Source organism: Nicotiana attenuata, unplaced genomic scaffold (genome assembly GCF_001879085.1).
Source record: "Nicotiana attenuata strain UT unplaced genomic scaffold, NIATTr2, whole genome shotgun sequence".
Lineage (NCBI taxonomy): Eukaryota > Viridiplantae > Streptophyta > Magnoliopsida > Solanales > Solanaceae > Nicotiana > Nicotiana attenuata.
This window is the reverse complement of record NW_017671719.1, coordinates 1-57,934: the sequence shown is the minus strand read 5'-3', so window position 1 is coordinate 57,934 and position 57,934 is coordinate 1. Positions and strand designations below refer to the sequence as shown.

At 39.6% G+C, this 57,934-nt stretch overlaps 5 protein-coding genes across 5 annotated transcripts; 2 read left to right on the top strand and 3 right to left on the bottom strand.

The window, feature by feature from the left end:
* The first annotated feature begins 20,834 nt into the window (after positions 1-20,834).
* On the top strand, positions 20,835-21,852 carry LOC109209846 (nucleolar protein 58-like). The gene has a single exon (XM_019373192.1). The coding sequence runs from the start codon at positions 20,958-20,960 to the stop codon at positions 21,675-21,677; it is 720 nt and encodes a 239-aa protein (XP_019228737.1). The 5' UTR covers positions 20,835-20,957; the 3' UTR covers positions 21,678-21,852.
* Positions 21,853-21,978: 126 nt separating this feature from the next.
* Positions 21,979-23,913, bottom strand: LOC109209852 (chitinase 2-like). The gene has a single exon (XM_019373196.1). The coding sequence runs from the start codon at positions 23,911-23,913 to the stop codon at positions 22,993-22,995; it is 921 nt and encodes a 306-aa protein (XP_019228741.1). The 3' UTR covers positions 21,979-22,992.
* Positions 23,914-25,611: 1,698 nt separating this feature from the next.
* On the bottom strand, positions 25,612-26,965 carry LOC109209854 (chitinase 2-like). Its single transcript, XM_019373199.1, has one exon. It carries the CDS (start codon positions 26,859-26,861, stop codon positions 25,941-25,943), a length of 921 nt encoding a protein of 306 aa, XP_019228744.1. The 5' UTR covers positions 26,862-26,965; the 3' UTR covers positions 25,612-25,940.
* Positions 26,966-30,908: 3,943 nt separating this feature from the next.
* Positions 30,909-32,821, top strand: LOC109209853. Its single transcript, XM_019373197.1, has 2 exons — positions 30,909-31,088; positions 32,087-32,821. The coding sequence occupies exons 1-2, from the start codon at positions 30,927-30,929 to the stop codon at positions 32,549-32,551; spliced, it is 627 nt and encodes a 208-aa protein (XP_019228742.1). The 5' UTR covers positions 30,909-30,926; the 3' UTR covers positions 32,552-32,821.
* A 999-nt stretch (positions 32,822-33,820) lies between these two features.
* Positions 33,821-34,837, bottom strand: LOC109209851 (probable protein phosphatase 2C 51). The gene has a single exon (XM_019373195.1). It carries the CDS (start codon positions 34,835-34,837, stop codon positions 33,821-33,823), a length of 1,017 nt encoding a protein of 338 aa, XP_019228740.1.
* Between the last annotated feature and the right edge of the window lie 23,097 nt (positions 34,838-57,934).

Below are 57,934 nucleotides of genomic sequence, written 5' to 3'. Positions count from 1 at the left end.
CTTAATAGGCGACTTCGACTGTCGTCGAGTCGTTTATTCACCTAATATCGAATCTAGGTCGACTGTTGGCGGATGATGGTCTTAGCCATAATATAATTGATGGCCTTAGCATATAGGCGACTTCGACTGTCGTCGAGTCGTTTATTCACCTTAGTCGAATCTAGGTCGACTGTTGGCGACGATGGCCTTAGCCATAATATAATTGATGGCCTTACTTTTTCAACTCGGTGCGGGCGAGTCTTGGCCGTTATTTGGCGATAGCGGCGTTTAGCCTTAGTCCAGTTCGGACGCGGTCGAACTACCGGTCGTGATAGTAAAAAACGCGGCCTCGTAGTTTGACCGGGGCCGAAACTTTACGCGCCCGAGTCTTAATTCGAGTTGGGAGAACTTACTTGAATGGCGAGGGTGCCTACCCTGCGCCTCGATTTGTTGGAGGTCGGGCTTTGCTTTCACGGATGAAGGCGTTTGCCCGAGTTTCGGTTCAACTGTGGTTGAACTTGCTAAAGTTGAGGACGAAGGCGTCCATCCTTGTAGTTGAGCGAGGTCGAGCTCGTTGGATTTAAAATGCGAGGGCACCTAGCCTGAGTCTTTGGTTCAACCGTAGTTGAATTTGCTAATGAAAGGCGCATAGCCTGTCTTGGTTCAACCGTAGTTGAACTTTTTGGCGAAGGCACATAGCCTGAGTCCCGGTTCAACCGTAGTCGAACTTGCTAATAAAGGCGCATAGCCTGTCTTGGTTCAACCGTAGTAGAATTCGTTGGCGAAGGCGCATAGCCTGACTTGGTTCAACCGTAGTTGAACTTTTTGGCGAAGGCACATAGCCTGAGTCCCGGTTCAACCTAGTTGAATTTGCTAATGGAGGCGCATAGCCTGTCTTGGTTCAACCGTAGTTGAACTTTTTGGCGAAGGCACATAGCCTGAGTCCCGGTTCAACCGTAGTTGAATTTGCTAATGAAGGCGCATAGCCTGTCTTGGTTCAACTGTAGTTGAACTTTTTGGCGAAGGCACATAGCCTGAGTCCCGGTTCAACCGTAGTCGAACTTGCTAATGAAGGCGCATAGCCTGTCTTGGTTCAACCGTAGTTGAATTTGTTGGCGAAGGCGCATAGCCTGACTTGGTTCAACCGTAGTTGAACTTTTTGGCGAAGGCACATAGCCTGAGTCCCGGTTCAACCGTAGTCGAACTTGCTAATGAAGGCGCATAGCCTGTCTTGGTTCAACCGTAGTAGAATTCGTTGGCGAAGGCGCATAGCCTGACTTGGTTCAACCGTAGTTGAACTTTTTGGCGAAGGCACATAGCCTGAGTCCCGGTTCAACCGTAGTCGAACTTGCTAATGAAGGCGCATAGCCTGTCTTGGTTCAACCGTAGTTGAATTTGTTGGCGAAGGCGCATAGCCTGACTTGGTTCAACCGTAGTTGAACTTTTGGCGAAGGCACATAGCCTGAGTCCGGTTCAACGTATCGAACTTGCTAAAAAGGCGCATAGCTGTCTTGGTTCAACCATAGTAGAATTCGTTGGCGAGGCGCATAGCCTGACTTGGTTCAACCGTAGTTGAACTTTTTGGCGAAGGCACATAGCCTGAGTCCCGGTTCAACCAATAGTTGAATTTGCTAATGGAGGCGCATAGCCTGTCTTGTTCAATCGTAGTTGAAACTTTTTGGCGAAGGCACATAGCCTGAGTCCCGTTCAACGTAGTTGAATTTGCTAATGAAGGCGCATAGCCTGTCTTGGTTCAACCGTAGTTGAATTTGTTGGCGAAGGTGCATAGCCTGAGTCCCGGTTCAACCGTAGTTGAACTCATTGGTGAAGGCGCATAGCCTGAGTCCCAGTTCAACTGCTGTTGAACTTTGTCGGTCTTGATGACGAAGGCAGAGAGCCCGAATCTCATATGGTGGGTATCGAGTGCTGGAACTCGTTTTGGATTCGAGACTTTGAGCGGCTTATCCATTGTCTTCCCAACCAGGGTATATAGGCTGTCTTGAGGCGAATCTCGGCTCGAGATATCTCCGTGCCGGTTTCCGACCGGAGCTCGCATGCCTTACAGAGATCTCCCCTTAGGAGAGGAGGGGACTGCTTCTTCTTGCTTGCAACTATCTGAGGTTGGAGAGAGAGTGAGGACTTAGATCTTGATTTGAGATCTTCGAGCTCCCTTTCGAGTTTGCGCTTTTTTTCTTTTGGTCCAGGGAAGAACTACGCGATTTTGCTATGAAATCCCCACAGACGGCGCCAAATTGTTTGCTCAAAAAAATGTTACACATCTTACGAGTACAAAAACAATTATAAAATCCCGGTATAATCATAGCAAATCGTAATAATCCGTTGGACCAATTGAAAGACATGAAAATAAGAACTCAGAATTAGGGGGAGAAGCATTAGAAACCTTTATTGATAATATTTTGTTTGGTCTGAACCTCTCCATGGAGAGGTTCAGAGCCTTACAATGGTGTTTTCTCTCCCATAAGAGGGGTATATTTTCTCGTTTCTCTCTCCTCTCACTAGTGGTGAAGAAGCAGCCCCCTTTCTGGGGTTTCCTCTCTGGTATTTATAGCTGTGAGCTTCGTGAGCTGGCAAATAAGTGGCCGTAACCACATTGAGATCTCGCCTTTGTATTGGCGCGTAGGCCAGGGCCTTGTCGACCGAGCTAGAGCGGGTTTGAACGTTGTCAATCCTGAGTGTTCGTGCCGTTAATTAATCATGAATTAACTTAAAACGGGATTAGCCTCGTTTAATTATCGTGGGATCATGATTTTGACCCATACAAATATGATACATAAAATTTAAGTAACAACCAAATAAATATTATATTCATCAACAATTAGGATACAATACAATATGTAACAACCATCCAACAAGCTGTACGTGAATTGTGTCACATAAAGTGGAATGGATGAGTAGTATATATACGAGCTGGACTGCCTTCTATAAACAATGTTCAATAGTTATGTTGCTAAATAAGTTTAAATGAGATTATTGTGTGAATTAGATTTGAAAAGGATTACATGCGGGGATCTAAACAAGCCATTTAGGAATAGGCTTTTTAGTAGATTCATAGTAAACACCACGGTAACTTCAACTTCTCCCAACTTCAAAAAATTTCGCCTCTGAGAACAGAGAAAATTGAATGCTTTTTCTGTTCAACAATAATAAAAAAACAATTGACAAAACATTAACTAAAAACCAGAAAATAAAACAATAAAAAATTCAATTAACCGACATTTTTCTAGGACCAACATCTTCAATGTAGGGCTGTTTAGTAAATTATATTGGATTATCTCTTGTGTTCTTCTTCATCTCAAAAAGATTATTTTTTTCCTTCTGTGCTGAAAAAGTACAGAAGAATGAGAGTGTGACGTGTGGGGATTTAAGGAGAAAGAGGCTTATTGGGCGGGAGGGTTGGGGTTTATAGGGCGCTACTGACAACGACTGAGGCGCTTAAATAAGGAGACAGACAAAACCTAAAGTCTTGTAAATATAGTGAAGGCGGCGAGAGCTGTATCACGTGTAGATCTTTTGGTAGATGGCGTTTGGAGTTTTTGCCCTCGTTCATTAGGGTTCCGTGTTCGAATCCTGACAATCAAAAAGACCTTCATTTTTTATTAACTGTTAATTTTTACCTCTTATTTGTTTGTACAGTTGTACTTGTTATTTTAGTGTATTGTGTTTTTGGTCTCTATTATTGATGTTCAATGTGGCCATAGTATATACCACCAATCCTTTTGTCCATACAAATTATTTCATTATTTCAACTTCAATTGATAATACTATTACAAATAAATTTTAATTTTATAATTTGGTCTATTATTTCTACTTCAAGATTAAATAATTGAAATTGAAGTTTTCAATAAAATAATGATTTTTAATCATAGAAGTTCAACTTTTTTTTTGAAGAAAGTTCACGTCAAAACTCATTTTCTAACTTGATATCTTATTCAATTTCAATTACAAATATTATTTTATTCTTTCAACTTCAAGCCTCATATAGCTCCAAGGTATTGTAGTAGTTGGGAGGATGACTGGTTAATGAAAAAAAAGAACATGTGTACGCTCAAAAAATGAATTTTTAGACATAATAACTCAAGTTAACTCGTAAGATGATGTTGTCTAATACCATATAAAAAACCAACAATCAACGTGGAACACTTAGGCCCAAGATTAGTCCAAAAACTTTGATATTAGTAATTTGTGTTCACAATCAGAAACTAAAAAAGTTTAGATGAACAAAATAGAAATTGAATCGAAAAACATAAAGTTCCAAGACTAACAGAAAGTTGCTTTTTAAAGAATTTAATTCCCCTCACTGTTTCTCAAAAAGTTTCGAATTTATTTCTCCCAGGATAAAATGGAAACAACTATTTTGTAGTATCGGCAATATAAATTACAGAATTTCAGTGAAGTTAAAACGGTAGGAAATCGCACTAGACACTTACTTTTTCATTTGAAAACTAATGCATAAATGCATAGAAAAGAGGGAAGAAAATTATAGCAAGATTTTTCGATGTTTAGTGTATGAAAAATTAGGCTAGTCCTTCGCATTTATAGCCAACGGTTTGGGCTTCAAAAATGTGCCAAGATACCTGTTCGTTTGACAAGGTATTTTTTCGGCAAAAGTTAATCAAATTTATGTTAAGTGAATTTTGGTCGCAAATTTGACGTTTGGAAAAGTTAAAAATAAATTTATACTGCAAATTTACTTTTAAAATTTGCATGAGCAATAATCAGGAAAAAAGGAAATTAATAAATTTGATCCAAAAAAATATATCAATCAATTATATCATTTGACCAATCCAAATCTGAAACCGAGCGAGCGCAATGACGCGAGGCACCAATTCTTCTCAACTTTTTAAAAGGTAGAAGATGTGTTTCTCTATATAAGCACAACAAATGCCTTAACAAAAGGAACATTTCAAGCTTTTTCATTTCCCTCCAATTCTTTTTTCCTCCGTTTTTCATTCAACCTCTTTATCTTATTGAAGAAAACCCAACGCTTAAGTGTATCTGTCTCTAACATATGTTAATGAAATGAACCTTAAGCCTAACTTAACCTAAGATCATATAAGGAAAACAACAATGCATTCCCTACGGTATACCATCAACACACGTGGTTGTGATATTCTTATGCGAATTAAACAAGTTCTCAATGAGATAAGAGAAACGTTATCCACCTAGATCTTGTGTAGAAATATAGTGATGGTAATTGTAACTTGTAAGCTAATATAGTTGAAACAATTTCTCCAATAATTATAGTGAAGTGAAGTCAAACAAGTGAAGTTAATATGTGACAATCAAGCTGCCTTCCATTGCCTTAAATCTAACTTTCATGAAGGGCAAAACATGTATAGATGGATTGTTGTCCTTCAAAATAAAGATGGATTGAGAATGGGTTACTATAAACATGGCTATTTGCAAAAAATAAACAACCTAGGACAAGAAAGGAGAAAAACAAAAAGCCAAGGGAGAAGAATCAGACAAGCAATGGGTATGGCAGACCAAAAACCATAGACTCAGGTGGTAGGTGCAGAAATAGGGGATTGGAGTGGGTATTGGACCAACTCAACAGCATGATCCTAAGGATGATGAAGGATGACAAAAAAAGCAAGAAGGATGTCTGCAAACAAAGGCAATAAAAATGTTAGTTATAGCACAAGTTGGATGCCTACTAACAATGATTTTGGTCCACTATCAGAACCAAATGCACAAGTACACAAAGGGAATAGATACTAAAGGCAATGTAGTTGTGGTAGGAATGAATGAAGACCCCAACCATCTCAACATTCCACATGAAGATCGTCACATAAAATGTTAGGGAATAAACAAAAATATACAAGAAAAATGAGTTGAAGCGAGTTTTTAAAGGAGAAAAAAGTAAACTTAAATAGCTATCTCAGAGCATAGAGTTAATAGCAATAAGGTTGCCAAGATAGTAAATAAAATAGCTTATGGCTGGGAATGGTGTACCAACGGATCTAATACAACTAGAGATCGTATATGGATAATACGGGACACTACTGAAGTCAGATTTACAGTCATGGAGATCCATGATCAGTCATTCATGGGATAATGCAGCCTAGAATACTAATATAATCATTCACATTTTAGTAGTGTATGAGTTGCATAATGTCCGCGGCTAGGAGGGAACTATGGAGGAAACTGAATGAAATAGAGTAGCTAATGATCCAACCTTGGTTTGATAATGGGAACTTTAATTCAGTTATATATGTGGAGGACAGATCACAAGGAAATGAGGTACAAGAATATGAAACAGGGGATTTTAGAAGGTTCACAGAAAGTGTGGGGTTGCGAACCTCAAACTACTCGAAGAACATTTACATGGACCAATAGCCATGTTTATAAGTAAGAATGGACAGAGCATTAGTGAATGCATAGTGGATGAATACCATGCCTCCCTGCAAGTTCATATCAACGATCCATGCTCGTTGTTTTAGATTTCTGAATTGTCTAGAAACCATCCTAAGTTTGCAGACCATAGTTAAAAGCAGCTGGTCAAGTCAAAGGTCTATACAAGGCATGACGGGCATATGGTTAAAGCGAAGATTGTTAAATGAGCCTGAATAGATTATAGAGTAAGGAGTTTATAGGAGTGTAGAGCAAAATTCAGAATATTAGGGACAAGCTGAACAAATTGCAAGCACAAATGAAGGGATATTGTCCATCTCTACGGGAAAGTATGAGGAAGAGAAGGAACTAAAGAAGCAACTTGAAAAAGTGTAGTATAATGAAAGAAAGCATTTATAAGGCAAAAGTCAAAGGTCCAATGGCTCAAGATGGTTTGATTCCAATACAAGATATTTCTATGCTAACATAAAGGGGAGAAGAGCACAAAATTACATGAAGCAACTTAAATCCACAATAGGAAGGTTATTGCCAAAGCCAGAGGAGATCAATAAGAGATAATTGGCTTATACAAAGGCCTATTAGGCTCAAGCCAAAATTGCTTACTGCCATCAACCAAACATAACGAAGGAAGGACCAAAACTGAACAGAGCTCAAACTTCAATTAAAAAATTCCATCATAAAAGAAGAAGTATATCAAGCACCAGAAGGGATAGACACATGAAAGCCCTGGAATGTGATGGTTTTAACTTAACGTTCTTTCAGAAAACATGGCACATTACTAGGAGAGGAGGTAACAATTAGGTATTTGAAACAGCTGATATGTATAGACCTATAAGCTTGCACTTCAGTCACATTGATACCTAAGGTAAAGAATCCTGTCAACTTCAAAGAATATTGACCAATCTCTTGTTGCACAATATTGTACAAAATCATCTCCAAAATGATTACCAACAGACTACAACAGGTCATGGATTCCTAGTGGATTGCACCCAAAATGCTTTTGTTCCTGGAAGGGTGATACATGATAATATGGTTCTAAGCCATGAAATTATTAAAGGATACGAGAGAAAATGAGTGTCACCAAGGATTGTGATCAAGTGAATATGCAAAAAGCTTATGACTCATTGAAATGGGTTTTTTGAAGTAGACTTGTCAAGTATGAATTTTCATAAAGGTTACATCACATGGATTAACAAGCTGCATCAGAATAGTTTCCTATTCAATTGTTTATAAATGGAAATCCAAGACCAACCATTTGAGGCAAAAAAGGGGCTCAAGCGAGGTGATCCATTATTCCATACTTATTTGTACTTGCCATGGAATATCTTACTAGATTGCTTAGTACACTAAAGGGGAATCCAACTTCAATTATCCCTAGATGTGAAAAGCTGGTATAATACAACTAGGTTTTGCTGATGACCTCCCCCGTGTTATGAAGGGTGATGTGGTATCAGCCAAGCTACTATTTGATCAATTTCCAAGGCATCAGAACTAATAGCTAACATAAAACAAAAAGTATAATACTTTAGAGGAGTGCCATAACCATGTGCAGCATGAGATAGTACAACAACTTGGATTCTCTGTTGCTACCTTTCTTTCAGTACCTTGGAGTGCACTAAGCTCAATAAGGCTGGCTGTAGCAACAGTGCCCAACCATTGATTGATAAATAGCTCGGAAGGATAACCAATTGGACTGTAAAGAGTTTCCATCATATGCAGTGAGGTTGCAACTGATTAAAAGTGTGCTGATAGCAATTCAATCTTACTGGTCTCAAATTTTTCCTGCTGCCTAAGAAGGTCATCAGCAAAGTTAAGCAGTATGCGGATCCTTCCTCTGGACAGGAAATACAGAAGCTAAGAAAAAGGCCTTTTGGTGGCATGGAAATCAATTGTGTTTACTAAAGACAGCTGGGGGCCTAAATATCATTGATGTGCAAGTAATGGAATATAGCTGCAATCCTGAAACAATTACTGAACTTGTCTAAAAAAAAGGACAAGGTTTAGGATTAAGTGGGGCACAATTATTATGTAAAAATCAGGGATATAAGCGATGTGGATGCCAAGAATGCCTCGTGGAAATTTGAAAGATCATTAATGTGAAGAAATATCTGGAGAAGGCAACCTTGAAGACTGAAGATGTTTGTGGTAGATGGGGAGTACTTTATAAGGGAATGTATAACAAGCATAGGGGGGACTTCCTTAAGTGAGCTGGAAGAAGTTGATCCGTAACACTAAGCAAGCCCAAAATGGATATTCATATTGTTCTCAGCGATACAAAGAGGCGATACACCAAAGATATGGATAATAAAATGGGGTATGTGGAATGATACTATTTGTGCAATGTGTGAAGTTGAACAAGAGAGTCACCAACATTTGGTTTTCAACTGTTACATATCCGCGAAGGCGTGGATGCATATTCTGAAGTGGCTCGGCATCAGAAGAAGTCTATGAGGTGGAGGGAGGAGATTAGTTGGGCTGGAATGCAAGCTAAATGGAAAGAACTCGCTGGCAGAATCTATAGAAATGAGCTTGGCTTGTACTACATATCACATATGGCAAGAGAGAAACTACAGAATATTCCAAAAAAAAAGAGGACACCTCAAGACATAGCAAGATCAATTGTGCAAGTCCATTGTCGAGGTAGCATGAAGTAAAGTTGGGAAGTATATGAAAGAAATTAAATTTCTATCCGAGTCTGTAATACTTGAGAAGTAGATTGGAGATTGAAGTAGTTATAGCTAGTCGAAGTCTGTTTATACTAGAGTTGGGAATTATGTCAACTCTAAGTTTTTTTTGCTTTACTTGTAAATTTTTTTCCCTAGTAATAAAATATAATAATTACCAAAAAAAAAAAAGGAAGAAGAAGAAAGAGTCCCAAAAACGCATTTACAACTCTGTTAGCTACAAAGAAATTAACTAACACATGTTCTTACTAAATGTCCAAGAGGTAGTGAAGTATACTATGTAATAAATTGGAGAGTTACAATAATTAGTCACCACTTTTACTATATTTTAGGGATAATATAATTGAAAAATAGTTTGAGAATATATCATCAATTTTCATATAAAAGAGACTAAAGTATACATTTAAAAATTAGATGAAAATATCACTAGTCGTTACATACAAATCACTAATCATGTAAAAGAGTTTCCGCGACGTATTTGCTTGCTTAAGCTCTTGTTCAAAACTTCAAGGGAGACAGGTCAGACTTTTGGCATGGGAAAAATAAAATAAATTTTACACCAATGATAGCTGCCACATAAGAATTGGTCAATTATGATAATTTTACCTATAAAGAAAGGTATGGGTCGGGGCAAATCAAAAATCAATAAACCCTAAAAAACCTAGCTTCCTCAACCTCATAACCGCAGACACCGCTACGTGCAACCAAAATTGAACCAAAATCTCAAGCAATGAAGACAATATGGGGGTAAATAACATCCACAACCCCAATCTCTCATTTCTCAAGCAGCAAAATCGCTCTCCAATTTGCTGCATCAGACCGGAGCTTTCACATTCTGTCTCCATATATATCCAACGTGCCGCCGATTCGTTCAACAACTTGTTCAGCTCATGAGAAACTCAGACCAAAATAGTGCAAAAAATGAGCTTTCTATCAAAGTTGAGGAAATTTCCGAAAGAAGGAAGAAAATTGGGGAAGTTGGTATAAAAGGCTGAAGATGTAGTTAAGAATGATGATTTCCAAATGGGTCACAAAAAAGCAGAAAAAGCAACAGTCTTGATAAGAAAGCAAGAAGCTTGACAAGGATCCGAAATTGAAATCAAGACCGAGCACCGCTCGTATAAGTGAAGGAGAGACGGCAAAATCCAAGAATGAGCTGGAGTTTGTTAAAATGGATAGCTATGTTGAAGAGGGAATCGGAGTTGGAGGAAGTTAAGGAAGATGGTATGATAGTAGGGACAAAAAAGAAAGAAAAGAAAAATAAGGTTGTTGGTGACAATGAGGGTGAGGTGGTGGGGAAAGTGGAAGAAGATTTCGAGGGTTAAGGAGGAGGAGGAAAGGAAAGAGGAAGAGCGTGGATCACAGTGAGGGTGAAAATGCTGGCTCAGCAGAACAGAGTAATAAGAAAAAGAGTAAAAGAGGAGAATTGAAGGTGAAAAGTGAATGAGTTAGCTGAATTGTATTAGATTTTGTTGCTGCTGTTGTCTAGTATTTGGTGAGGATCAGAGTAATGCTTTTTATGTAGGAAAATTGTCCCTTGTGGATATCATTGCCAAAGCTGTATTGATATAAACATTTTGAGTTATATTTAATGAGATACGATTCAATTTCAAATGATTATGGATCTAACAAAGTTTATTTGACATATCAGAATTTATGTGCTAATTTTCATATCCTAAAAAAAAAAATTGTTCGCTTGGTATTATATAGTTGTAACATAAGCAAAGTTATTCTCAAAAAAAAAAAAAAAAAAAAAAAAAAAAAAAAAAAAGAAAAGAAAAGACAATGCCTGGTTTAGAAGAGCAGAGTAAAGAAAAGAGTAAAAAGAGGAGAATTAGGTGAAAAGTAATTGAATTAGTTCAACTGTATAAGATTTTTCTTGTATTGCTACTAATTGTGAGAACAGACTATTTTTTTTATATATGTAATACCTGCAGAAAATTGTCCTTGTGGATATTATTGCTAAAGCTGTATTGATATCCTGTTCGAGTAATTCTTTATGAGTTATGATTCAATTTGAAGTATTATTGGATCTAACAATGTTTGATTGACTAGTTAGCTTTCTGATTTTTTTTGGATAGTGAGAGTGTGTTTGTGCGAACAAACTGTGTTTGTGTTACTTGATAAAAAGCACCACAAGCACTTATCAAAATTTAGACACCACAGTCATAACATTTGAAAGTGAGAAGCATGATAACTGGATGTCAGGGCAACTATGAAATGCTGATCTGCTATTAATTTTTTGCACAAAAAGAGTATAAAAAAAAAATCCTCTTTTCACTTTTGCTGTCCTCCTCATACTACTCTCTGGAAGCTAATTAGTGCGAGTTGTAAAGGACACCGTAAATCCTCCATTCCTTCTTTCACTTTGAAATTTTGAACTAATTAATGGTTTTCGTTTACTTTGCTAGGAAGGGAATGTGGACTTTATTTGCCTTAATTTTGCATCCATTTGATTCTCATTTTCTGTATTATCTAATAACTTGCTCTTTCAATGGAATGCACTATACAAACTATATCATACTTTCATGTGAAGAGTAAGCTTAGCAATTTGGAATTGTAATCTGAAATAGTTTGCTTTCAGGATATTTGATGTTTAAGCCACAATAAGGACTACCTCAACACCGTTTTGTGTTGTTCTATAGAAGCCTTTCACATAAACAATAACATTCTTTGCATTTCCCAATTTTGCTATTTTTGTCATGGCTTACAAAGATTATATTGAATATTGCAAAGGATATTAAATTGCAACTTGCTAAGGAGTGGTCCTGGACATGCTTTTCGTATAGGAAACAGTCCTCGCATAAGAGTCATCTGCGACCAAATAAAGATCATGAATTTTTCCCGATCTCCTCGTTGTCTGCATGCATATGAATCTCATGTTTAGAGACAGCCACGCTACTGTTGTTGTCCAAAGCTCACTTAGATTCTGCTCCTTTATAGTTTATAGCTCGGTGTTTCAAAAGTATGCAGGAATATGAGTAAGTGGTTGTGCCTCTTTCATAGGCATAAATTGGACGTTGACATAGTCTTAGATACATAACTTTCTCCAGAGAGCTAAATAGTGCCTGCACTGAATCTGCATTATGGTCTATAGATTGTAAGAGACGAATATAATTGATGGCCTTAGCCATATAGGCGACTTCGACTATCGTTCGAGTCGTTTATTCACCTTAGTCGAATCTAGGTCGACTGTTGGCGACGATGGCCTTAGCCATAATATAATTGATGGCCTTAGCCATATAGGCGACTTCGACTGTCGTCGAGTCGTTTATTCTCCTTAGTCGAATCTAGGTCGACTGTTGGCGACGATGGCCTTAGCCATAATATAATTGATGGCCTTACTTTTTCAACTCGGTGCGGGCGAGTCTTGGCCGTTATTTGGCGATAGCGCTGTTTAGCCTTAGTCCCAGTTCGGACGCGGTCGAACTACCGGTCGTGATAGTAAAAAACGCGACCTCGTAGTTTGACCGGGGCCGAACTTTACGCGGCCCGAGTCTTAATTCGAGTTGGGAGAACTTACTTGAATGGCGAGGGTGCCTACCCTGCGCCTCGATTTGTTGGAGGTCGGGCTTTGCTTTCACGGATGAAGGCGTTTGGCCTGAGTTTCGGTTCAACTGTGGTTGAACTTGCTAAAGTTGAGGACGAAGGCGTCCATCCTTGTAGTTCTAGCGAGGTCGAGCTCGTTGGATTTAATGGCAAGGGCACCTAGCCTGAGTCTTGGTTCAACCGTAGTTGAATTTGCTAATGAAGGTGCATAGCCTGTCTTGGTTCAACCGTAGTTGAACTTTTTGGCGAAGGCACATAGCCTGAGTCCCGGTTCAACCGTAGTTGAATTTGCTAATGAAGGCGCATAGCCTGTCTTGGTTCAACCGTAGTTGAATTTGTTGGCGAAGGCGCATAGCCTGAGTCCCGGTTCAACCGTAGTTGAACTCATTGGTGAAGGCGCATATCCTGAGTCCCGGTTCAACTGCTGTTGAACTTTGTCGGTCTTGATGACGAAGGCAGAGAGCCCGAATCTCATATGGTGGGTATCGAGTGCTGGAACTCGTTTTGGATTCGAGACTTTGAGCGGCTTATCCATTGTCTTCCCAACCAGGGTATATAGGCTGTCTTGAGGCGAATCTCGGCTCGAGATATCTCCGTGCCGGTTTCCGACCGGAGCTCGCATGCCTTACAGAGATCTCCCCTTAGGAGAGGAGGGGACTGCTTCTTCTTGCTTGCACTATCTGAGGTTGGAGAGAGAGTGAGGACTTAGATCTTGATTTGAGATCTTCGAGCTCCCTTTCGAGTTTGGCGCTTTTTTTCTTTTGGTCCAGGGAAGAACTACGCGATTTTGCTATGAAATCCCCACAGACGGCGCCAAATTGTTTGCTCAAAAAATGTTACACATCTTACGAGTACAAAACAATATAAATAAATCCCGGTATAATCATAGCAAATCGTAATAATCCGTTGGACCAATTGAAAGACATGAAAATAAGAACTCAGAATTAGGGGGAGAAGCATTAGAAACCTTTATTGATAATATTTGTTTGGTCTGAACCTCTCCATGGAGAGGTTCAGAGCCTTACAATGGTGTTTTCTCTTCCCATAAGAGGGGTATATTTTCTCGTTTCTCTCTCCTCTCACTAGTGGTGAAGAAGCAGCCCCCTTTCTGGGGTTTCCTCTCTTGGTATTTATAGCTGTGAGCTTCGTGAGCTGGCAATAAGTGGCCGTAACCACATTGAGATCTCGCCTTTGTATTGGCGCGTAGGCCAGGGCCTTGTCGACCGAGCTAGAGGCGGGTTGAACGTTGTCAATCCTGAGTGTTCGTGCCGTTAATTAATCATGAATTAACTTAAAACGGGATTAGCCTCGTTAATTATCGTGGGATCAGATTTTGACCCATACAAATATGATACATAAAATTTAAGTAACAACCAAAATAAATATTATATTCATCAACAATAGGATACAATACAATATGTAACAACCATCCAACAAGCTGTACGTGAATTGTGTCACATAAAGTGGAATGGATGGAGTAGTATATATACGAGCTGGGACCTGCCTTCTATAAACAATGTTCAATAGTTATGTTGCTAAATAAGTTTAAATGAGATTATTGTGTGAATTAGATTTGAAAGAGGATTACCATGCGGGGATCTAACAAGCCATTAGGAATAGGCTTTTTAGTAGATTCATAGTAAACACCACGGTAGACTTCAACTTCTCCCAACTTCAAAATTTCCGCCTCTGAGAACAGAGAAAATTGAATGCTTTTTCTGTTCCAACAATAATAAAAAAACAATTGATCAAAACATTAACTAAAACCAGAAAATAAAAAACAATAAAAATTCAATTAACCGACATTTTTCTAGGACCAACATCTTCAATGTAGGGCTGTTTAGTAAATTATATTGGATTATCTCTTGTGTTCTCTTCATCTCAAAAAGATTATTTTTTTTCCTTCTGTGCTGAAAAAGTACAGAAGAATGAGAGTGTGACGTGTGGGGATTTAAGGAGAAGAGGCTTATTGGGCGGGAGGGTTGGGGTTTATAGGGCGCTACTGACAACGACTGAGGCGCTTAAATAAGGAGACAGACAAAACCTAAAGGTCTTGTAAATATAGTGAAGGCGGCGAGAGCTGTATCACGTGTAGATCTTTTGGTAGATGGCGTTTGGAGTTTTTGCCCTCGTTCATAGGGTCTCGTGTTCGAATCCTGAACAATCAAAAAGACCTTCATTTTTTATTAACTGTTAATTTACCTCTTATTTGTTTGTACAGTTGTACTTGTTATTTTAGTGTATTGTGTTTTTGGTCTCTATTATTGATGTTCAATGTGGCCATAGTATATACCACCAATCCTTTTGTCCATACAAATTATTTCATTATTTCAACTTCAATTTGATATACTATTACAAATAAATTTTTATTTTATAATTTGGTCTATTATTTCTACTTCAAGATTAAATAATGAAATTGAAGTTTTCAATAAAATAATGATTTTTAATCATAGAAGTTCAACTTTTTTTTTGAAGAAAAGTTCACGTCAAAACTCATTTTCTAACTTGATACTCTTATTCAATTTCAATTACAAATATTATTTTATTCTTTCAACTTCAAGCCTCATATAGCTCCAAGGTATTGTAGTAGTTGGGAGGATGGACTGGTATATGAAAAAAAAGAACATGTGTACGCTCAAAAAATGAATTTTAGACATAATTCAACTCAAGTTAACTCGTAAGATGATTGTTGTCTAATACCATATAAAAACCAACAATCAACGTGGAACACTTAGGCCCAAGATTAGTACCAAAAACTTGATATTAGTAATTTGTGTTCACAATCAGAAACTAAAAAAGTTAGATGAACAAAATAGAAATTGAATCGAAAAACATAAAGTTCCAAGACTAACAGAAAGTTGTGCTTTTTTAAAGAATTTAATCCCCTCACTGTTTCTCAAAAGTTTCGAATTTATTTCTCCCAGGATAAAATGGAACAACTATTTTGTAGTATCGGCAATATAAATTACAGAATTTCAGTGAAGTTAAAACGGTAGGAAATCGCACTAGACACTTACTTTTTCATTTGAAAACTATGCATAAATGCATAGAAAAGAGGAGAAAATATATGCAGATTTTTCGATGTTTAGTGTATGAAAAATTAGGCTAGTCCTTCGCATTTATAGCCAACGGTTTGGGCTTCAAAATGTGCCAAGATACCTGTTCGTTTGACAAGGTATTTTTTCGGCAAAAGTTAATCAAATTTATGTTAAGTGAATTGTTTGGTCGCAAATTTGACGTTTGGAAAAAGTTAAAAATAAATTTATACTGCAAATTTTACTTTTAAAAATTTGCATGAGCAATAATAGGAAAAAGGAAATTAATAAATTTGATCCAAAAAATATATCAATCAATTATATCATTTGACCAAATCCAAATCTGAAACCGAGCGAGCGCAATGACGCGAGGCACCAATTCTTCTCAACTTTTTAAGAGGTAGAAGATGTGTTTCTCTATATAAGCACAACAAAATGCCTTAACAAAAGGAACATTTCAAGCTTTTCATTTCCCTCCAATTCTTTTTCCTCCGTTTTTCATTCAAACCTCTTTATCTTATTGAAGAAAACCCAACGCTTAAGTGTATCTGTCTCTAACATATGTTAATGAAATGAACCTTAAGCCTAACTTAACCTAAGATCATATAAGGAAACAACAATGCATTCCCTACGGTATACCATCAACACACGCGTTGTTGGATATTCTTATGCGAATTAAACAAGTTCTCAATGAGATAAGAGAAACGTTATCCACTAGATCTTGTGTAGAAATATAGTGATGGTAATTGTAACTTGTAAGCTAATATAGTTGAAACAATTTCTCCAATAATTATAGTGAAGTGAAGTCAAACAAGTGAAGTTAATATGTGACAATCAAGCTGCCTTCCATTGCCTTAAATCTAACTTTTCATGAAAGGGCAAAACATGTATAGATGGATTGTTGTCCTTCAAATAAAAGATGGATTGAGATGGGTTACTATAAACATGGCTATTTGCAAAAAATAAACAACCTAGGACAAGAAAGGAGAAAAACAAAAAGCCAAGGGAGAAGAATCAGACCAAGCAATGGGTATGGCAGACCAAAAAACCATAGACTCAGGTGGTAGTGCAGAAATAGGGGATTGGAGTGGGTATTGGACCAACTCAACAGCATGATCCTAAGGATGATGAAGGATGACAAAAAGCAAGAAGGATGTCTGCAAACAAAGGCAATAAAAATGTTAGTATAGCAACAAGTTGGATGCCTACTAACAATGATTTTGGTCCACTATCAGAAACCAATGCACAAGTACACAAAGGGAAATAGATACTAAAGGGCAATGTAGTTGTGGTAGGAATGAATGAAGACCCCAACCATCTCAACATTCCACATGAAGATCGTCACATAAAATGTTAGGGAATAAACAAAATATACAAGAAAAATGAGTTGAAGGAGTTTTTAAAGGAGAAAAAAGTAAACTTAATAGCTATCTCAGAGCATAGAGTTAATAGCAATAAGGTTGCCAAGATAGTAAATAAAATAGCTTATGGCTGGGAATGGTGTACCAACGGATCTAATACAACTAGAGATCGTATATGGATAATACGGGACACTACTGAAGTCAGATTTACAGTCATGGAGATCCATGATCAGCTCATTCATGGGATAATGCAGCCTAGACATACTAATATAATCATTCACATTTTAGTAGTGTATGAGTTGCATAATGTCCCGGCTAGGAGGGAACTATGGAGGAAACTGAATGAAATAGAGTAGCTAATGATCCAACCTTGGTTGATAATGGGGAACTTTAATTCAGTTATATATGTGGAGGACAGATCACAAGGAAATGAGGTACAAGAATATGAAACCAGGGATTTTAGAAGGTTCACAGAAGAGTGTGGGGTTGCGGAACTTCAAACTACTCGAAGAACATTTACATGGACCAATAGCCATGTTTATAGTAAGATGGACAGAGCATTAGTGAATGCATAGTGGATGAATACCATGCCTCCCCTGCAAGTTCATATCAACGATCCATGCCTCGTCTGTTTTAGATTTCTGAATTGTCTAGCAAACCATCCTAAGTTTGCAGACATAGTTAAAAGCAGCTGGTCAAGTCAAAGGTCTATACAAGGCATGACGGGCATATGGTTAAAGCGAAGATTGTTAAATGAGGCCTGAATAGATTATAGAGTAAGGAGTTTATAGGAGTGTAGAGCAAAATTCAGAATATTAGGGACAAGCTGAACAAATTGCAAGCACAAATGAGGGATATTGTCCACTCTACGGGAAAGTATGAGGAAGAGAAGGAACTAAAGAAGCAACTTGAAAAGTGTAGTATAATAGAAGAAAGCATTTATAGGCAAAAGTCAAAGGTCCAATGGCTCAAGATGGTTGATTCCAATACAGCATATTTCTATGCTAACATAAAGGGGAGAAGAGCACAAAATTACATGAAGCAACTTAAATCCACAATAGGAAGGTTATTGCCAAAGCCAGAGGAGATCAAATAAGAGATAATTGGCTTATACAAAGGCCTATTAGGCTCAAGCCAAAATTGCTTACCTGCCATCAACCCAAACATAACGAAGGAAGGACCAAAACTGAACAGAGCTCAACAACTTCAATTAATAATTCCATTCATAAAAGAAGAAGTATATCAAGCACCAGAAGGGATAGACACATGAAAGCCCTGGAATGTGATGGTTTTAACTTAACGTTCTTTCAGAAAACATGGCACATACTAGGAGAGGAGGTAACAATTAGGTACTTTGAAACAGCTGATATGTATAGACCTATAAGTTGCACTTCAGTCACATTGATACCTAAGGTAAAGAATCCTGTCACTATCAAAGAATATTGACCAATCTCTTGTTGCACAATATTGTACAAAATCATCTCCAAAATGATTACCAACAGACTACAACAGGTCATGGATTCCCTAGTGGATTGCACCCAAAATGCTTTTGTTCCTGGAAGGGTGATACATGATAATATGGTTCTAAGCCATGAAATTATTAAAGGATACGAGAGAAAATGAGTGTCACCAAGGATTGTGATCAAAGTGAATATGCAAAAAGCTTATGACTCATTGAAATGGGTTTTTTTGGAGTAGACTTGTCAAGTATGAATTTTTCATAAAGGTTCATCACATGGATTAACAGCTGCATCAGAATAGTTTCCTATTCAATTGTTATAAATGGAAATCCAAGACCACCATTTGAGGCAAAAAAGGGGCTCAAGCGAGGTGATCCATTATTCCCATACTTATTTGTACTTGCCATGGAATATCTTACTAGATTGCTTAGTACACTAAAGGGGAATCCAAACTTCAATTATCCCCTAGATGTGAAAAGCTGGGTATAATACAACTAGGTTTTGCTGATGACCTCCCCGTGTTATGCAAGGGTGATGTGGTATCAGCCAAGCTACTATTTGATCAATTTTCCAAGGCATCAGAACTAATAGCTAACATAAACAAAAGTAGTATATACTTTAGAGGAGTGCATAACCATGTGCAGCATGAGATAGTACAACAACTTGGATTCTCTGTTGCTACCTTGTCTTTCAAGTACCTTGGAGTGCCACTAAGCTCCAAAAGGCTGGCTGTAGCACAGTGCCCAACCATTGATTGATAAAATGCTCGGAAGGATAACCAATTGGACTGTAAAGAGTTTCCATCATATGCAGTGAGGTTGCAACTGATTAAAAGTGTGCTGATAGCAATTCAATCTTACTGGTCTCAAATTTTCCTGCTGCCTAAGAAGGTCATCAGCAAAGTTGAAGCAGTATGCGGATCCTTCCTCTGGACAGGAAATACAGAAGCTAAGAAAAAGGCCTTTTGGTGGCATGGAATCAATTGTGTTTACCTAAGACAGCTGGGGGCCTAAATATCATTGATGTGCAAGTATGGAATATAGCTGCAATCCTGAAACATTACTGAACTTGTCTAAAAAAAAGGACAAGTTATGGATTAAGTGGGGCACAATTATTATGTAAAAATCAGGGATATAAGCGATGTGGATGCCAAGAATGCCTCGTGGAATATTTGAAAGATCATTAATGTGAAGAAATATCTGGAGAAGGCAACCTTGAAGACTGAAGATGTTGTGGTAGATGGGGAGTACTTTATAAGGAGAATGTATAACATGCATAGGGGGGACTTCCCTTAAGTGAGCTGGAAGAAGTTGATCCGTAACACCTAAGCAAGCCCAAAATGGATATTCATATTGTTCTCAGCGATACAAGAGAGGCGATACACCAAAGATAGGATAATAAAATGGGGTATGTGGAATGATACTATTTGTGCAATGTGTGAAGTTGAACAAGAGAGTCACCAACATTTGGTTTTCAACTGTTACATATCCGCGAAGGCGTGGATGCATATTCTGAAGTGGCTCGGCATCAGAAGAAGTCCTATGAGGTGGAGGGAGGAGATTAGTTGGGCTGGAATGCAAGCTAATGGAAAGAACTCGCTGGCAGAAATCTATAGAATGAGCTTGGCTTGTACTACATATCACATATGGCAAGAGAGAAACTACAGAATATTCCAACAAAAAAAGAGGACACCTCAAGACATAGCAAGATCAATTGTGCAAGTCCATTGTCGAGGTAGCATGAAGTCAAAGTTGGGGAAGTATATGAAGAAATTAAATTTCTATCCGAGTCTGTAATACTTGAGAAGTAGATTGGAGATGAAGTAGTTATAGCTAGTCGAAGTCTGTTTATACTAGAGTTGGGAATTATGTCAACTCTAAGTTTTTTTTGCTTTACTTGTAAATATTTTTTCCCTAGTAATAAAATATAATAATTACCAAAAAAAAAAAGGAAGAAGAAGAAAGAGTCCAAAACGCATTTACAACTCTGTTAGCTCAAAGAAATTAACTAACACATGTTCTTACTAAATGTCCAAGAGGTAGTGAAGTATACTATGTAATAAATTGGAAGTTACAATAATTAGTCCACTTTTACATATTTTAGGGATAATATAATTGAAAAATAGTTTGAATATATCATCATTTTCATATAAAAGAGACTAAAGTATACATTTAAAAAATTAGATGAAAATATCACATAGTCGTTACATACAAATCACTAATCATGTAACAAGAGTTTCCGCGACGTATTTGCTTGCTTAAGCTCTTGTTCAAAACTTCAAGGGAGACAGGTCAGACTTTGGCATGGGAAAAATAAAATAAATTTTACACCAATGATAGGCTGCCACATAAGAATTGGTCAATTATGAATAATTTTCACCTATAAAGAAAAAGGTATTGGGTCGGGCAAATCAAAATCATAAAACCCTAACAAAAACCCTAGCTCTCCTTAACCCTCAACCTCAGCAGACACCGCTACCGTAGCAACCAAAATTGAACCAAAATCTCAAAGCCAATGAAGACAATATCGGGTAAATTAACATCCACAACCCCAATCTCTCTTTCTCAAGCAGCAAAATCGCTCTCCAAATTTGCTGCATCAGAAAACGGAGCTTCACATTCTGTCTCCATATATATCCAACGTGCCGCCGATTCGTTCAACCAACTTGTTCAGCTTCATGAGAAACTCAGACCAAATAGTGCAAAAAATGAGCTTTCTATCAAAGTTGAGGAAATTTCCGAAAGAAGGAAGAAAATTGGGGAAGTTGGTATAAAGGCTGAAGATGTAGTTAAGAATGATGATTTCCCAAATGGGTCACAAAAAAGCAGAAAAAGCAACAGTCTTGATAAGAAAAGCAAGAAGCTTGACAAGGATCCGAAATTGATCAAGACCGAGCACCGGCTCGATATAAGTGAAGGAGAGACGGCAAAATCCAAGAAAAATGAGCTGGAGTTTGTTAAAATGGATAGCTATGTGAAGAGGGAATCGGAGTTGGAGGAAGTTAAGGAAGATGGTATGATAAGTAGGGACAAAAAAAAGAAGAAAAAGAAAAATAAGGTTGTTGGTGACAATGAGGGTGAGGTGGTGGGGAAAGTGGAAGAAGATTCGAGGGTTAAGGAGGAGGAGGAAAGGAAGAGGAAGAGCGTGGATCACAGTGAGGGTGAAAATGCTGGCTCAGCAGAACAGAGTAATAAGAAAAAGAGTAAAAAGAGGAGAATTGAAGGTGAAAAGTGAATGAGTTAGCTGAATTGTATTAGATTTTGTTGCTGCTGTTGTTGCTAGTATTGGTGAGGATCAGAGTAATGCTTTTTTATGTAGGAAAATTGTCCCTTGTGGATATCATTGCCAAAGCTGTATTGATATAACATTTTGAGTTATATTTAATGAGATACGATTCAATTTCAAATGATTATGGATCTAACAAAGTTTATTTGACATATCAGAATTTATGTGCTAATTTTCATATCCTGAAAAAAAAAATTGTTCGCTTGGTACTTTATAGTTGTACATAAGCAAAGTCATTCTCAAAAAAAAAAAAAAAAAAAAAAAAAAAAAAAAAAAAAAAAAAAGAAAAGAAAAAAAGACAATGCTGGTTTAGAAGAGCAGAGTAATAAGAACAAGAGTAAAAAGAGGAGAATTAAAGGTGAAAAGTAATTGAATTAGTTCAACTGTATGAAGATTATTTCTTGTATTGCTACTAATTGTGAGGAACAGACTATTTTTTTTTATATATGTAATACCTGCAGAAAATTGTCCCTTGTGGATATTATTGCTAAAGCTGTATTGATATACCTGTTCGAGTAATTCTTTATGAGTTATGATTCAATTTGAAGTATATGGATCTAACAATGTTTGATTGACTAGTTAGCTTTCTGATTTTTTTTGGATAGTGAGAGTGTGTTTGTGCGAAACAACTGTGTTTGTGTTACTTGATAAAAAGCACCACAAGCACTTATCAAAAAATTTAGACACCACAGTCATAACATTTGAAAGTGAGAAGCATGATAACTGGATGTCAGGGCAACTATGAATGCTGATCTGCTATTAATTTTTGCACAAAAAAGAGTAATAAAAAAAAAAATCTCCTTTCATTTCTGCTGTCCTCCTCTACTACTCTCTGGAAGCTAATAGTGCGAGTGTAAGGACACCTACATCCCTCCATTCTTCTTTCACCTTTGAAATTTGAACTAATTATGGTTTTCGTTTACTTTGCTAGAAGGGAAGTGGACTGTTATTTCCTTACATTTTGCATCCCATTTTGATTCTCATATTTCTATGTACTTATCCTATAACTGCTCTTTCATGGAATGCACTAAACAAACTATATTCAATACTTTCATGTGAAGAGTAAGCTTTAGCACATTTGGAAATTGTAAATCTGAAATAGTTTGCTTCAGGATTTTGATGTTAAGACCACAATAAAGGACTACCTCAAACACGTTTTGTTTTCTATAGAAGCCTTCAAAATAAACAATAACATTCTTTGCATTCCAATTTTTCTATTTTTGTCATGGCTTACTAAAGATTATATTGAATAATTGCAAGATATTCAAATTGCACTTGCTAAGAGGTCCTGTGACAGCTTTTCGTATAGGAAACAGTCCTGCATAGAGTCATCTGCCGACCAAATAAAGATACCATGAAGTTTTCCCCGACTCCTCAGTATGCTGCATGCATCATAGAATCCATGTTTAGGAGACAAGCCACCACTGTTGTCTGTTCCAAAGCTCACTAGAATCTTGCCTCCTTTATAGTTATACCTCTGGGTTTCAAAGTACTGCAGGAATTGAGTAATGGTTGTGCCCTTTTCATAGGCATAAAATTGGAAGTTGACATAGTCTATTAGATGACCATACTTTCTCCAGAGAGCTAAATAGTGCACCTGCACTGAATCATCTGCATATGGTGCTATAGATGTGTAAGAGACGACATTGTTTTGTTTAAGATAGTACAACAGTCGCCCGATGCACTCAGCGAATGTATCTGGATCTGCATTGAAGTGTTCATAATCTATATCTATTGCATCCAGGTTATATTGTTTCACTATCTTGGTGATTGAATATATTGCATTTCTCACCCAAGAAGTAATTGAAGTAGGAGCAAAGGTTGCATTTTTACCATTCACTGTATCACCACCGAGACTCAATCCTACCTTAACATTTTTGTACTGGGCCTTGATGGAAGAAATCTGGGAAGGGGTTAGATTATCAGTGTCCCAATAGACCAGGAAGTCACCATTAGTGGGTTCTGGTGATGTTGTGTTTGTGTAGTCTATAGCAAAGGAGAGGAGGAAGTGAAACTCAATATTTGGATTAATTGGGACATCAGAGAATGTGACATTCTTGCCCTCAGCTCCAATGTATTCTCTGAAAACCCCAGGGCAGCTTGCTGGAGTTGCTCCGGTTGCAGGGGAAATATTGAAGAGAGCTTGAAGGACAAGAATAGAAATGCAGAATTTGAAGGGGTTCATGTTTTCTTTGAGTTTGAAGAATTCCTTGTACTCCTTGTTGCTATTAACCAAAGCAAATGCCGATTAAAATATTTCTCCCTCTACAAGGCATTTGTTGTATGCCTCTCCAACTGTCATATAAGATTTAGTTTCTATTTGTATTTTTGTGGGTAATCTCTCGTTTGCAGACTTGGTTTTGTAAGCATCTATACACTTATAGATTATGTTTCAGCTAGAAGCCAAGCATTATCTTTCTTGGCATTTCCACAGACGGCTTAATTAAATATTCTAGGTGAGTAAAACTCTCTCTCATTAGCTCAAGGTTGACAAGGCATGAATCTCATGTTCGTTTTTCTATCAGCAGGCCATTTTGCTATACTGATTGTGCTAGGTATGGGGTGATGTCTTAAAAATGTTAAAATTTAAAGTAATCCTAATCAAGTTTTTTAGAATATAAGCTGAGTCGTATATGCATCCACCATTTTGGTGTAGTGTGCATTTACAGATGGCATCTTTCTTTCAGGCAAAAGAGAATCTGTTAATTTTTGATGTATTTATTTGGTCTCAAGCAGGCCTTTGACATTTCTAACAATCTAAAACATAGTAATAAGTTTACACTTCTAGCAGTCAAAACTACTTGTAACGATTTTGGCGTCTTCAAATTCTGTTGGACTTAATCAGCAGCATTCGCTTTCTAGAGCACAAGTGCAAACTTGAGTCATGTTGCGTCTGTCTCCTTCAAATTGTGCTCCAAATTTTTCAGAAAAAGAACTTCATTTGTAGCTGTTTCATAGCCATCTATTTCTATGTTAACAGAAATGCAAAGATGATAGAATTACCATGGCGTTTTCCCAGGAACCTGGATTTCAGAAAGGTGAAATGCATATTCAATGTAACTTGCTTACCTACTTTGCTAGGGGATACCTCAAAACCATCGTTGCTCTCTCATAAGAATCAGCCGAGATGATATCGAGTATTGGTTTGTTGACTCAAGTTGATTGTACCATTCCTCAATCTGATCGAATTTGGACAGTTGGCATGACAACTTATGGGGTATTGAGTTGTCTTTTTCCTGTTTCTTGTTTTTAAAGAGTAGGCTGGAAGAAGTTATTGCACTGTTCAAAGGCTCATGCATGGACTCTAAGTGGTGGTTTTTCACTTGTATAACACAGTAGCACAATTTCTTCCTATTTCTCACATGATATGTCTTTTAAAGTTAAACCCAGTCGGTCCATTTGCCTAGGTTAGTAAAACAACTTCATATTCAGTTTCTTCATAACTGGAAAATGTTTCCTCTAATCTGCTTTATTTGGTGAGAGCAACATTTTAGCTAATATATGCACGAAGTTTTTGCTTGTCTGAGTTTCTGGGTTAACATAGTCTGACTGCCTTCTTTGAGCTAAAGGAAGAGTTTACTTTGGATGAATATTGGCTCCAAATGCATTGACAGTGATGAGGCAGATGAAGAGAAGTGCAAAGGGCTTGGGCAACATATAGGACGTATGCTGGTAGAACTGGAAGCTAGTCAATAAAGTTGTATGTTTTACTTTACTCAAGATACTGAAGGGATTGCTTGCTTTTGAAAATGGAAATTTCTCAATTGCATATTTTCTAGGTGTCTAATTTAAAGCATTCGGGAAACCAGGTAACTATTAGTCTTTACCTTTATATCCACGCATGCTACTGCATTTGAAACATATTTGTACACAAGTAGAGGCACTACAATTACAATAGGTCATAAATGAATAGACCTGAATAATGCTGATAGTCAGTCTAATTGACAGCTTATGCAATTTGGTGAAATGCTTGGTCTTAATCCGTTTACAAACTATAGTAAAGAAAAATGTTTTCCTGCGAAGATTAAGTTTTAACTGTAAGTTTGAACTTATTTGCATCAATATCTTGATTGTAAGACCGCAGTAAGAGTGCTACCTCAAACATGTTTTATTCCCTAGAGAATCCTCCAAGATAAAACATAACATTCTTCTGCTTTAATTCTATCTTTTGTCATGGCCTACAAAAGATTATCTTAAATGGTTGCAAGATATTCAAATTGAACTTGCTAAGAGGTCCTGTGACAGCTTTTCATATATAAAATGATCCTTTTTAGAGTCATCTGCAGACCAAATAAAGATACCATGAAGTTTTCCTTGACTCCTTAGTATGCTGCATGCATCATAGAATCCATGTCTAGGAGACAAGCCACCAATATTGTTAGTTCCAAAGCTTACTAGAATCTTGCCTCCTTTATAGTTACAGCTCTGGGTTTCAAAGTACTGCAGGAACTGAGTAATGGTTGTGCCCTTTTTATAGGCATAAAATTGGAAGTTGACATAGTCTATTAGATGACTGTACTTTGTCCAGAGTGCTAAATAGTGCTCTTGCACTGTATCATCTGCATATGGTGCTATTGATGTGTAAGAGACTACATTGTTTTGTTTAAGATAGTACAACAATCGCCCGATGCACTCGGCGAATGTATCTGGATCTGCATTGAAATGCTCATAATCTATATCTATTGCATCCAGGTTATACTCTTTCACTATCTTTGTGACTGAATATATTGCATTTCTTACCCAAGAAGTAATTGAAGTAGGAGCAAAGGTGGCATTTTTACCATGCACTGTGTCACCACCGAGACTCAAACCTACCTTAACGTTTTTATGCTGGGCTTTGATGGAAGAAACCTTTGAAGGGGTTAGATTATCAGTGTCCCAATAAACCAGGAAGTTACCATTAGTGGCTTCTGGTGATTCTGTGTTTGTGTAGTCTATGGCAAAGGAGAGGAGAAAGTGAAATTCAACATTTGGATTAATTGGGACATCAGAGAATGTGACATTCTTGTATAGAGCTCCAATGTATTCTCTGAAAACCCCAGGGCAGCTTGCTGGAACTGCTTCAGTTGTAGCGGAAATAGTCAAGAGAGATTGAAGGACAAGAATAGTGATGCAGAATTTGAAGGGCTTCATACTTTCTTGGAGTTTGAAGGATTCCTTGTACTTCTTATTGGTATTTAACCAGAGTAAATGCCGATTAAAATACTTCTCCTTTGACAAGGCATTTGTTAAATTCTTCTTCAGACCATCATTTAAGGCTTAATTTCTGTTTGTTCTTTTGTGAGTAACATTTCTTTTGCAGACCTGGTGTGGTAGTTGGTGAACATCAGTACATAGAAAAGATTATGTCTCAGCTGGAAGCCTGGCATTGTTCTTCTTGGCATCTTCTACGGACGGCTCAATATATATATTCTTAGGTAAGTGAAACTCCCTTTCATAGCTTAAGGTTAGGTATTGGACTATTGGTAGATGTCTTAAAAATGTTCAAAATATAATATTCTAACCAAGTTGTTCTAGAGTATAAGTTGAGTAATATGTGCATCTGCCATTTTTGTGTAGAGTTCATTTTTTGTTGACATCTTTCTTTCATGCTAAAGAAAACCTGATTGTTTGAAATAAGAAATCTTTGTATCAAGTAGACTTTTAACTTTTGCAACACTCTAAGATGATATTAAGGCAGAGGGGATCTAGGATTTGAACTTAATGGATTTGAATTTTGCGTTCTACCATAATCATTTGGTTTGCTGGTTCCGAAATCTATAATTTGTACTTATTTTGTATATTTTTTTAACACATACAAGGCCTGAGCCAAAGTTAATGGTTCAGACCTTATGAATCAAGTTTAACATTTCTGAAAAAGATTGAAATAATATACATAGAGATAATGTGGAAATTACGCATAAGCTGGTTCGGACACCACTGTCATAAAGAAATAATAATGTGGAAATTACAAGAGAGATACGATGGCGATGCCGAGAATGTAAGAAGCTGGAAAAGCACAGTGTCGCTACTTGCTACAATCAGAGGCGGACCTAGATTTGGAGGTGACCGGGGCACTACTATTCATAGTCATGACTCATGCGAATTATTAGCTACTAAGTTTGATGTGCAACTCTTGAAATTTGGATGATTATGATAAATTCTAAGCTTCGATTTTTAGCCTAGAGAGAAGTTTGGTTTTTTTTGAAGAGGGGTTTAATCAAACGAAAAGGGGGCTTGGGGGAAACTATAAAAAATAAAAGGACCAAAATTAAATAAAAAAGTAAAAATAAAACAACAACAACAACAACAACAACCAAGTAGAATCCCACTAATGGGGTCTGGGGAGGGTAATGTGTACGCAGACCTTACCCCTACCCCGAAGGAGTAGAGAGGCTGTTTGCGAAAGACCCTCGGCTCAAGAAAACAAAAAGACAAAAGGAGATAATATTAGTATCACCACATAAATCATAGGAAAAATAGGAACAACATGAAATCCAGAAGAAAGATGCAAAGCAAAAGCGATAGCTAGTAAATAGGTCCTGCACTGAAAAGTGAAATAGTAAGACACAACATTGTCACTAGCTATCTTAGACAAAAAAATAAAAGTAAAAATAAAATAAAAATTGGGCTTGTAAATCGTTCAAGTAAAAAGCAAAACATATTTGGGAATCGAACTCAAGTCTCGACTTACCAACCTCTAGCCATTGGTTATAGACTTACCAAAATTAGTCAAGCACATATAAAAATTGAAAAACCAAATAAATAAGGTTCTTTCTCTCAAATAATCACATGCAAAAATCTCCTTCTATATTTTTAAGCGTGATTAGCAACATTAGATGCAAGACGGAAAAGATATTTCATGGATGAGGTAGCAAATAAAGTGATGAAATACAAAAAAATAAATATACAATATTCCAAAAATCTAAGCAAAAAAGGAACTTTTTCAATGGGTATAGTTGAAATTCATTGAAAACATATAGATAACTCAATATACAAAATTTGAGGAAGATTGGAGGTGATTTGGACTGGGTTTGTATCAAAATCGTAATTAAATCGAGTTCAAAAAATTCTTTTGTGACACATGTATCAAACATGTATCACGCATGTATCTCACACACGGCTATACATGGATATATATGTGATACACAATTGATTCAAATATGATACATATGTAATACACAAATGATACACAGTGTGATACACATATCATTTTTTTTCATGTTCAGTTTTTACTTTGAATTTTCAATTCAAACCACCTCAAAACTTTACCAAATCATCCCAAAACTGATATTCAAGCTTCTTAAAATGTACCCAATCTATTCTAATAACACCCACTCAAAAGAAAGCAAAAACTTGAGCTTTTTTTTTGTTACAAATAGCTAATTGGCTAATATTAGTAATATTTTATGAATTGACCAATTTTTGTAATGAGCTACTTATAAATGGACATAACTGGTAGTTTCCCTAAAATATATGTTCGTTTGTCACGGCAACTAGCCTATATATACATATAGTTATAGGAGTTTTTGCCGAGCTTAACGGGTGCCGATGACCCGTCTACCTTCCACCTAGGTCCGCCCCTGGCTACAATTAATTCATTATTTGGCTCGTCTTAATATATTTCTTTCCGATAGTTGGTGAAGAAAACTCCAAAGCATCTGCATTCGTTAATTTGGTTTTAAACTAACTTGAATTGATATTTGGAATATGGAATACCTTGAGAACCTACGGAATGCAATCTAACCTATAATTAGGGTATTATGCTTTTAGCTCGCGTTAGAAACTATTTATATAGGGTAGTCGAAAAAGTGTATAAATTTTTTTGTATATAACATACAAAATGTGTGTGTGTGTATATATATATATATATATATTTTATACATTTTTTCGGCTATTATTTTTACAGCGATTATACAGTGTCATTTTCTCCCTATAATATATTAATATAATAAGTAGTTACACAAGAGTAATGTCAAATCAATATTACTGCTTTTTTGCCTCCCTCTTGCCAAGTGTGGGCAACTGATCTGAGACAAAAAGAAGTTTTAGGCATATAAACGATCTTGTGACTTTTTCTTAAAAGATTCTAAGCAAAAAGGATTTAATGGTGTTCGTTGTTACATTTTCTGAATAAGGATTCATTTCTTTTAGGCATAGAAATGCTATCTTCAAGTGACAAAACTACAAAAAGGAAAAAGAAAAATGAGTTTTTACTTTTCTAATAAGCTTTTTCACGAGGCCATCTATTTAGAGGTTTCATTATAATAAAACCGTCTTTATTTTGGCAATCAACATACTGTAACTTCCTTTTTATTCCAAGGTTGAGATCAGTTAAACTTTGCACATAAACGAAGTTTCAGCGGAACAAAAATAAAATTAAAAAAGAAAAAAAGTTCTGTCATCATGTAGTAATTCTTGATCAACTAGTCCTTAGAGATTTCGGGTAATTTAAGGATCATTAACCGGAAAAAAGACTTATTTGGACCGTGTATGCACCAAACCATATTAATTTATTAATCGTGGTAAGAATACATATTAATTAACCAGATATGTGAGAGTGAGACATCATAACCCATTCCCCACTTGGAATTTAGCTTGCCAGATAGAGTTTGTCTGAGAGTCGGCTCGTTTGGTATGAGGGATAAGGGATAAGAGATAATTAATTTCAGGATTAAATTTGAGATGAGTTTATCCCATATTTGGTTGTGATAAAATCGTGGTATAACTAATTCCGGGATTAGTTATTATGGGATTGTAGTGTTTTTTTATTTTGGTGGAATAACTAATCCCAAGATAACTAACCCCGAGATAATTAATCGTGATAACTTGTTTCCAACCAAACGACCCTAAAGAGATATGCTTAAGACTCTCTGTTCACCCAAGCTTCTTATTAATAATTCTTTTCCGTCTTTTTTTCTTTGTTTAAATTTTTTTATCCCTTTATAACAATCTTTATCCGATTTAATCAAAAGGCATATCTTTGTGATGAAAGTGAAAGTATTGAATTAAAGGATCTCTAAAGCTGGTTCAAGATTTAATTAGTCGACAGAATCTATGCTTTATCTTAGAAAGCAAATGAAACAAGAAGATTATTAAAAGATGGTTATTATCTTCAAGTAATCAAAACATTCAGGAATATTTCCCTTTTTTCCATATGAAGCAAAGAATGAGTATCAAACATATAGTACTTATATAACAAATGTGTATGGGTTGTGTATGTTTAAGTGCTTCATTTTATTTTCTGTCAAAACTCAGAGATTAGGGATGATGTTAAGGAAGTTTGGAACATCAATTTTCGTCCTCTGTTTTATCTTTCTTGCTTTGGGGAAAGAGGTTTCAATCAAGGCGAAAAGTGAGAGCCTTTCAACAAAGAAGAAGGTAGGAGAATTTATTAGTACTTTCACAATTTGAAGATTGATATAAATTTGTTTGTCGATTAACTTTTATAAACTGGACAACCCGGTACACAAAGCATTTCGTATTCACATAGGGTCCGAAGAACGACTGCACCTCAAGGAGTGTGATATAGATAGCCTACAGTATTAGAGTTCAACTTTTGCGCTGTTTTATGCTATTGGTAATTAAGTTACCATTGTTCTAGGTCCTTCACTTTCATTATATCGACGTGGATTCAGGGGCATACGAACGTTGCTTGCATTGGTGTCATGTAACACTGCTTCGCCGATTTTTTTCCTCATAGTCTGCATGTATAAATAATAAATAAAATTAAAATATTGGGTATAAATATAAAAATGACACTGCTTGTCATTACAATAATTTATTAATTTGTTCACTTTTTCAAATATTGACACTGCTTGTGAAAATTCCTGCGTACGCCACTGTATGAATTGCACACGAAATAACAATCGAACTTTTTAAGACATATGTAATTCGTGGTCTAATAATTAGACAACAACTTTGCTTCGAACATAGGAGTAACAAATTTGTAGCAAGCATGATTTGGTACCATAAAAGATATACATATTAAATAACATATTATAACATGTTTAATTATACTTGAAATGCAAAAATAATTCTTCGTACTGTTAGTGTATATAACTTAAACCCCACAAAAAATAAAAAATCCTGTACATCATCACTTTTCACTTTACTGAATCCGTAACATATTAAAGGGCAGCCTGGTACACTAAGCTCCCGCTATGTGCGGCGTCTGGGGAGGGTCAAACTACAATGGTCTATTGTACACAGCCTTATCCTGCATTTCTACAAGAGGCTGTTTCCACGGCTCGAACCCGTGGCCTCCTGGTCATATGCCATCAACTTTACTAGTTACGATTCTGAATCCCTAACATAGTATTGTTGCAAATTACTAAGTTGGTTTTGACTGAAATATATTGTTGTCCTGATAATTGCAGGAGAAATGTACCTATTTTGTGACAATAGAGACAACATGTACAAAGGGTGCAGAAACCTCAAACCATGTAAGCCTAAGGTTTGGTGATGAAAAATCCACTGACATTTTAGTTCACCATTTGAATTCCGAGCATTTGAAAAGGCTTGATCCATTAGAACCACAAGTTCTTGATGATATTCCCAGAAAACCATTTCAAGCTTGCATTACAGATCAGTTTCAAGTCACTGCTCAATGTGTCGAATCGCCGATTTGCTATCTCTATCTTAAATTGGCTGGAAATGATGACTGGCGTCCTGGTTTTGCTCAAGTTCAAGTAGTAGAAGGGCCTCATTTTAGCTCAAATACATTCTATTTTCGACGATATTTGCCTCGTCGAGTATGGCACGGATTGAACTTGTGTGAAACAGAGGTCACACCTTTTGGAGTAAAGCTTAAGAGAAAAGTATTTGGAAAAAGAGTTCCATAAGCCTTTCTGTCATGTGCAGCAGCGACTTAATTAGCGTACGCAAGATCACTAAACTTGTATGTTCCGGTTTAGGGCGGTACATGTTCTAAGATTTTACTTTCTTCCCAAATTGATGTTTATTTTTTGTTATTTTTCAAGCGAAAATAATTTATGTATGTCTTTGCGCGAGCAAAAAAGTGTGAGATAACGCTCCTCGTAAAGTAAAAGGGTGTCTCTGCCATTAGTCCTTGGGACATTAATATGCAAGTGAAACACAAAATTTTTAAACAATTAATAACTTATTATGAGTAGTTGAATTCAGACATAGGTTTGCCTTTTGAAACTAACTTTAATTCAACAAATATATATATATATTTTTTTTGGTTTCCCACCCGGTGTCCGGTACCCGCATTGAAGCCCGACTATATCCGGATTCGCGCCGCGTAGGACCCCTTTCGGGGGGAAGGGCTCCCTACCAAGGATTTTTCCATACTCAGGGCTCGAACCCGAGACCTCTGGTTAAGGGAAGAGCAGTCCCATCCACTGCACCACATCCTTTGGTGGTAATTCAACAAATATTTCATGTTAATTAGTTGTTTGATATTCTGATATTCTCCTCTTTTCCTCTTCTGTTGCCCTCTTTTTGTTATACAGATATTGCAGTTATAATTTGTGAAAATTAAAGACTTTGCAAACAAATTTTTGGGAAAAAGATCTTGTATCCAAACTATTGATAGAATCAACAGCAAAAAATTCAATATAATTCCACAAATGTGGTATGGGTAATATAATTCCACAAATGGGATCTGGGGAAGATAGTGTGTACGCAGACTTTACCCTTACTTTGAGTGTAGAGACTATTTCCGATAGACTCCCCTCCTCCAACCAAGGAAAGATAAAAAAGATCGCAGTAGCAACAAGCAGTACAATAATAAGATAACAAGCAGAATGATCAACATGTAGTAATAGAGATCTAACAATAATAAAATACAAGGCTAACTACTAATACTATTGGTAAGCAAAAAGAATCAATTAAACTATTGAAAGAATAAATAAAAAAAATTTTAAAAAATAACCTCTATTTTAAACAAAATTAAACTAATATTTTTCTAAAACCAACCAAAAACAGTTGATTTGAAGGGAGCCTACCCTATAGGTCATGGGTTCAAACATTAGGGTAGGTTGTCTACATCACACTGTTTGAATTGTGGCCCTTTCTCGAACTTTGCGTGAACGCTGGATGCTTTGTGCACTGAGCTGCCTTTTTCTAAACAAAAAACAGCTAATTTATCATCTACTGGATCTCAGGGGAACCAATACAACAGATAAATTATCTCTACTGCCTTCTAAAAATGCTTTTAGAATAAGGTCTTTGGCCAATATTGATGGATCTGAATAGTCCTCTACTTTATTCAGAAAATCACAAACTTTTTGTGGACTTAAACTTTCAAATATTCCATCAGATGACACCACCAAAAACTCATCTTTTGAACTTAAATTTACCCAATCAGTCACTTCTGGAGTAGCTATAATTCCATATTTTTTCAAAGGAACATCACCAATAGCTCGAGTCATAGGAAAATGGCCATTGAGCAAAGGAACATCATTCATCGTCCGACTAAATTTACCTCCAGACGCTTCAATTCTAGCCCTCTCATCCGCCCTTAGCGCGTTATGATCTCTTGTCAATTCCTTAACGAGATCACCCGCCAATTCCTCGCGTTGAGAGCAAATAAATGCCTTTGAATCGCCAACGTTTGCAACTAAAACATGATTGTTATATATAAGAGCAACAACTGCAGTAGATCCTGAATAAAGTTCATGTTCGATAGCAATCTTGGAAAATTCTGCATCAATTTCCTCAATGGTTTTTACTAATGATGTTTTTAAAAATTCCATAAATTCATGACCATGGTAATTCTTAAGGTGAAACTTAAACTTTTCCAGAATTTTTTTTGAGGCCAGTTCACTAGCATATTCTCCAATATGACCATCAAATACTGCTACAACACCAATAATTACCTCTTTGTGCCCAAAAAAAGGAATTTTAAGATCAAGGTCACATGTTATTCGATCTTCTTGATATGCTCTTCTCCCTTTGTTTGAGGCAAAGTGACAATTTTTAGTTGGAATTGACTTTGTTTTTTGTGGAACAATTTTTTCTTCAGGTTTAGGTACCTTGAGGTTCATAAAAATTCCAATGAAGCAGGCAATAAAAATTCCACATATGATAATACTCATCATCTTCCAAGATCCAACTTGTTGTTTCTTGTTTGAATTGCGAACAACATCGCGACGTCGGGCCATCTCTACAAAGGAGATGAGGACAATATTGGAGATTAGTGGCGGACTCAGAATTTTGAGTTCGTAATAAAATACTAATGCACACGAAAAAGGAGAGGCAAGAACCCTAGCGGCTGTTACCTTAAATGTTCTGAATTCTCAATATTTGACTATATTAAAACTTACGTGTAAACCAATTAACGTAATACATATGTCTTAACGCATAGACTTAACCTAATTCTTATCGATTAAGGATTCTCAATGACGAGATGTATTAATAGTGAAAATTATTAGGACTTGGATAATAGTACATATACGCGTTCAAAAGAAAGAGATGTCCTTTTTTTTGGGCGTCTTTGATTTGCAAGGATTAAGTTTTTAATTAACCATGTCTTATATGTGAATACCGAGTGAAAGAGAATATGCAAAACATATTTTATAATTAGAACATAGATTTTGTATCCAAACTATTGAAAGAATGAAATAAACTATAAATAAATAGACAAAAAATAAAAATGATGCCACGAATTCCAATGTTAAATAGGCATCAGGGATTAAAGCTATAACCTAATTCCAATTCTACTTTACATCTTGTAGACTTCCAATTTCATTAAATACCATCTCCTCTTTTACGTTCTTTTCTTTCACTTAGGGGTGATGAAGAAAAACCAAAAAATTCAACCAACTGACTATATATATATATATATATATATATATATATATATATATATATATATATATATATATATATATATATNTATATATATATATATGCATTTGGCTTGATATTAAAAAAGAAAAACTTGAACCAAATAAATAAATAAATAAATTTTAGATTCTATTAATTTAAATTTTATAGAATTTTTACTTTAAGAAATAGTCTAGCCAGACATATTTCTGATCCTTGCTTCGACATAATATTTAATATGACTTAGAGAATTTATTTATATTTATGTAAATACTTGATGTAGACGTGTATGATGTCATGGGCGGCTTTCAAGCCATGTCCCATGACCTCTTGGACGCGCCCCGTGGCGTCCTAGCAAGCCTCCCAACGCCTAGCGCCACGGACGATCCCGTGGTCTTGTGCGTCAAGTGACAAGCGCGCATGTGCCTTAGTCGCCCCGCCGATATCCCTTGTCAGCGCCCAGCCGCAGGCAGATGCCAACAGCGCCGCGCGCAAACCGCGATGCCAAAAACAAGGTTGCTGACAACGGACCCGTTTCTACCTTGTAGAAAACTAAGTCTTTTTCATTGTAAATATAGAGTAGTTTTATTTCATGTACTTCCATTATGTTTCTCTAGCTTAGTAAGGTCTAGTTTTGTAACTTTGGTTTATTTTTTAAAGCACTATTAGGGGGGATCAAGCAATCAAACACTCTAGCAAGCAAACAATTCTCTTTACTGGTGTCTCTCCCCCTCGATAGCGTGTTGCTTTTCTGTAATAGCTTTCCTTAATGCAATCAAGCTTTCTTTTCATTCTCAATTCTCATTTCTGTTCTCTCAATTGCTCTTGACATTGGTTTTCCCGTACGACACCGACAATCTCATCTAGCGTACGGAAGGGACCTCAGTTGGCGGATAGTAATTACTGCATTGACATCAGTTGCTTAGACTTACGTCGCTCTTCCGAGGAATCCCAGGAAGGCATCGCGTAACAGTTGGTATCAGAGCCTAGGCTCGACATCGAACGAGGGAACACATTGCCATTACCACCATTTCTGACCATGGTGAATCATGGGGACCGCATTGCGGCCCTTGAAGAGACGGTTGACGTATTACGGCCCATTGTAGATATGGTGCATGAACTAAGAACCAGCCTAGTTCAAAGGTTGGACGATCTGGATCGCAGAATGCTCCAGGCCGAATTTGACATAGAAAACATCAGTCGCGACTCTGAAGGAGACCGGTAAACGGCAGCCACAGAGGCAGCCAAAATTTTTGGCAAATTTGAGGGCCTCCAACAGGAGCGTGCCGAGGATTTAGCCTATAGGGCACAAGAGGCAGACAGGGTGACTGCCTTGCAACAAACTATAGACAACTTGACAAGCCAGCTCAATATTGTCAATGCTGCTTTACAAGGCCTGCTTCGAGGAGGCGGAAACAAAATCGGGGGTGCTCCGCAGCAAAAAACTGAAAATTCTTGAGCCAAAGCCATACAGTGGAGCTCGGAATGCCAAAGAAGTGGAAAACTTCTTCTTCGACATCGAACAATAATTCGATGCCGTGGGGGGCCTAGAAGAAGCTAAGAAGGTAGCAACTGTTGCCATGTATCTTCAGGGTGATGTTAAACTCTGGTGGCGGGTGAAGTACGAAGCCATCAAGGCCGGTGTAAGATGCTCTCGAGACATGGGCAGAACTGAAGGCAGCCATACGCATACAATTCTAGGAGAAAGCTACGGGAGCTCCGCCAGACCAAATCAGTGTGGGATTATGTGCGGGAATTCTCCGCGCTCATGCTGAACATACGTGACATGGGGGACAAACACAAGCTCTTCATATTTCTGGAAGGGTTGAAACCTTATGCCCGTATGGAGCTATAAAGACAAAGAGCAGATATCCTACCCAAGGCGATCCAAGCAGCGGAATGCCTTGGGGACTATCAGGTGAAAGCTCGGAAGGATAGGCCTCAACCGCCTGCCCGAGCAGGATACAAAGGGGGCCAGCCTAATGGTGGCCCTAGTAGAAGTGGAGGAGATCGGAGTGCAACCAAATCTAAGGCTCCCTCCTTAGGCAGCAATAGTGCGGCGTCAAACAACAATGATCGGGGGAGAAAGCCCCCTTCAGGATGCCGTCATTGTGGCGGTCCACATTAGAATAATGAACGCCCACATGCACAGATGAACGCCCATCAAGCTTTTGATGATGGGACCGATGACGAGATGACGCGGACCAGACCGAACCAGTAGGTGCCTTCAATGTAATTGTTGGCTCTATTTCTGAGGCCTTAGCGGGAACCAGTGTTGGTATCCGTAAGAAGAAGGACTCATGTCCAATCACCAATAAATGGAAAAAGAAGGCGGATGAGAGAACTCCTCTTAAACAAGAAAGGACCTTAATGTTCGTCAAGATGAAGGTAAATGGCAAGCCCATTCTGGCGATAGTAGACACGGGTGCTTCCCACAACTACTTAGCCTCGACTCAAGTAGAGCGCCTTGGTCTAGTTGTAGGAAAGGGTAGAGGTCGTGTCAAGGCTATCAACTTACCTCCTCAGCTAGTGGGCAGAATAGCCAACGAGGTATCAGTGAAGCTTGGCCCTGACGAAGAAAAATTCAACCTACACGCGGTGATCATAGATGACTTCGAGTTGATAGTTGGGTTGGAATTCCTGAGGCAAACCAACACCATGCTCGTACCGTATGCAGACATGCTACTGATGATGGGAACAAACGGGTCCAAGCCCTGCATTATCCCGTGCATGCCTATGAAGATGGCTGCTGAGAACATCTCGGTCTTGCAGTTGAAGAAGGGGGTCAAAAGACATGAACCTACGTTCCTAGCCACGCTCTGCATTGAAGATATAGAACACTCCTCAGGTCCCGTTCCTGTACCCGTGAAGGAGCTGCTATTGGAGTTTGAAGACGTCCTGCCACAGGACATGCCAAAGCGACTCCCGCCTAGGCGCACTGTGGACCATGAGATTGAGTTGGTGCCGGGTGCGAAGCCACCCGCCCGGGTGCCTTACAGAATGTTTACAACCCGAACTCACCGAGCTTCGGAGACAATTGATGGAAATGCTAGACAGAGCGATCATCATTCTCTCCAAGTCCCTATACGGGTCCCTTGTGCTATCCAAAAGAAACATGATGGCAGCCTACGACTCTGTGTGGATTATCGGGCTCTAAACAAAATCACTGTGAAGAACAAGTACCCTATTCCGCTAATGGCAGACTTGTTCGATTGACTGGGTGATGCGATGTTGTTCACCAAGATACACCTGAAGACAGGTTATTGGCAAGTTCGAATTGCAGAGGGTGATGAACACAAGATGACCTGTGTGACAAGATATGGGTCGTACGACTTCCTGGTTATACCGTTCGGCTTGACTAATGGTCCAGCCACATTTTGCACCCCAATGAACCAAGTGTTCCAAGAGTACATTGTTGAATTCGTGGTGGTCTACTTGCATGATATTGTGGTATATAGACAAACACAAGAAGAACACCTAGACTACTTGCGGAAGGTCCTAGCCCGATTGCGGGAGCATGAACTATATGTGAAGATATCCAAGTGCTCCTTTTCTCAAAAATAGATTAACTCCCTCGGACATGTCATCGAGGAAGGGCGGATCAAAATGAACCAACAGAAGATTCAGGCTTTCACAGATTGGCCGCCGCCTAAGGATATCCACGCCTTGAGGGTGTTCCTTGGCCTCTGCAACTTCTATCAGCGATTTGTGAAAAATTACTCACTCATCACAGTGCCATTGTTAGAACTCCTCAAGAAGGTCACGCCTTGGGATTGGGGACCCAGGTGAGCAAAGGCCTTTAATGTATTGAAAGCGACTATGTCTAGTAGCCCCGTCTTGGCCCTCCCTGATTTGGCCAACCCATTCGAGGTACAAACGGATGCCTCCAACTATGCCCTTGGCAGAGTCTTGCTACACGAAGGGCATCATGTAGTGTACGAGATAGGAAGCTGAAGGATGCAGAGTGGTGCTATGCCACCCACGAGAAAGAATTATCGGTTGTCGTCCATTGCTTACGCCTTTGGAGGCGCTATCTGCTGGGAACCCTGTTCATGGTCAAGACAGACAATACAGTTATTAGCCATTTCATGAACCAACCGAAGCTGAATGGTCGACAGGCCAGGTGGAAGGAACTCCTAGCGGAATTCCAGTTCAACCTAAAGTACCGAAGTGGGAAGACCAATCATGTTGCTGATGTGCTCAGTCGGAGAGCTGACCTAGCATCGGTGTGCCTACTCGCCACCCTAAGGGGGAGCGAAGTATCCACCACCATCAAAGACCAGATACAAGATCTACTCATTAAGGATCCTGCTGCACAGTATTTGGTTGACTTAGTAGGAGAGGGCAAGACTCGCCGGTTCTATATGGAAGATGGTTTACTGAAAGTTAAAGGGAACTGACTCTATGTTCCTAAAGAAAGAGATCTGCGAAGAACTCTTCTGGCGGAATATCACGATATTTTGTGGGCCGGCCATCCCGGTGAAGACCGCACCATGGCATTACTTCTCCGTGCATATTATTGGCCTCAAATGGCCGATGACGTCGCTCAGTATGTGAAGACTTTTCTAGTATGCCAGAAGGACAAGTCGGACCACTTGACACAAGCGGGACTCTTGGAACCACTAGCTGTCCCAAAGAGACCTTGGGAAAGTGTTTTCCTGGATTTCATCACCGGATTTCCCAAGGTTGGAGATCTCACAACTATTTTGGCTGTGGTGGATCGGTTTTCCAAGTATGCTACCTTTATAGCAGCTCCACAATACATCTCAGCAGAGGATACAGCTCGACTCTTCTTCTCTCATGTCGTCAAATATTAGGGCCTGCCTAAAGACATCGTTAGTGATCGCGACTCATGCTTCACTAGCAACATTTGGACCCAACTCTTTAAGTGCCTCAGGTCAAAACTGAGTCACAGCTCAAGTTTTCATTCGCAATCTGATGGCCAGACGAAGCGGTTCAATGGCATGCTGGAGGAATATCTCTGCCACTTTGTAACCGGATCGCAGAAGAACTGGGTGAAGCTTCTGGATGCTGCCCAACTGTGTTTCAATTCACCAAAAAGCTCTAGTACAAATAAAAGCGCTTTTGAAATTGTTACCAGACAACAACCGCTACTTCCACACACCGTGAATGCACCAAACATGTCAAAATCTCCTCGAGATGCTAGCTTCTCAAAAGAATGGAAGCGAAATTTAGAGATAGTGCAGAGCTATCTTGTCAAAGCCCAAAAGCGGATGAAGAGGCATGCTGATCAAAATCGTCGCATTGTTGAATACCAAGTAGGAGACAAAATGATGGTCAAAATTCCAAAGCGATACTTGTTTGCAGGGGTCCATGACCCTCGCATATTACAAAAACATTGGACTCTTTTCCATTGAAAGGCGCATTGGGAAAGTTGCATACCGAGTGGATACCCCAGCTTGGTGGAAAATCCATCCTGTCTTCCATGTCAGTCTTCTAAAATCTTTTCGGGAAGACATGGAGGATCCTTCACGGAGCCAACTCATAATACCAAGTATTCGAGGCCCCTATTCAACCGGGAAAAGGCGTACTGAAGCTATTCTTGATGATTGAGTAATTCACGCCTCAAGGAAAGATCACCAAGAGTTCTTGGTGGCAGGGTTGTGATGCAGAGGAGAATACTTGGGAGGGGGGAACAAACCTCAAATCCTACAAGAGCCTTATTGATGATTATCTTGCAAGTAAGGCGCCGGGGACGTCGCCAACTCAGGTGGGAGAGAATATCATGGGCGGCTTCCAGCCATGCCCCATGACCCCTTGGACGCGCCCTGTGGCCTAGAAAGCCTCCCAATGCCTAGCGCCAAGGACGGACCCATAATCTTGGTTGCGCCAACTGGCAAGTGCGCATGTTTCTCTGTTGCCCCACTGATATCCCTCGCCAGCACCCAGTCGCAGGCAGATGCCAACAGCGCCGGGCACGTAGACAACACCCCGTGCGCAGACCATGATGCCAAAGACAAGATTGTTGACAACGGACCTGTTTCTACCTTGTAGAAAACTAAGTCTTTTTCATTGTAAATATAGAGTAGTTTTATTTCATGTACTTCCATTATATTTCTCTAGCTTAGTTAGGTCTAGTCTTGTAACTTTGGTTTATTTTAAAGAATTATTAGGGGGGATCAAGCAATCAAACTTTCTAGCAAGCAAACAATTCTCTGTATTGGTGTCTCTCCCCCTCGACACCGTGTTGCTTTTCTGTAATAGCTTTAATGCAATCAAGCTTTCTTTCATTTTTAATTCTCATTTCTGTTATCTCAATTGCTCTTGACATTAGTTTTCTCGTACGACACTGAAAATATCGCCTAGCTTACGGAGGGAACCTCAGTTGGCGGATAGTAACTGCACTGACATCAGTTGCTTAGCCTTACGTCGCCCTTCTAAGGAATCTCAAGAAGGCGCTACGTAACAATGATTACTTGTTCAGCAAGTGTGGTTTAAATACTTTAATCTCTTTGTTTATTCAATTCACAAGTCACGATCTATTAAGCTATATATCCTATTTTTATATTGAGTTTTGTGCATAAGATAACTATAAACCACGAAAATCATAAAGCAATATGAACTAAATATGAGAAAAGTTGCATTTTTACCTTGCAATTAGGGCAATTATGATTTGCATTACCCTGGTTTTGAAGACCTGTATAAGGATAGGGGTTCCAAATATGCTGGTAAGCTGGAAGGAGATGAGCAGTATCTGGACAGTTCAGATCCAGGTAATGAGGATACAAATGATGAAGTAGTTGAAGAAGATGGGGCGCATAACCCTCAACCAAGAGGATACAATAGCAGTGTATACTTTGATCCTTCTTGCAAGAAAATTTGTTTCCAGTTGGAAATGGTTTTTGAAAGTGTTAAACAGTTCAGAACTACTTTGGAATATTATGGATTACAAAGAAGAGTTCAAATTAAGTTGAGGCCTAATGAGCAACATAGGGTTAGGGCAAAATGTGTAAACTCAACAAGATGCAGACGGCATATTTTGGGAAGTTTGGAGGGACACACATGGAATTTCATTGTCAGTAGTTACTATCCTGTTCATAAGTGTTTCAGAGCAACCAGAAACAAGATGGCTAATACATCATGGGTAGATAATCATTTCAAGAACAAGATTATCAACCTACCTGACATAAAGCTTAGGAAGTTGCAGGATTTGATTAGGATAAAGTATGGTGTGTATGTGGGAAAATTTATATGTGCCAGGGCTAAACATCATGTCATGGGTAAGTATCTGGGTGATTACAAGCATGATTTTGCTAGAATATATGATTATGCTGACATGCTAAGGTCTACTAGCAACACTGTTGTTGTAAAGACTTCAAAGGAGATAATACCTGATAAAGAGGTGTTTGTGGGGATCTACATTTATCTACATGCTTGCAAAGTAGGTTGGTTGGAAGGATGTAGAAATGTTATTGGCTTTGATGGAGCATTTTTGAAGGGTGTGCGTAAAGGTGAGATACTATCATGTATTGGTAAATATTTTAACAACCAAATGTACCCTGTTGCCTGGACAGTGGTTGAAAAGGAGACAAAGAACACATGGTCATGGTTTTTTATGTGCCTGATGCATGATTTGCAGCTCACAGAATCCCAAGGTGAAGGGTTGACCATCATTTCTAATGTGCAGAAGGTATATATTTCACCCCTATTCTTCCTGTAATTACTTTATATATGTTTATGATATTCTAACTCTTTTTCTTGTTGCTTAAGGGACTTGTTCAATCTGTGGCTGAGTTGATGCCAAATGCTGAGCACAGTGTATGTGCAAGACACATATAGAGCAACTGGAAACAAAAGTGGAAAGGCGAGGAAAGAAGGAAGAAGTTCTGGGCCTGTGTAAGGGCTTTATTTGAAGCATATCTGAAGGCTAAGATAGATGAGTTGGCAGAATTGGGTGACAAAAAGATCATTGAGGATTTACTGAGATACCCCAAACAATGTTGTTGTAGAGCCTTTTTTAAAGATTGGAGTAAATGTGATTCTGTGGAGAACAACATGTGTGAGACTTTTAACAGTTGGATCCTGTCTGCTAGGCACAAGTCTATCATAACCATGTTAGAAGAGATTAAGTGAAGGTGATGGAGAGGATGGCTACCATGAGAGAATTTGCAACAAGGTGGATTTCTGATGTATCTCCTATGGCAATGGGGTACATAGAGGAACAATCTCAATATGCAGTTAAGTATAAATTTAAATGGAATGGGGACACTAGGTATGAGATAAAACATGGGGTTTACAAACATAGCGTTGACTTTTTCAACAATACATGCACATGTAGATCATGGAAGCTCAAAGGAATACCATGCTCCGATGCAATATGTGCAATGTTTTTTAAGAGATTTGAGCCTGATGACTATGTTGTTCACTGGTACAGGAAAGAAACATACCTGAAGGCTTTCAATTGTTACATACATCCAGTAACCAACATGGAGATGTGGCCATCAACTCAGAATTCCACTGTTGAGCCTCCTGTAATTACTAAGATGCCTGGTAGACCTAAGAAAAATAGAAAAAAGCTCAAGATGAACCTAAAAAGAAGTTTGGTAAGAGATCAAAGAAAGGAACACCAGTGACATGCTCTCATTGTAAGACAGTAGGCCATAACAAGAAGGAATGTCCTATCATGTAAATGATCAGATAATGCATTCATTTTTTTTTCTGATTGTGACTTGTATTTTGGTTGTTTCTATAACTCATTTTATCTTTTGGAAATTTTAGAAAGGACAAGGATCTGGAACTGCAGGTACTAGAAATGCTAATGCTACTCAAGGAACAACTGGTGCAAGTGGTTCTAGAACTGCTGGTACCCAAAAAGATCAACCATCTCAGGCTGCTCAAAGAACAACTCAACCATCAGCTACTACAAGTGATTCTGGAACTACTGGTACCAGAAATACTCAACCATCTCAGGCTGCAATTGGATCTGGAATTGCTGCTACCAGAAATACTCAACCATCAGTTGTTGCAAGTGCATATGTAAGTATTCATTTTTTAGTTTAGTTAAGCTGTATTAGGACCATGATTTTTAAATTATTAGATAATACTTTATCTTACATCAGGATACTGGAATTATGAGATCAAGGACTTCTGAGGATATTCTATCTAGTGTTAGAGGACGGCCAAGAGCTACTGGACTTCGAGGAAGACCAAGAACTACTGGATTTGATATTTTGTTTAGTGATTCAGGAACAATGATATAAAGGGTATGTGATTTGGATTCGGATTTTTATTTAGATATTAGTAGTTTGGGTGCTAATTTGACTTCCTATGCAGTGTGGATCAAGAGATAGGGCACTTTCTGCTCCTACAAAAATAGTGGATGTTGGGTGATCGCTGCCAACTCCGCACTATTAAAAAGTAGCAAGAGAGGGTCGCAATAGCTTTTACCCGATTTTGGGTCGGGATCGATATCCACAGAGAGCTAGAATTTGGAATTGAGTATCTATCTAATGTAGAATTGTGTATGTTTTCTTAATTACACTTCTATTCATTTTGGGATTTTTGTTTACTTCTACTATTATCAAACTACAAATGGTAATTGCAACTAAATTATGCTAAGAGTTACAATGCTACGAGTTGTTCAAATAGGCTTAAAAGGCACTAGGGTAGTGACTACCGCCTACGTGGTCAATTGACGGGTACTAGAATCTAAGGCACGTTTGACACATTTGGGGAGTATGTTATAAACGTTGCATGAATTTACCCACTCTACACCTCTCGGTGGTTCGAGTGATTTTGCCCAAATTGGCTTTCTCAAGACCAATTGGGTATGCAATTTTGCTCAAGCAACTAGGGTTCAATTCGGGTATTACTCTCTCGAGGTTTAACCTTTAATTGGGGCTATCAATCTCTTGAGTACGCCCCAATTCATTGTTGGACCAATTTCGGAGACTTAGGCTCTCTTTCTCAAGAAGAGCTCAAGTCAACTCAACACAAACTAGTGTTTGCAATAACTAATTCAGAAATTAACCATGAAATTGGCCCAAATAACAAACACCTATAGTCAAATTAGCCCTAAAATACAAGACCCATCAATTACCCACACTAGGGTTGAGCCATAACCCTAGCTATGGGGTCTAGCTACTCATATTCAAAGAAGAAAAACAAGAAATAGATGAAGAAAAATCCATAATAATTAATCACTAAGTTAAACACAAAGATTCAATGATAAAAAGTAGCTAAAAGTGCCCAAAATAGCTAAGAATCTCGAACCCACGAGTGCAGCAGCTTAATTACAATATCTGATACCCTAAAAATGGAAAAAGAAGCTATTTGTACTAGGCTGAAAAATCTGGACAAAATTGCCCCAGCGGGGTTAGTGCGGACCGCACAAAATAGACCGCGGTCCGCACTGGGCTCTTGACTTCAAAATTCTTGCTCTCTGAACTTGGGCTCCGCGGACCACACAGAATGGACTGCGGCCGCGGAGGCTTCTAGTGCGGTCCGCACAGAATGGACCGCGGACCGCACAGGCTTCAAAACTTCATTCTCCATCTTCTCTGAACCTTGGCTCTGCGGACCGCACATAATGGTAGTGCGGCCACATTGCCTTCAGTGCGGACCGCACAAAACCTAGTGCGGCCGCACTGCCTTAATGCTTGAAATAACAGCTCTGTGATCAAAACATAAGCAAGAAGGAGTATAAAATGCGTCAAAATCTCTAGTTATCATTGGGCAGACTGATAAGTTAGGATTTTAGCATGTTTTATGCCCCTACTTGCCTATGCTTTGATCATATAGTTGTACAAATACTCCCAAAAGGCTCACAAGTTGTGCTTGTTTGCAGGTTTGATCGACAAAGTGATGAAATGTCAAAGATCGGCTCAAAAAGGAGTGAAACCTGTTCAAGTATCAAAGACCAAGAAATCTAAAGGAAGAAGGCCTAGTGCGGACCGCGCAAAGTGGTATCCGGCCGCACTAGGAGATTCAGAGAGTTGGCAAACTGGGCTCAAGGGCAATGCGGCCGCGGTTCATATCTCGCGGTCCGTGGTCAGGGCTCCGCGGCCGCACTACTCTTTTGTGCAGTACGCGGTCAAGAGATTCAGAGAACTACAATTGTGCCAAGACCATGCCATGCGGTCCGCGGTCGTTATTGTGCGGACCGCGCCAACTCCCTCCGCGGCCGCGGTTCATTCTACGTGGTCTGCAGAGTCCAACTTCAGAGAGCTAAATTTTGAATTTCAAGAGCCTTGTGCGGCCGCGGTCCATTTTTGCCGCCCGCACTGACCCCGCAGGGGTATTTTTGTCCAGTTTTTCCAGCCTAGTATAAATAGGACATTTTACCATTTTTAGGTCATCAGTTAATTTCAGAATCCTCAACTCTCCCTAAGCAATCCTCACCTTTAAGATAGTGGCACTCAGAGCGAGGATAATGGGAATTCACTCATCTCTCTCAAGAAAAAGCCACAAGTCCGGCTCTAGGTACCATATGCTTGCCCCTTATGTGAGTATCCACTAATGTAAGCTTCATTCAACTCAAGATCATATAGGGCTTTTGTGGAGACATTGTGAAGGCTTTTGGTTCAGGGCAAGAAATGTTTTGGTCTAAGTAGGTTCCATCTTCCCTTAAGCACTTCTTTTGATTCATTTGGCATCCATTCACTTGACTCTTTGAATCATTTCACTTCTTTCTAAGGGGTTAGAGAGACACATTGTCACTCTTTCTTATGCATTTCAAACCTTTTCTCCTTTTTCAACTTTCCACACCTTTCATTCTTTGCTTTTCTTTGAATCCCTTTTTATTCTTTTTCATATTGAACTCTCTTTTTGTCTTTTTTCTTTTCTTTCTTTTTCATTGCCTTTCCTTTTCTTCATTTTTGTGCCTTTTTACCACTTTGTTGCAATCCTCATCTCTCCCCCCAAACTTATACTTTTGCCATGTGCTAAAGGAAAGATCGGGTGCCAAGAGAGGGTATCTTTTAAAACGGGTATAGGCTTGTATCATGGTTATTGAAGGAAAAAGGTCTAAGGCTCAAAAGGGTTAACTAGGGATCTTGTAATTGGTAGGCTATGGAATTATTCAAACTATCATTTGGATCAAGGAGAGCCTATAATCATGTCTCAAGTCAAAATTCACTTATGATTTTGCCTCAACAAATATTCAGGGCAAGTTCTAGACCAATGGCTCGAGACTTGGGCTTGTAATTCAATTACTCACCACACAAGCTATGGGATCGCTAAAGACACAGAGTCGGAGCCCACAACGACCTTAGATAAGATTTAAGCTCACAATGGTCCCGAAAAACCACTTGATGATTATCGGCCAACACAAGAGTCTCAAGGTCACAACTTTCACCACCCTCAACACAACAAATTGTCTTTGACCATAGGATCAAAGGCAAATGTGCTAGGCCCAAGTGAAGCTTTGCTCGAGGCACCCTTAACTACTAACTACTAAAAATAAAAAGAAAAACGGACTCAAACCCTTAAGAAGGTTGTCACGCCATCCATCATTGGGAAGAGCCACCCGGTTCACACAACACTCCACCTTTGGAAAGAACCGTGGCATTAAGAAAACCAAAGGCTTATTGCAAACTTCGAAAATGAAAAGCTACGAATCACAAATAAGAAGCTAAAAACGAAAATTTTGCGGAAAATAGAATGAATATGTACAAGAGGGGATTTGAATATACAATGGGTGGGATGAATATATACAATGTGATATAACTTTATGTACAGACCCAAAGTGAAATAAAAATGCGATAAATGTAACAAAATATCAAAATTATATACTGACCAAAGATAAAAAGATAAAGAAAGCATAAAAATGTATCAAATATATATACAATCATCCAAATGAATAGTAGGGCCTACCCTCTCAAATGAAAGCTGGCATTTTCCCCAATGCCAACTAGTCTAAATAAAGCATCAAAAGATAAGAGGGAAAGGATATAGAAGGCTCCCTAAGGCCCGTATATCGGCATAGTATCATGTGTGGTCCCTGGGTCCTCTGTGTGCTCGGGAACCTCAGACTGGTCCCCTGTGGCCTGCTGCCTGCTACTGGGACCTGGGCCTGGACCTGGACAGGCTCTGGAACTGGTACATCCTGTGGTTGACTGGAGGAAGTCTCCGATGGGTCCGCCAACTGGATGATAGCATCATCAGCTCTAGGAATCATCCTCCTCCTCTTGGGAGGCCTCTGAGACTGCTTCGACTACGGATGAACTGCTGGGGCTGGGTCCTGGATCAATAAATCTAAAGGCAGGTTATCTGCCTTCAGTCTGTCTACATCTGCTCTCAACTCCTTCACGGAATCTTTGGAGGCCCGTGTCTTCCTCAGCTTCTTGTACTCCCGAGCAAGCTCCTTGAGAGCCTTGCTATGTAAATCAACTGCCTTAGAGAGCGTTGCCTAAGTGTCAAGGATCTTCTTCTGGTTGTCAAGTATCTCCTTGAGCGCATCCTCAATCGACTGTGGAACCTACGGAGCTGGAGGTGCCGACTGAGCCTCTACCACAGTGGTGAGTGGGGACAACTTAGATGAGGCAGTCTGCATCCCGTTGTTTATGCTAAGAAGCGCCTGGCTCAAACGGTGAGCAGTAATAGGATGGGCCCGGGAAGATGGAATCTCTCGGCCTGCTGATGTGGATGGACCGGCAGGAGTGGCTGTGGATGTGGAAGGACCGGAGGGGACATCTGTGGAAGTGGAGGTCGGCTCAGCAGGAACCACTACCACAACTGGCTCTTCAGACTGGCCAATTGTAGTCGTAGCTGTACCCTTGTAGTGCTTGCTCTTGGGGTTATCATCCCCCTACATACTGTACCACGAGAAAGGGGCCTTCGCTTTGACTTTGACATCGAAGGGCTTTTTGTTCACTTTCAAGTCCCGCAAGTACATAGTGAGGGTTCTGGGGAAAGGATAATTCCGGTCATGCTCTTCACCCACTATAGAAATAATTCTGGACATCACATTCCCCATGTTGATTGGGTACCCTGCCATGATAGAAGCAACCAACACAGCTCGGTGGAGAGGTAGGGAGTTGTCATGAGTGGTAGGGTCCAACCGGCTACGAAGAAAAGTCTCCCACCCCCGTGCCTCAAAGTTCAAACTTCGTCTCAGAATATGGACTCCAGCAGTCAACCAGTCCGGGGTGGTACCTGGGATTGCCAGGTATTGTGCCAACCATGGACGAACCTCTTCACCCATTGTGATCTTTGCCATGTAGAAGGTCTCGTCCTCCTCATTGAAGCCAAGGTATTCATTGAGGTACTTCCCTTCAAATAACACTTTCAGATTCCGAACCTTGGTCACTTTGGAGCCCTTTTTGATGTGGGCTACATTGCAGTAAAACTCTTTGACCATGTGTTCGTTGGCATCCACACACTCTTCTAGAAAATGTTCCCAGCTCACTCTAGTCCTAAACTGCCTCTGCACGTCTGGGTTGTGGGGTAATAGGTCTCTATCAATGAAGCTCCTCTCCGGAATCAACTTTCTCACCGGCCACCACTCCCAAAATTTGTGGTACGCCACCTCACTAACAAATCTATCACGCCAAACCTCCGGCTTCCTTGTTCTATCAACACTCCCAACCCTTGGTTCTCCTCCTTCTGCCACTTCCTCATCTCCCCCAACTTCCTCCTCAGCACCTACTGCACCCTCTCCAGATACTGAAGCTGTGGGAGAGGTGGAGTATTCCCCACTACCTGCGGCTGAGCCCTCAGACAACTCAGAAATGACATGTGTTGGTGCTTGGGCAGTGGGTGATGGTGGAGGAGTGTCTCTTAGCCTAGTTCTCCCCGGCCAGTCTTCCATGTATTCTGACACGGAGTCCGAAGAAATGTCCCTTGGTGGTTCATACTCACTCCCCGAGGAATGGGAAGCAGCTCTGTCAGCATCTTTGATTAGTTTTCTGGTCCTTTTAATGTTTTCCCGAGCTTGGGGAGTGAGTTTTATCATTTTCTTCTTCCCTCCCCGAGAGGATTCTCCTCTGCCCGGTTTTTTACCACGTTGTCTCACCATTGTCTGCAATTACAATTCAAATAACTTGTTAGTATCGGTAGTCTCAGATAAAATAGTGTTGCAGAACAGAATGAAATTATTGCAGACATGTTGTAGAAAATAGCCCATTGCGGACCGCACAAAATGGTGTGCGGCCGCACAGGGACCAGTGCGGACCGCACAAAATCAACCACAGTCCGCACAGGTGTGGGGTTCAGAAACCCATCCTCTGTATCTTGGCAGTGCGGACTGCACAAAATCAACCGCGGCTGCATTGCCCAAAGTTCAGCTTCCCAGACTTCATCAGTGCGGTGCGCACAAAATGGTAGTGCGGACCGCACTTGGACACCGCGGACCGCACAAAAACGACTGCGGTCCGCACTGAGTGCCCAAAAATGGCACTCACTTAGGGTTCCGTAATTTTTTGATTTTTAAGTCTAATTGACCACCTAAGTAGTGTCCCTAGATCATTACCCAGTTTAGTAAACCAACTAAATATGCAGGAATCAAAAACCTAACTCATCTAACCTAAACAATGAGGAAATATACGGGAGTAAGAAAAAGAAGGAAAAGAAAAACAAAAGAACTAATGGAAAATAACAAAATGAATGTAATTAAAATGAATCTACGTTACCAGTTATGAGATGAGTGGGTTGAAATAAGTCCAAGCAATCAGTTATGAGCAATTACGATGATGAACAGTGCTTTTTAGATGTTTGAGAATGAAGAGATTGAAAAGGGTAAAAGGAGGCCCTCAGGGACTATTTATAGAAAAACCCTGGGGCCCATTCTCACCTACCAGTGCGGACCATACAAAATGGACCGCGGTCCGTACTGCCCTGTTTTGTGCAAGTTTGAGAAGGCAACACTCTGCGGTCCGCACAAAATGGACTGCAGCCGCAGAGGTCCAGTGCGGACCGCACAAAATGTAGTGCGGCCGCACTGGCAAACTTCAGAGAGGCTACATTTTACCCTCACCAGTGCGGTCCACACAAAATGGTAGTGCGGCCGCACTGGAAACTTCAGAGACCTGTGCATTGTTTCAATTATGTCCTGCACTGCATCAACTCAATCCTATAACATCTCACAACTAGTTAGCCCAAAAATCAATCCTACACTATATTGAAAATCAAATAAAAACAAGAATGAAAAACACATGGGTTGCCTCCCAAGAAGCGCCTGATTTAACGTCGCGGCACGACACATGTTACCATCCAATCATTTGAAATGAACAACAGCCACCACATGGCTATCATCAAACTTTCCCAAATAGTGCTTGACCCTATGCCCATTCACTCTAAAAACTTCCCCACTTTTGTTCTTCAAATCAAGAGCACCAAACGAGGTCACACACATTAATTCAAATGGTCTGCTCCACTTTGGCTTTAGCTTTCCTGGGAACAACCTTAGTCGAGAATTGAATAAGAGCACCAAATCTCCCACCTTGAACTCCTTGCCCCGAGTATATTTGTCATGAAGGTATTTCATTTCATCCTTATACAGAGATGAACTAGAATAGGCATGCAACCTAAATTCATCAAGCTCATTGGGTTTCTCTACCCGAAGATTAGCAGCTATATCCCAATCAAGATTCAACTTCTTCAAGGCCCACATGGCCTTATGCTCCAACTCCACTGGTAAATGACATGCTTTCCCAAACACCAACCGGTACGGCGACATACCAATTGGGGTCTTGTAAGCGGTCCGGTAAGCCCATAGAGCATCATCTAACTTTTTAGACCAATCGGTCCTATTGGCATTGACGGTTTTGGACAAAATGCTCTTGATCTCCCTGTTGGACACTTCAACCTGGCCACTTGTTTGAGGATGATAAGGCGTAGATACTTTGTGGTTGACACCATACTTCGGAAGCAAGGCATCAAAAGCTCTATTACAAAAATGCGATCCTCCATCACTAATAATTGCCCGAGGCGTGCCAAACCTTGTGAAAATGCTCTTCTTTAGAAATGCCACCACACTCCTAGCTTCATTGTTGGGCAAGGCCACGGCCTCAACCCATTTTGAGACATAATCAACCGCTACAAGAATGTAAGTGTTTCCACACGAGCTTACAAAAGGGCCCATAAAATTGATACCCCATACATCAAAGATATCAACTTCGAGAATGGTGTTTAGAGGCATCTCATCTTTCTTGGAAATCCCGCCCGCTCGTTGACATTGATCACACCTTTTTACTAGATCACTTGCATCTCTGAACAAGGTTGGCAAATAAAAACCACAACTCAGAACTTTCGAACCCGTCCTCGCCCCTCCATGATGGCCACCATAAGGGGAGGAATGACAAGCCTCTAGGATGCTAAATTGCTCCTCCTCAGGTACACACCTCCGGATCACTCCGTCGGTGCAAATCTTGAACAAGTATGGCTCGTCCCAATAGAAGTCCAGACTATCCCGTTTGAGCTTCTTCCTTTGGTTAGAAGAGAGCTCACACGGGATGATGCCAGTCACAAGGAAATTAGCAATGTCCGCAAACCATGGCATATCACTCATCGACACAGAAAGTAGCTGCTCATCTGGAAATGCATCATTGATCTCTAGGCCATCACACGGCCTTCCTTCCTCCTCCAAGCGGGACAAATGATCTGCCACTTGGTTTTCACTACCTTTCCGGTCCACTATCTCCAAATCAAACTCTTGAAGTAATAAGACCCATCGCATCAGTCTAGCTTTGGAGTCTTTCTTTGTCATCAAATATCTAAGAGCTGCATGATCGGTGTGCACTATGACTTTGGCTCCCATAAGATATGGCCGAAATTTTTCCATGGCGAACACAATAGCCAACAATTCCTTCTCAGTCACCGTGTAGTTCCTTTGAGCTTCATTCATAGTCTTGCTCGCATAGTACACCGGATGAAACATTTTGTTCACTCTTTGATCCAAAACTGCCCCAACCGCAACATCACTCGCGTCGCACATGAGCTCGAAAGGCAAGCTCCAATTGGGTGCGGTAATGATCGGGGTGGTGGTCAACTTATGCTTGAGAAGTTCAAAGGCTTGCATACATCTCTCATCAAACACGAACTTTGTATCCTTTTCTAGCAACTTGCATAGAGGATTCACTACCTTCGAAAAGTCCTTGATAAATTGCCAGTAGAACCCCGCATGCCCAAGAAAACTCCTCACCCCCTTGACAGAAGTGGGGGGAGGAAGCCTTGAAATCACCTCTATCTTGGCTTTGTCAACTTCAATCCCATGCTTTGAAATTTTATGGCCCAACACTATGCCCTCCTCAACCATGAAGTGGCATTATTCCCAATTTAGCACAAGATTGATGTCTTCACACCGGGCCAAAACTCTATCCAAATTGTGCAAACACTCTTCAAATGAATCACCAACCACATTGAAGTCGTCCATGAACACCTCTAATATATCTTCCACCATATCGGTGAAAATGGCCATCATACACCATTGGAATGATGCCGGTGCATTGCATAACCCAAAGGGCATCCTGGAGAAAGTAAAGGTGCCATATGGACAAGTAAAGGTTGTCTTCTCCTGATCCTCCGGAGCTATCAAAATTTGATTGTACCCTGAATAACCGTCCAAGAAACAATAGAAGGCACGCCCAGCAAGGCGATCTAGCATCTGGTCCAGGAAAGGCAATGGGAAGTGATCCTTGCGGGTCACCTTGTTCAGCTTGCGGTAGTCCATGCACACCCTCCATCCGGTCACTATCCGGGTTGGAATAAGTTCATTATTAGCATTGGTCACCACGGTCATACCGCCCTTCTTCGGCACACATTGCACCGGAGAAGTCCATGAGCTGTCAGAGATTGGATACACCACGCCTGCATCTAACCACTTGATCACTTCTTTTTTCACCACTTCTCCCATTGCCTCATTGAGCCTCCTTTGATGTTCCAAGGAGGGTTTTGCATCATCTTCCAGAATAATCTTGTGCATACAGAATGCGGGGCTTATTCCCCGAATGTCAGCTAGAGTCCATCCAATTGCCTTTTTCCGCTTTTTGAGCACCGCCAATGTGGCGTCAACCTGCATGTTAGTAAGACAAGAAGAAATAATAACTGGTAAAGTTGAATTAGAGCCCAAGAATTCGTACATGAGGTATGGAGGTAATGGCTTCAACTCCAACACCGGGGGTTCTTCAATTGAAGGCTTTGTTGGAGGCGTCTTTCTATTTTCAAGATCCAAAGAAAGTTTCCTAGGCTCATAAGAATAAGAGCCCATTCCATGTAAAGCATTCACGCACTCCACTCGGCCCGCATCATCATTGACATCCAAATTCAACAATACGGCCTCCAAAGGGTCCTCAACATTGATCATTGCACTGGTATCATCAATTATCACAGCCGTGACTAAATCCACAAATGAGCACACTTCGGTACAATTGGGCTGCTTCATTGATTTGCACACATGAAAGACGACCTTTTCATCACCCACTCTGAAAGTGAGTTCCCCTACTTCCACATCCACTAGAGCCTTCCCTGTTGCAAGGAAAGGTCTCCCTAATATGATCAGGACCTCATCATCTACCTCACAATCCAAGATCACAAAATCAGCTGGCAAGATAAATTTGTCCACCCGGACGAGCACATCATCAACAATACCTAATGGTCGCTTCATAGATCAGTCTGCCATTTGCAATCGCATGGAAGTTGGCCTCGGAGGCCCAATACCCAAAGTCTTGAAAACTGAGTAGGGCATTAAGTTGATGCTTGCCCCAAGATCACATAAAGCTTTAGCAAAGTCTGCACTCCCTATAGTGCAGGGGATAGTGAAAGCACCGGGATCCTCTAATTTCAGAGCCATTGAATGTACTATAGCACTAACTTGGTGGGTCATCTTGATAGTTTCACAGTCCATGGATCTTTTCTTTGTCACCAAATCTTTCATGAATTTAGCATAGCCAGGCATCTGCTCTAAAGCCTCTACCAAAGGAACATTAATGGATAAGCTCTTCATCATGTCAATGAACTTTTTGAATTGATTCTCATTTTTCTGCTTGGCTAGCCTCTGAGATAAGGGGGAGGTGGCCTAGGCACGGGTGCCTTGGCTTTTGGCACAACCGGCTCCGGCATGTCAATTACATGCTCCCTAGACGGGTTCACGTCACTTTGTGTTTCCACCTCGGCATCTTGAATATTGATCCTCACTTCTTCATTCACATTTTTATCAACCACATTCTCAACCACCAAAGGAACTTCATCTTCTTGCAACTCAACTTCTTCACCCAAAACTTGCGTTTGTTTGGAGGCATTCACATCACCGCCTCATCCACTCCTAGTTGTCACAGCCATAACATGATTGTTTCCTCCCTTTAGGTTCACTACCGTATCACTTGGTAGAGCACCCTTAGGGAATGTATTTAGATACTGAGAGATTTGACCTAGTTGCACCTCCAAATTCCTAATTGAAGTATTGTGAGAAGCCAATTGCGCATCAGAATCCGCATTCTTTTTCATCATTTGTTCGAACATTATTTCAATTCTACCCATTTCATTGTTGGATGAACTAGGACCCTAGGAAGGAAAAGGTGGTGGATTGCTCGGTTGTTGGTACATTGGGGGCCTTTGAAAGCCTTGCCCCTGATTTCCTTGGTTATTGTTCCACCCGCCTTAGTTGTTGTTATTTCCACCCCAATTGTTGTTGTTGTCCCAGTTTACTTGATTGTTGTGGTTGTTATTTTGATTTCCCCAATTGTTGTTCCCTTGATGTTGATTGTTCCAATTATTGTTGCCTTGTTGTTGGTTACCGCAATTGCCCTGGGATCGCCATTGTTGTTGTTGGTTGGAAGAATTTCCTCTTTGGCCTTGGTAGTTATTCACATATTGCACCTCCTCATTTTGCTCATCATAGCCATCATCTTGAAATCCACTACCATCATTGTCAAATTGATCTGAATTCCCTTGGTTCTGTTGACCTCTTCGCCTTCTTTGGTTCACTAGCATGTTAACACCCTCCATAGCATTCACTTAGCGAGGATTTTGGACTTGTTGCAACTGTGCCTTTGCCAATTGGTTCATTGTTGTTGTAAGTTTTCTATAGCCTGTCCATGGTCATGTAGTTCTTTATGCAAATGAGTAACCGTGGGGTCACCCTGAGGCACATTGGCTCTACTTTTCCAAGCGGAGGATGTGTCAGCCATTTCATCAAGAATCGCACAAGCTTCATCATAAGGCAGCTTCATGAAATTACCCCCAGCCAATTGGTTCACTATGCATTGATTCGTTGTATTGATGCTCCGATAGAAGGTTTGTTGTACCATTGCCTCTGTCATATCATTGTTGGTGCATTCTTTCACCATAGTTCTGTATCACTCCCAAATCTCATGCAATGGTTCGGTAGGCTCCTACTTGAAGGCTAAGATCTCATCCTGTAGTGCTGCCATGTGTCCCAGTGAGAAGAATTTGGCAATGAACTTATCCGCCAACTTATCCCAAGTTGTGATGGAATGGTTAGGAAGTCGCTCAAGCCAGTCCAATGCTTTCCCCCTAAGTGAGAAAGGGAAAAGCCTCAATCGAAGTGCATCCTCGGACACATTGGTTTGCTTGCTCCCCCAACAAGTATCCACGAACCCCTTGAGATGTTTGTACGCATTTTGAGTGGGAGCACCTGTGAAATACCCACGCTGCTCCAATAATGTCAGCATCACGTTGGTTATTTGAAAATTGCCCGCCCGAATCCGGGGCGGAACAATAGCACTCGCATAGCCTTGGTTGGGAAGAACTCTGGGAGCCACTCTTGGAGGTGGCGGAGGAGGGTCTGGAATATTGTCATTTGAATTGTCCTGGCGGCCTCTACGTTGTCCTTGAGGTACAAGAGGCACCTCTTCTTCTCCAATGTCATCTACCTCCTCCCCCGCGTTCACATTTCCAAGAGGGTCATTAGCATTTAAAGCCATTTTGGTACCTGAAGTATCGACACACACAAATTAATAACAAGAAGGAAAGAAGAACTAAACACAATCTAACTAAATAGATAGCCAAAACCGTTAGCTCCCCGGCAACGGAGCCAAAAAGTGATCGCTGCCAACTCCGCACTATTAAAAAGTAGCAATAGAGGGTCGCAATAGCTTTTACCCGATTTTGGGTCGGGATCGATATCCACAGAGAGCTAGAATTTGGAATCGAGTATCTATCTAATGTAGAATTGTGTATGTGTTCTTAATTACACTTCTATTCATTTTGGGGTTTTTGTTTACTTCTACTATTATCAAACTACAAATGGTAATTGCAACTAAATTATGCTAAGAGTTACAATGCTACGAGTTGTTCAAATAGGTTTAAAAGGCACTAGGGTAGTGACTACCGCCTACGTGGTCAATTGACGGGTACTTGAATCTAAGGCACGTTTGACACATTTGGGGAGTATGTTATAACCGTTGCACGAATTTACTCACTCTACACCTCTCGGTGGTTTGAGTGATTTTGCCCGAATTGGCTTTCTCAAGACCAATTGGGTATGCAATTTTGCTCAAGCAACTAGGGTTCAATTC

Coding starts and splice junctions, on each gene's coding strand:
- LOC109209846 (XM_019373192.1), top strand. CDS start 20,958: ATGAAGACAATATCGGGTAAATTAACATCCACAACCCCAATCTCTCTT.
- LOC109209852 (XM_019373196.1), bottom strand. CDS start 23,913: ATGAACCCCTTCAAATTCTGCATTTCTATTCTTGTCCTTCAAGCTCTC.
- LOC109209854 (XM_019373199.1), bottom strand. CDS start 26,861: ATGAAGCCCTTCAAATTCTGCATCACTATTCTTGTCCTTCAATCTCTC.
- LOC109209853 (XM_019373197.1), top strand. CDS start 30,927: ATGTTTAAGTGCTTCATTTTATTTTCTGTCAAAACTCAGAGATTAGGG. Junction 31,089..32,086: donor GCCTTTCAACAAAGAAGAAG/GTAGGAGAATTT, acceptor TGATAATTGCAG/GAGAAATGTACCTATTTTGT.
- LOC109209851 (XM_019373195.1), bottom strand. CDS start 34,837: ATGGCCCGACGTCGCGATGTTGTTCGCAATTCAAACAAGAAACAACAA.